Source organism: Stegostoma tigrinum, chromosome 43, assembly GCF_030684315.1.
Source record: "Stegostoma tigrinum isolate sSteTig4 chromosome 43, sSteTig4.hap1, whole genome shotgun sequence".
NCBI classification, from domain to species: Eukaryota; Metazoa; Chordata; class Chondrichthyes; order Orectolobiformes; family Stegostomatidae; genus Stegostoma; species Stegostoma tigrinum.
This window is the reverse complement of record NC_081396.1, coordinates 3,316,006-3,388,094: the sequence shown is the minus strand read 5'-3', so window position 1 is coordinate 3,388,094 and position 72,089 is coordinate 3,316,006. Positions and strand designations below refer to the sequence as shown.

At 39.8% G+C, this 72,089-nt stretch overlaps 1 pseudogene; it reads left to right on the top strand.

Annotated features, from left to right (window-relative positions):
* The first annotated feature begins 41,549 nt into the window (after positions 1 to 41,549).
* Positions 41,550 to 64,495, top strand: LOC132206014 (Ig heavy chain C region, membrane-bound form-like; annotated as a pseudogene).
* The last annotated feature ends 7,594 nt before the right edge of the window (positions 64,496 to 72,089 follow it).

Below are 72,089 nucleotides of genomic sequence, written 5' to 3'. Positions count from 1 at the left end.
CTAACTTTTATCCGTTGAGAGCCTTTTCCTCACTTTTTTTTTCCTATATATTATGTAAGCATCCTTCTTCCACTGAATCAGTCATTCGACCTCTCTTGAGAACCAATGTCCACTTTCTCAACCGTATCCTCCCTGCCATCGATGGACAAACATATCACGCACACGCAGTGTGCATGCCTGAAACAATCTCCACATTTCAAAAGTGTTCTTCCGTGGCAGCGTCTGTTCCTATTTTATGTTTTTGATTTACGATAATTTCCCCAAAAATGCTCTCCTCCCAACGGGTCTAACACTTGGCCCAGTTAATTGCCAAGCACAAAATCCAAAGTGGTCTCTCCTTCTGTTTTTGTGCATCCACACTGTGTCAAGAATCCTCCCTGAATGCACTGGGCATAATCTGTTCCATCTAAATTATTACAACTAAAAAGTTTCCAATCAACAGTTGGAAATATGAAGTCAACCATAACTCCAATCCTGTGACGTCTGCCTCTTTCCAATATCTGCCTCCCAATTCTCTCCACCACTTCTTTGCAACTATTAAGGGGTCTGTAAATAAATTTTTAAAAAGTAACTGCTCCTTTCTTGTTCTGGTCCTCAACCCAAACTGATTCTGTCGCCCTATCATACTCCAATGCCTTTCAGGAGCTGCTATCTCTGCCCAAACCAACCACGCCACTCCCTGCTTCTCTTACCGGCCTCCCTATTTCTTTGATAGCATCTAAATCCTGGAGCTTCCAAAAACTATCCCTGCCCCTGAGTTACCCAAGTTTCCATATTGGTCACATTATCGTAGTATCAAGTAGTGACCCATGCTCTAAGTTCTTCCGCCTTTTTTCTGAAACATTGACCATTGAAGTATACACACTTCAAACCATCCCTATGTTAACACTTAAGCTCCATCGAACGTACATTTTTATTAACAAGATCACTCCTTGTTGTGTCTGTTGGAAGGCTGAATACCACATCCACTGAATCATAAATCCCGTTTCCCACCCCCTGCCAATCGAGCTTAACCATGCCATACGGCTTCAGCAAACTTCCCTCCCATTGTCAGTCCTTTTTTCTACCTTTGTTCGTTGGCAATGATGTGTACCATGACCGCTGGTTGCTTTCCGTCCCCCTTAACGATCTTGAAAACACGATAAAAGACGTCACAGACCCTGGCACCCAAGCGGCAACATATATTCTGTTTGTCTCGTTCGCATTCACAAAGCGGCTTGTCTTTGCCTCTTACTATTGAATTTCCCCTCAAAAATTGCTTTCCTATTCTACCCCCTTCCCTTCTGCGTTGCAAGTCCAGGCTCACTGCCAGAGACCTGTCCACTACGGCTGTTTGCGGGACAGATTCCTCCAACAATATGTTGTGCATCCAACCTGACAACTCGACATGTTGGATCTGGTAATGCAGAATGAGGCAATTTTAGTAAATAATGACAGATTCTATGATTAGGTGGGAACAACAAAATTTAGTATTCAGTTGGAGAGACAGAAATTTGTGTTGGATACAAGCGTACATCAGGATAATTATAAAGAAATGAGGGCAGAGCTGGCTGGAATGGACTTCAAACGAGTTTAGCAGCGAAGAATTATGATGAGCAATAGCATGCATTCAGATTTTCATATTTCATGGCTCAGAGAAAAGGTATATCCCAGTGAGATGGGAGAATTATAGGAAGGAGTCAAGTTATTATGGTTAAGGAGGGAAGTTAAAGACAGCAAAAAAATGAATAAAAAGACATAACTTGAAATGTCATAAATATTATTGCTACAGAGAGTATTACGGAAGTTTAAAAAACTATCAAAGGGAAAGCAAAAAATTAATGAAGCGTGAGAAGGTAAACATTGAACGAAAAATTACAGGTAATATTGAAACGGACAGCAGAAACTTCCTTAAATGTATTGAAAGGAAAAGATAGGCCAAAATGAACAGAGCCTCCTCTTGAATGGAGCTGGGGATGAATGTTTAGGAACCATAATGAGACAGGCGAGTTGAAAAAATCCCGTGCATCTCACTTCACACTAGCATTCCAAAATGGCTAAATACGAAAGGGCAAAAATAAAAGGTGAAGAATACAACGCAGAAACTTTCACTGCGAAAAAGAGCAGATAAATCAATAGGACTAAATATAACTAATTACATTGCAACTAATGAGATCCAATTGAGGATTTTAAAAAAAGAATAAATAAGGGCAGAAGCGTTCAACATAGTGGATTTAACTATACGGCAATCATTTAAGTTTGGAAAAGACCCTGATGATTGGATAACACCTTTATTAAAAAAAGACAACATAAAGGGTGAGTAAAGTCACTTTGCTGAACATCATTACTGGGGAAAATGTAACAACATTGCGTTTAAAAATTACATAGCATAATCAAGAGGACAGAAAAGAGTTTCATGAAATTGAAATTTCGCCTAATAAATAACATAGAAAGATGTGACAACGTAGAATACAAAATAAGGAGGGTTCAGTTCTTGCAATATGTGGAGATTTTCCAAAGACATTAGATATGGTGCCACACGTACGATAACTTAACCAGATAAGAGCCCGTGGCTTTGGAGGTCGTGCAGTAGCCTGGACAGAGGATTGCCAAAATCAAAGCAGAAAGACACTTAGATGAAGAATTTTATTTTATAGGATGTCAACGTCTGACTAATGTAGCGTCACAAGAATCAGTGCAAGGTGCACAAATATTTGAAAGGTACAACAATGACTGAGTTGAGAAAAGTCAGTATGTTTTCGGTAAGTTTACAAATAAAAAAAAAATCAGAAAAGGTAAATGGTGAATATGGCACAAAAAAGCTGAGGGACATAGACAGGACGTGACAGTCAGCACAAAGTTTTCAAAAAATAAACTTGGCATATTAATGCAGAAGAGATTAAAAGAATGAGAATAAATGGAAAAGTTGAGGTTATGCAGTTTGAGAGCAAAAATATAGCAGTTAAATATTAGTTAGATAAAAATAAATTGAGAAATCAACACAACAGATTTGCGTGTGCTCGTCCTTAAATCACAAGAAAATCTAACTTTTTTAAATTTAACAATCACTTATAAGGAAGGCGAAAGTAGTGTTCAGCTTTATTTCCTATCTAATGTAACTTTGAGCGTAGGAGTAGAAGGATAGGGCATATGATTGTGTGGCTCACGATGTCTTGCAGGGGACAAGTTTTGACTTTTTGGACCGTTGGGATCTCTTCAGTGGTACAAATGATCTGTGTAAGAGGGAAGGTTTCCAGCCGAAATGGAAGACAACCAATATCCTTGAAGCGGTATGGGCTTACACTGTTTGTGATGCTTTATTTTAGTTGAGGGAATGGTATGGCAGTGGTGGGAACCAAAGCGATAGGAAGAAAAGAGTAAGTCTGAAACCAATACAGTAGATAATATGAGCAATTGAATAGTCAATAACGACAAGGCATTGACAAAGACAAAGTAAGACGAATTAATGAAACCATTGTTATTTGAAAGCAACAGGACTGACAGAGAATACAGATAGGCTTAAGGTATTTTCGGGAAGATTGCAATTAGAAAAACTGCGTCAGAGATGGACAGGACTGGCAGTTGATGTTCCAGGTGTACGGCCATAGGAAGGAGACAATGGGAAGCATGTCAGAAGGGGGAGTGGCGCTTTTATTTTGTGAGAACGTTACAGTTATACAAAGTGGATGTATTGCTGTGAAACCGGCTCGTGAAGTGATGTGGGTCAATTTTAAAATGAGAGAAGGATGATCATCTTATTTGGTGTGTGTTAGAGGCCTCCCAACAGTGTGTGGGAAAATCAGAAGCAAATATGCGAGTAGATCTCGGATATCTGGAAGAAAAATAGCATAATGGGAGAGGGTTTTAACTTTCCAAACACAGAATGAGACTGTCACACAGTTGAGAGCTTGGACGTGGAGGAAAGTGACACTATTCACAAGAAAACGTTCTTATTCAATATGTGGTTGTACCAACTGGAGATTTTTTTCCTTGACGTTCTGTTTCGAAGTAATGCAGGGCAATTGACTAAAGTCTATGTGGAGGGTAACACTTGGGCTAGTGACTATAATTATATCAGTTTTAAAAGAATTAGGGGAAACGAGAGAACTGCGCAAAAATAATATTCTGAATTAGAGTAAGGACAATTTTGATAGTTTGAGGCAGGAGCTGTGCGAAATTGATTGAGAGAAGATATTCAAATTTAAAGGAATGTTTGGGAAGTCGGAGAACTTTAAGGATGAGATAACGGCAGTTCAGCTCCAGGACGTACCTATTTGTGCAAAGGGTATGGCTGTTCGAGTAGGGAATGCTGTCTGAGTAGAGAATTTGTGTCTCTAGCAGACTAAATGAAGGCAATCATGAGGTATGGATAGCTTGGATCGAGTGTATATTGAGAAGAGTGTAATTGCAGAAATAGTATACCTGAGAGGCATCGTAGTAGGGCAAAGGTGGACATTAGACAGAATGGTAAATGAAGATAATGAGAATCTCAGTGTTTCTTTGATTGCATTACGGGCAATTCAGTGACTCGGGTAAAAATGGAGACCCTTAAAGATCAACGTGGCCGTCTATGCGTGGAACCAAGGGAGATGGGTGAGGTTCTACACAAATATATTGGGTCGGATTTTACTGTGGAGAGAGGAGTGGAATCTCGGGAGCTGGGAAACTAGGGAAATGATAACGTGCTCCGGAGAGCTTAATCTGAATATGGGGAAGAGAGTTCGAGGCCCTTTACTGAGATATTCATACCATCGACAGCCACAGGTGAGGTGCAGGAAGACCGGAGTGTGGCTTATGTTGTGCTACTATTTAAATAGGAAAGACAAGATGAAAAATCGAAGGAACTACAGATTGGTGAGCCTGAAGACAGCAATGGGTGAGTTGTTGAATTCTGAGGGATGGGATTTGCATGCATCTGGTATAGCCAAAACTGATGAGAGATAGTCATCATGATATTTGGGTGGAAAATCTTGCCCCATAATATTGATTCAGTTTATTGTGGAGGTGACCAAATGCATTCACGGAGCAGAGCAGTGGATTGTGTTTACTTGGACTTTCATAAAACCTTTGACAAAATTCCGCTCAGTAGACCTAATCGTTATGTTATGGATTCAGTCTAAGGTTGCCAATTTGGTATTAAATTCGCTTAATGGCAAAAGATAAACATGGTCGTGGAGATAACAAGGTGCAGAGTGGGATGAACACAGCAGGCCAAGCAGCATAAGAAGAGCAGGAAGTCTGATTTTTCGGGTCTCGACACGTCATTGGAGGGTTGTTTTTCGGAATGGAAGTGTGTAACAAGAGGTGTACAATAGGGTTCAGTTCTGAGTCCTCTTTTGTTCATCATGAATATAAAAGACTTAGATGAAAATATAGAAGGCATGATTAGTATGTTTGCGGTTGACACCAAAATTGGTCTTACAAATGACAGTGAAACAAAATCCATGATGATAAAAATATCTTGATTAATTGGGTCGGTGGACTGAGGAGTGGAAACCAGACTTTAAACAGGTAAATGACTTCATGTTTAGGAGGCAACGGTCGGACGGTGCTGTCGAGGTCTACAAGGCAGCCAGAAAGGAATCGAAGAATGCATTTATGAGACTTTCAACCATGTACAAGATAACATTGACAAGTAGGATCAAGGAAAACCAAAAGGATTTCTCCGTTAATATCAGGAAGAAGAAAATCGGCAGAATGAGGGTCAGGTCATTCAGGGATAGTGGTGTGAAACTTTGCATGGAGGCACCTGGAGGTGGTCGAGGTTCTTAATGAGTATTTTGCTTCAGTATTTACCACTGAGTGGGGCGTTGAAGTTTGTGAATATCGCATGAAACAGGCAGATATGCTCGAATAGGTTGATGTTAGGAAGGAGGATGTGCTGGAAGTTTCGCAACACATGAGCACAGATAAGTCTCCTGGGGCAGAAGGGATATAACCAAAGGTATATACAGCAAGCAAGGGAAGCGATTGCTGCCCTTTTGACAATGATCTTCGCATCCTAACTATCCACTAGACCAGTGCCACATGATTGGTGGGTGGCAAATGTCATTCCCTTGCTCAACAAAGGGAATGGGGATAAATCTGGAAATTACAGACCGGCCAGGCTTCTTTTTGTGGTAGGCAATTTATTGGAGAAGAGTCTCAGAGATAGTATTTATGGATATTTGGAAAATCACAATTCGATTACAAGTGGTCAACATGGCTTTGTGAGGGGCACGCGGTGCCTGAAAAACTTTATTGAATAATTTGTGGATGTGAAAAAAAAGACATTGATGAAGGTAGAGCAATGGATGTGGTGTATATGGATTTTGGCAAGGCATTTGGCAATATTCCTAATGGTAGGCTCATTCAGAGAGTAAGGAGGCAGGGGTTTCAGGAGCATCTGTTTGGCTGGATACAAAACTAGCTGTCCAAGAGACGACAGAATATTTTAGTAGATGGAAAGTATTCAGCCTGGAGCTCGGTGACCAATGGTGTCCCCCAGGGATCTGTTCTGGGAGACCTGCTCTTTGTGATCATTACAAATGGCTTGGATGAGGAAGTGGAAGGATGGCTGAATACGTTTGCCGATGACACGAAGGTTGGTGGGCTGTGGAATGCATGGAGGACTGTTGTCGTTGCAACGGGACATTGACAGAATGCAGAGCTGGGCAAAGAAATGGTAGATGGAATTCAAACCAGGAAAGTGTGAAGTAATTCATTTTGGAAGATAGAATTTAACTGCAGATTACAAGCATAATGACCGGATTCTCAGCGGTGTGGAGGAACAGAGGGATATTGGGGCCAACGGCCATTGATCCCTCAAAGTTGCTTTTAAATTGATAGGGTTGCAAAGAAGGTGCGTGATGTACTCGTGTTCATTGGCAGTGGGCTAGTGTTCAAGAACTGTTAGGTCATGCTGCATCTCTGTAAAGTTCTGTTTGGACACCATTTGGAGTATTGTGTTCAGTTCAGGTCCACCGCAGCACTGGTGAGATGTGGAATCTTCAGAGAGGGTGCAGAGGAGGCTTACCAGGATGCTGCCAGGACTGGAGGGCAGATCTTATGATGAAAGGTTGAGGGTGCAAGGGCTTTTTTTCCATTGAAGTGAAGAAGTGCGAGAGGTGACTTAATAGAGCTGTACAAGATGATGGGATGCACAGATAGACTGGATAGTCAGAGACATTTTATTTTTCAAATGGCGAAAATGATGATTATGAGGGGACATAATTTTAAGGCGATTGGAGGAAGGTAAGAAAGACATCAGAGGTAATTTCTCAAATGGAGAGTGATGAGCATGTAGAATTTGCTTCCAACAGTGGTAGTGGAGTCAGACACTCTGGAAACTTTTGACCCCCTCTTGTATAGGTGCATACAGGAGAATAAAATGGAGGGGATGCAGAGTAGATTGATCTTAGTGGTATTACAGGTCGCCACAACATCATGGGCTGAAGAGCCTGTCACAGCTGTTCTATGTTCCATGTTCATTTTATTTCAATGTGATGTGTTGTGCTTTCGTAAAACAACTGAGTCATGACATGTTTTGAGTGACACTGGTGCTTTATGTCGTATTTTAGTACCAAGAGACTTATTCTTTGAAGTTTGTTTCACATGTTGTCGGAATGGTTTAGAAGGCGTTAAGCATGCATACCTTCATTTCTCAGACTGTTGAATATCAGAGTCACAATCCGATATTGAGTTTCTGCAGGAGATTGATGAGGACCCTTCTGCCGGACTGTATCCAGCTCTAGTCGCCCTATTATAGGAAGTATGTTATCAAGCTGGAGAGGATGCAGAAATGATTTATCAGGATATTGTGGGAACTGAAGATTTGAATTATAGGGAGAGACTGTATAAAGTCACAGATTGATTAAAAATGGACAACACAGAAGCAGACACTTCAGTCCAGTTCGTCTGTGCTGATCAAATATTCTAAATTAATCGAGTCTCTTTGCCAGCATTTCGCCGACATCCATTGAAACAGTCTTATTATCTCCCAATTCTGATACATTTTAACGGTTTCAATGACACCAGCTTCAATCACTTCCTCCAGCACTTCATTCTGTCCATGCACCACTTCTGCGGGTAAGAGTTGCTCCTTTTGTCGCTTCCAAATCTGTGTGCTCCGAACTGAAACTTACACCATTTGTTTTTTTTTTACACTCTGACAGCGGGGAAACGACGTTGGCTCTTCATGATACACATCTCCGTCATGCTTTAATAAACTTTTGTAAGTTCACCCCTCAGCCTCCGAAGTTCCACGGAAGATACACCCAGCCTATTCAGACTCTCCTTGTAGTTGAATCACTCCAAATTTGGCGACCTTCTTCTGACCCTCATGTGCGGTTCCGCACATAGATGGCCTTGCTGAACTTTAAGGTCCTAATGTCTCATCAGTTAATCTGGTGTCCTGAATGCATTTGTGAAATCACCCTGTATCCTCCTGAAAAACTTTTGCCAAAGCTATCTCATGTTCTGGAACTGCAGATTTTGATAGAAGGAGGAGTTGAATAGATTGTGGCTTTTATCTCTCGACTGTAGATGTTTGAGGGGTGATCCTAAAGTTTGTTTTTTTTTAAATATTTATCATGACCTGTATAGATAAGGTGAACAATAGGTATATTTTCCCTTTTTTGGTGTGTTCCAAGACCAATTTGCATATTTTTAAGGTTAGAGGATAAAGATTTAGAAACGAAACGAGGGCATTTTCTTTTACACAGAGATTGGTTCATTTGTGGAAAGAACTCCCAGAGGAAGTGGTCGATACTAGCACAGTTAAAAGATTTGGAAACATTTGGACGTGAACGTGAATCAGAAAGATTTGGACGGATATTGGCCAAGTGTCTGCACGTCTTTACATTGGAGTTATGGTCTTCAGGAATGGTCGGTCTGGCAAATTTGTTTCTGTGCTGTAAGGAGAAGAAGACATTTGGCACATTTGGCATCATTGGTCAGAACTTTAGTGCAGGAGTTGTGATGTCATGTTGCAACTTCATAGGACATTCATGTGGGCACTTTTGGAATACTTCACACAATTGTATTGGGAATTATATCGGGAGGGTTTTGTTAAAATAGTGGAATTTGAGAGAATGAAGCTAAGATTCGCATGGATGGTGCTGGAACTGGAGAATTTTTTCTATCGGCAAGGGCTGAATAGACATTTGCTCTGCAGCATCGGAGGCTGAGAGATGACCTTATTGAAATTTATAAATCTCAAGGGGCTTTGATTGGTTGAATCTCCAAGGACTCCTTTTGGTGTGTGTGAGCCCAAAACTCGAGATTATTTGATTAAGGCGGGAGGGGAATTTTTAAAAAGGATCTGCAGGGTATTTTTTTCAGGCAGAGGGTGCTGCGTCTGTGGAACGGGCTGTCAGAGGAAATGATGTAGATACATAGAATGACAACATTTACAATGAACCTGGATGGGTCTGTGAATGCGAAGAATTTCGAGGAATGTGGACCAAATGCTTCCAAGTCATACTAAGTTAGCTTGGGATCTCTACTCGGTGCAAATAAGTTAGACTGAAAGGCTTTCTCGGACAGTACAATTCTATGAAATTCTCCACCTTGTTAAAGCTACACAATCACCCGTCACAAAACAGATAGAATGCTGGGACCTGCTTTGGGCTTTGTGTCGAAGAGAAGATGCAGTCGAATGTGAGATAATCGGAGATAATGGGAACTGCAAATGTTGGAGAATCCAAGAAAACAAAGTGTGAAGCTCGGTGAACACACCAGGCCAAGCAGCATCTCAGGAGCACAGAAGCTGACGTTTCGGGCCTCGAGGTTTGATGAAGGGTCTCGGACCGAAACGTCAGCTTTTGTGCGCCTGAGATGCTGCTTGGCCTGCTGTGTTCATCCAGCTTCACACTTTGTTATTATGCGAGATAATCGGCATTTGATTCAGTTGAATGATCCCAAGAATGTAGGGACTGTCTTGTGAGTGAAGGTTGAGTATTTCAGGGCCGGTTCTCAACGCACTGTAGAATTTTGCATGGTGACGCATTGAAAGATGTATTACTTTGCAGGAACTGTATCGTTTTAGAAATATTATTTCCTTTTTGAGAGAGTTTAGGAGCAAAGGATATGGTTTCTGAATTAGAGGTCACAAATTTAAGGCAGACGAGAATTTCTTCTCCATAAATGCCTTGAATCTGTGGAATTCTTTATCAGAGAAGAATGTTGTGGTTGGTTTGTAATATATTTTCAAAGGCGAAAAGAACAGATTTTTAATTGGTGATGGAATCAACGCTCGCGAGGACAAGGCTGAAATGTGGAGGTGAGGATTGAATATTCAAACATGATGTCATTGAATGGAAGAACAATCTCCATCGGTAGAGTGTTTACTTCTGGTTCCAATTCTTCTGGCATTACAAGTGACATTTGCTCTAAGTTGGTCAGTGAGAATTAGTATACACCTCTTCAATATTTACCCTGAGATTCATGTTTTACAAGAACAGCCCACGCTCTTCACGCTCATTTCCTAGTGAAAAAACCTCTCCGTAATATCGTCCGTAGATATTCACTCTCCACTTTGGTGTAATTGTATCCTATCTCAAACGTAAAAACTAAAATTATGCATCTTTACTGTAGTTGAATATTTGTCGAACAAAGCAAAACAAAGAAATAAGTTTAAAGGCAGATTAAAATGATATAAACTACCCTATGACACACACGATTGGCCTTGATGCATGGGATGTACACATGTTACACATAGCATATATTATGTAGCTCTACAAATATAAGACAGAAATCTGTAATGCAAAGGATTGATGCGGGAATTTGTCCCTGTTGTCTCTGATATCAAACAATGCGAAATCAGGAAAACAATGTTGTGAGTTAAAGAATTCTTTGTATTGTTGCATCAGATGTTGGCAGTGATTGCACAGACTCAGTATGTTCAGAAGAAATATTCCTCTATTTTATTCAAATTAACATTATCAAGTCAAATATAGTCTGATTTCAGCGCAGTGTCGAACTGCAACAACATTCCTTTCAACACTAACACTCCTCGGGCATGTATGCCACACTCTCGTTGGGGAGTAAATATCCACTTCACTTTAATTTTCAACATTCCTTGAGATGTGCAATAAAGATTAATAATAGACTCAACGTGTATTGCATTCTAACATTCCTCACCCATGAGAAATACTGGTGAGACACAACGAAAAGCCATTTCAACACTATCACAGTAAAGCCTCACATTCTCGAAACATGATATACTAGATCTTGTTTAAAGACCACTCCATCCGTTATCGTTGAGCAATTCCAGATTGCTGGATTCACAGAGACAGATTTTCGAGAAAACCTTCCTCAAGTGACTCAAATGCTGACGCATTAGTTGGACTGAGAGTATATGTTAGTTGTGTGTTGACTTCATATTATGGAGGAAAACATTTTCCATGGTGGAGCAGCAGAACACGTCGTCAAGTAGCAAAAAAATGAAAAGGAGAAAACCGGATAGGAAGAGAGAAAGAAAGACAGACATAGACAGAGACAGAAACATTGGCTGTGCCAATCTATCTTGCAATTCATGATGCATATTTTCACTAACCGTGAATATTAGTATCATTTGATTGTCCACTCATAAAACAATATGTTTTAAAAAGCATTCACGTCAATTGGTGTTTGACGAGTGTGCTGTGATTGTGGGAAAGGATAAATTGTGTTTTTCTTGCTCTATAATCTATTCTGAGAGTTCTGTTTCTGTATATATTTACATAAACGGTTCAATGGTTTCAAACAAGTGCTGATGGAGACAAATGCAAATGATTGAAACTTTTTATCAGAAAATTTCAAATTAAAACAAGTTTATTTTAAGAAAGTTGACAGTGGGCAGAAATGAATACAAATTTCTTGCACATTAAATGCAATAGATGTTATTTATTTCCAAACGATAAGCACGAATTTTATAAGTTTAATTTAGGTTAAAAATTCAATCATGGATGTTCTGAAGCCACAGTCAAGGAAACGCTTCTGTGCAACTGGATTTATTTTGAACTTTCTTTTCATTACACTTCAATCCGTTTTGACCAGAACATATTCAAGAACTCAACATAACTCGAAGCTTGTGTTAGAATTTTCATTAAAAATGCTTGAAAGGCCAATAGGACCTGCCACAGCAATTTAAATTAATTAATATTGTTTAGTGAGTTTTAGTGACGTTCATATTTTATTTTATTAATTTGTGGAATGTCGACATTACTGGTCCGGCAAGAATGTGTTCTTATCCCAAATCGCCCATTGATTAGTTTGCCACTGCCACTCCAGAAGGCAGGCAATTACATTACTCTGCATCTCGAGTCACATGAAGGCCACACCAAGTAATGCTGACAGATTTACTTGTTAGTTGACATGGTAAAACAGGATAATCTTTTATTTTCTATTGACTCTGGTTATAGTGATGCCATTAGACTTCAGTTTTTCATTCCAGGCTTTCCTTTAATTCAAATTTCACGGATCAGTGGACTTCCTACTTTAAAAAAATCCGAAAGAACTGTGAAAGCTGTAAATCAGGAAGAAAAACAAAGTCTTTGGAAAAGCCCATAGGTCTGACAGCATCTGTGAAAAAGGAAAGGCAGTTTTGGCGTTTCTGGACCACTGACCCTTGCACAGGTGTCGAGCACAAGAGGATGTCATGATGCATCATTAACTTGACATTTCTGGCTGATTATTGCTGTTAATTCTTCAGCCTTAACATTTGCATTGATGTGTTGGCTCTTCCATCTTTGAAGATGGCAATATCTGTGGAGCTTGTTTCTCCAATGTGTTATTTAATTATCCATCTCACATCATGACTTGATGTGGCGTCATGACAGAGTTTAGACCTGATCAGTTAGTTGCATGTTCACTCAGTCCGGTTCATCAAGTGCTGTTTATGCTGTTTGACATCATCATAGTCCCTCTGTCGTCGCTTCACTGTGTTAAAATCTCTTCTCTATTGCTGTTCCACGAATGGCATCCTGTACTTTCCATTAAACCGGGTCTGATGCCCTCTCTTGGCGATAATTTCTGAGTGAGCAATATGCAGCACTATGAGGTTGCACATTGTACTGGAGAATAATTCTGATTATTTTGATGGCCCAATGACCTCATTATTGCCAAGAGCTGTGTTACTTTATCTGTGCCATTTAGAACGCCGAGAGTGCCGAAAAACACAATGGAGAGTTTCTTCAATATGAACTTGAGACTTGCTCTCCACAACGGTAGTCTGGTTATCATTTTTCTTATTATATTTTGTGCAGCCAAATAGAAGTAAGGGTAAGTTCAAACATATATTTCCCCTCTTGTTGCTTCCATCACCAGCTGCGTCAGGCCCAGTCTAACATCTCTGTCTGTTAGGACCAGAGGAACTCGCACAGGAGTGTGGCCATGCCTAGTAGTGTGCATTGAATTCCCCTTCCCCAAATACATTCTGCTTCTTTGACACCTTCGGTGCTTAACTCAAATGCTGTTCAACGTGGAGGAGGACTTATTCATCAGCCAAAGGAAGATGGCACATTGTAATCAGTAGTTCCTTTCTTTGTCCATGTTTAACCTAAAACCGTATAACTTGGCGGTTCCAGCATCAATACTGAGGGCAAGTTGCAGTTAACTGATGACTGTATCATCAGGCTGTACCTTGAAATATATGTGAAAAGGTTATAAGAAGGATACTATTCGGTTGGAGCATGCTCAGGAATGATTCATTAGCATGGAAGGTGAGCCTCACTGGGGGAGGCTGGATAGAGCCATAACGACGTAAACCATAGATATAAACTCTTCCATCAAATTCGTCAATGCCAATGAGATGTCCTAAATTAATCTAGCCTCAGTTTCTTTCATTTTGCCCATATCCCTGTAAAAACCCTTCAACTTCATGCCTGCATCCAGGTGATTTTCAGTATTGTAATTGTACCTGCCTCTCCCACATCGTCTGGCAGTTCATTCCATGCATTCACCATCCTTCCCATGGAACATTTGCCCATTATGTCTTTTCAAAACCCTTCTGCTGTCAAATTCAACCAATGCCCATTCGTGTTGGTCTACACTTGAAAAAAAATATATCTTGGCTAGTCACCCTATCCGTGACCCTCATGATTGTATAATCTTCTATTAGATCACAACTCAGCTTTCGACACTTCAGGCAAAATTATACCGGACTATTCGGTCTCTCCCTAACGCTAGAATTCTCCAAACTAAGCAAAAAAAACTTCTACCTCCTCTCTGAAAATTTTCAATTCAATTGCATCGTTCCTGAGGCAGGGAGTCAGCAATAAGTGCACAATCCAAAAGTGGCTGAAACAATGTCTGGTACAGCAATACAACGATAATATGACGCCCCATTTCCCATCCTCGGTGCACTTATCAGTGAAGGCAAGCACAATAAACGCCCGACTCACGGCCCTGCCTTACATGTTATTCCACATTTGAGCAAATGAAAAACTGCAGTCCAGGGTATGTTTGTTTGGCAACACTCCCAAGGACTTTAAGTATATGAGTTATGACCTGATTTGTGCGAACAAAATGCAGCAACACAAATATACCGAACTTTGCTCCATCTGAAACTTTTTGGACCATTGTCCCATTCGATGACACATTGATTGCACCCGAGGTTCAGCTTCTTGGTTGTCCATTTCATGATGAATTTTTGTGATTTCCGGAAACTTACTAAAAATTGCTACTATATTCACTTTCAAATCATTTATGTAAATGATGAAAAAATAATATATCTAGCTCCAATCTTAGCTGCACACCGCTTGTTATAGTCCTCCAGTCCGAAAAACATCTGTCCACGAACATCCACTGTCTCCTATCTTCCAGAAACTTATGTTTCCCAAAGATTAGTTTCCCCTGAATTCCGTGAGCTTTAAACCTGTTAACCTGTCTACCATGCAGAACCTTTTCGAAAATCTTATTTGAGTCCATATCCTATGCTTTGTGTTCTTCAATTCTCTTCCACGTGCCTTCAAGAATGTCAATCAATTTAGTGAGCAACGAATCTCCGTTGACTCAGCCATCCTTTATACTCTAACCAATTTCTGCCTTTCCAAATGCATGTTAAGCTTTTCCCTCAGAATCCCCTCCAACACCTTGGTCACCATTGATGTCACTCACAGATCCTGTCTACAGATCCGTGACTTTTCCTCACCACGTTGCTTTCATAATGTCAACATGGTGGCTCAACTCCATCTGCCACCATCTCAGATATCGTTATTGATGATGCCGCTATCTCAACAAGGTGCCCAACAATCACTTCCCAAGCTTTCCAGAAATTTTCTGGGCCAGACCTGACGGAGTCCCGGAGGTTGACCAACGTTAATTCTTTTTCAAGAGGTACAACACATCCTCCTCTGTAGTGTGGATATTGTTCATGCCACTGCGCCTTATTTTCCCAACATCCTCAGCTTATATAACTTTCTCCACAGTGACATTGATGCAAAATCCTCGTTGAGTATCTCATCCACCACCTGCAGTTCCATGCACAGTGGCCTCAGTGATCTTTAAGGTGTTATGTTCTCTAGCTTGTTATTCTTTTGGTCGTTCTCCATAATCGCATTTCGCAATGCTATCTCATGTTGTGGGAGTCGAGAATTAATGGGACATGCTGAAGCTTTTATATCTCAAACGTCGACTTTTGTGGGGTGATCTTATGGAGGTTTAGTAAAATCATGAAAGATCTCGATCAGGTGAATAGCAGGTATTTTTTTTTCCCCTGCAGTGTGGGTGTTGCATGACGAGTGGCATATTTTTAATGTGAGAGGATAAAGACAGGATGACTTTAATTTTGCAGGGAAACTGGTTCAATTGTGGAGTCACTGATTGATACAGATAAAATTACAGCATTTAGAAACACTTGTCAGAGAAAGTGAGCAAGAATTTTTTGTTGGGACAAGGGCCAAGTGCAGGCATGTGGGACTAATTAAAATTGGGAATATGGACGGCATGGAAGCTTATATCGTCGATTTTGTTTGCTTGTTGTATGACAATGCAATTCTGTGAGTGTCAGTTGTGGATTAATTTAGAAAATGTGAGGTGTTGCATTTGGTAAGGCATAGCATGTCAGGACTTACTCACTTAATGGAAGGGTCCTGATGAGTGTTGCTGACCAAAGAGGCCTGGGGTGCAGATGTATAGTTCCTTGAAATTGGAGTTGCAGGGAGGCAGGGTGGTGAAGTAGGCTTTTGGCACGCAAAACTTCTTTGGACATAACTTTTAATATCGGTGTTTGGATGTCATGTTGCTTTTGTCTTGGACATTCTTGACGTCATATTTGGAATGCTGTGCACAATCCTTTTCGACATTTGATTGGAAGGATTTGTTTAACTTAAGAACGTGAAGCAAAGATTTACAAAGATGATGTCAGACTTGGAGTTTTGTAGCTGCAGGCAGGTGCTGAATAGGCTGGGATTCCATCACCGCCCCCCCCACCCAACCCTGCACCACCACATCGGAGGCTGATGTGACTTGATTGAGATTTACAACATCATATCGACTATTTATGGAGTGAAGAACCAAGAGTATTATACATTGACGGTCGTGTCCAAAACTACAGGATATAGTATTCGGGTGACAGGGAAAACGTCTAAAAATGGCCTGAGAGTGTAAATATTTCACCATGGCAGGGGTCATGGCCGGGGCCGGGGGGCGGGGGACATGGTGGCGCTGGTAGAGGAAGTGGTGGAGGCATTTACAATTACAACATATAAAACACATCTGTACGGGTATGCGAATGGGAAAAGTTTGGAGGAATGAGACAACTGCTTCCAAATGGAGCTCGGCCAGATTGGCATTTCTGTTTGGTGTAACTATGCAAGCACTAGGCACACAAAAGCTGGAATACTGTGAGATGTTCTGGGCCTCGTATCGGAGGGCGGATGCACGGAAATACAAAGCAATCTATACAAGGTTCACTTCACTTATCCAGCGGATGGATGGTCTGTCTTGGGAGTGGAGATTGTATGTTTTTGGCCTGTCGTAATTGGAATATAGAAGATTTAGTAGTGACATATTGAAACAGGTTTTAACTTCCGCGAACTTGTCAGTTGAAATGCACAAATGTTTCCACATTGGTGAGATTTCAGTAGATAAGGAAATCATGTCTGAATTAAAGGCACGAATTTAAAGCAGAAGACAATTTCCTCAAATTGAATGTAGTGAATCTGTGGAATTCTTTACCATGGAAGATTTTCGAGATTGGTTCTTAAGTATTTCCAAAGGTGAAAGGGGCATATTTTGAATTATTGATGGAATCAATGCTTATGAGAACAGGATTGAAAAGTGGAGGCGAGGGATATCAAATCCGCCATAATGTCATTGACAGGAAGAACAAATTCCATTGGAAGAATAGCAAATTCTGATTTGAATGTTTTCACATTACAATTGATGTTTGCTTTAAATTACTGACTTCAGAATTATTATTGTCCCCACCGATATTCCTCCTCAATTGCATGTTTTCTGAGAGCCACACAGGCGCTTCAATTTCTTCTCCTCGTTAAAAAAGAGACAAGCCTTCAGACCATCATCCATAGATCTCCTCTGGCCCTCTTTGACGTGATTGCATCCTTTCTCTCAGATAGTGACTAATTATTCATATCTTCAAGTTTGTTGAAGATTTATCAAAGACAACCAAGACTGCTACAGAAAAGGTTAAAGCAGATCAAAACAACATTTAAACTGCCATATCAAACATACCGTTGGTATGTGGATTATGGAAGTTATGCACATTACACAAAGAATACATTTTCTACCTCCACACACGCAAAACAGAAATTTGGTTCGCAAAAGTTCGATGCAGGAATTTGTTCCCATTTTATTCTGGTATTAATCATTCCAAAATCACGAAGACAAAAGGAGGAGTTAAAGGCTCCTTTACACTTTTACACCAGATATTTTCAGTTATTGCACAGCTCACATTGCGTTCAGAATAAATCTCCCACTACATTGCTCCAGGCAACCAAATAATTACAGACGAATAGAATCCTTGTAGTGTCAAATACAGTACGTTTTGGATGCTGGATAGATCTACATCGAATATTCCTTAAAAATGACAGACCCTAGGTTCTGCACAACACAGCATCGAAGCAGAGTCTTTTAGACAGAAAGTGAATTACATTGTGCGATCAAACATTTTTTAGACATGCGCAATACTGGTGAAACACAATGAAAAGCCCTTTGAAGACAATCACAGGAAAGTCTCACAGCCACGTTACAAGACAATTTTGATTCGGTTCAAAGACCCCTCCGTCGGTTCCAGTCAAGCACTTCCAGGCCACTGAATATTCAAAGATACATTTTCCAGAAAACCTTGTTCTACGGTCTCAAATGTCTTTGGAAAGAAACGCATTAGGTGAACAAAAGTATGTGTTATTTAGGCATCGACTCCAAGTTACGGAGGAAAACGTTTTCTGATGGTGTAGAGTGAAAACATGGTGTCACACATTTATAAAAACTATCCCGGAGGAGATGAGAGAACATGAGACAGACAGAAACAGAAAAATACACAACACACACGCACGCGCGCACACAAATACACACACACACACACACACACACACACACACACACACACACACACACACACACACACACGTACGTGAAAGCGAGGAACTCGGACGGGAAGAGAGGACGAGAGAAACAGACAGAAAAAGAAATATTGGCTGTATCAATGTATCTCACAATTATGAATGCATTTGTTGGCTGTGCGTCAGAGTTTGCATCACGCTGATTCTATAAATTTTGAAATGAAAGTTTACGAAGTCCTCACATCAATTACTATTGGAATTTCGAGAATTATTTGCAGTTTAGCCAACAATTGTGTGCTGTGTTTATGGGGAAAGATAAAGCACTTTTGTTGATCGATGATCTATTCTGACAGTTCTATTTCTGCTTATTTACGTACATGCTTCATTGATTTCAAAGAAGAGTTGATGGTGACAAACCAGATGATCAGCGTTATTTATTGACTTGCTTAAAATCAAAACAAATCTATTTTAAGCTTGTTGGCAGTTAGCAGAAATGAATACAATTTTTCTGAAAATCAATTGCAACAGATTTTACTTATTTCCAAATGATAAGCACAAATTTAAAATTTAATTACTGTTATGAATTAAGTCATGGAATTTTTACAATCACTTTAAATGACAAATTTCTCTATGACGAGATTTCGTCTAAACGTTCAATTGTTTGTTACATTAATCCATTTTGATGGCAACATATCGAAGAGCTCAATAAAGCTCAAGTCGCGTTTTAGAATTTTTAAAAACAAAGTAAATTACTTGAAAGAGACATCAGGAAGTGCCACAAAAAAGAAATTAATTGATATAGTTTAGTGAGTTTTAGTCACACTTTTATTTTATTCATTCACTGAATGCTGATGTTGCTGCTTCAGCCAGCAATGAGTCATTATCCCAACTCGCACATTCAGTCGGTTGCCACTGCCACTCCATGAGGCACTCAATCATATTTCTGTGTGTCTGGAGTCACATGAAGCCCAGGCCAAGTCAAACCTGATGATTTCTATCAAATAGGCATGAATGAACAATTTCTTTTGTATTTTCGATTGATTCTGGTTATACTTTTGCCATTGGACTTTATTTTTCATTCCAGGTTTTCTTTGAATTCAAATTTCAAAAACAGAAATACGTGCGATTTCACATCCTGTCAGCTAAACATCCAACTGGAGTTCAGAAATCCTGGACCAGTGATATTACCACAGCAATCTTGATTCTCGAAATGTAGTCGGTAAGTACAGAAAGCTGTAACAAACAGAAGAGCAATAAATTTCACATTTCACGTCAGAAATAAATATTGGAGTGGAATATGGTGAGAATTATTTCGCATTTGTAACAAGTTCAAAGGAGACTTTGCATCGAATAATCGATCTCAAAACTGGAACAGATTGTCCCTCTGCTGAACCTGAATCACCTACTGCCTGTTACCAGTATTTTGTTTCAGACTTCTACTCTCGAGCACACTTTGCACTTTCGAAGCACTTGTTTGAAATTTGAACAAGTCAGTTATGTATCCCAAGAATGTGATCATCACTGAACATTTTGTAATGCTACTGTCTAACTGGATTAATTTGGCTTTTTTATTCAGAAGTAGCTTTAAAACGCATTGCTGGCTTCATATTCACATTCGGGACTGTAAAGGAACAGGCGCCTTAACGTGGAACAAGTTGGACAGACCAGGCAGAAAGAACAGACTGCTTCCTCCGAGGAACAATACTGAGACATGTGGTCTTTTCAAAAAAATTAGCAAGTGCGTGATTATCGCTGATTCAGCTGGCTTTTTCGTTTCAATCCCTTTAATTAATTGAAGCTACCATAACAGAAATTGAAATCCTCCCCCTGCGAAGTGACTGCACCCTTTAAAATGTTTCTCAAATACTCACAATGCCTCCTGAACCGCCTTATCAAACTGTCGAGTTTGCTTCAAGGATCTTTTGTTAGGTTGATTGGTGGAATACAGGCGGACTTTATTTCCTGTCATTCGTTCTCTGAATTAGATGGTGTTGAGCTGCATTTCTGAAATGTACGGTCGAAAATCCCTTCAGGAATGGAATTCCAGGATTTTGAGTCAGTTACTCTAATGAATGGCTGATGTAATTCTAAGTCATAATGGTAAATATCGAGGAGGGGAGCTTGTTGCTGCTGCAGTTCCTGTGTATCTGATCCTCTTATCCTTTGAGATAAAAGTGGTCATGAGTTAGGAAGATGCCGTCTAAGGATATTGATATATTTCAGCAGTATATCCTGTATATACTACATACTCAAGCAGCTCAATGTCAGATTTGTAGACACTGGTTGCACGTGGATGTGCGACAATTCAAATGGACTGCTTTGTTTCTGATTCTGTCAAGCGTCTTGAGTGAAATTGACGCGACACCCATGCAGGCAGACGGGGAGGCATGCCATTACACGTTCGTAGATAATGGGTGGCTATGGCGACTCAGCAGTATGGGCTACTTGTCGCAATATTTCTGGCTATTGACCTGCTCTTATCACTGTTGTGTGGACATGTTGCTTCCATTTCGATTTCAATTCAATAAGAAATCACAGACTTTTGAGATTGGAGGATTCAGTGATGGCAACATCAGTGAATGTCAGGTGGCTGTGGTTAGAATGTCTCTAATTACAATATTTATTATCTTGCAGTTCTGTGGTGTGAATGCTACTTGCCTGTTGTCTGCGCACATCTGGATATGAGACAGCACTTGAATTTCAAAATATATTGCCCCTATATCTGAGCAGTTACAGAAGATGCTGAGCATTGTGACATAATCAGTGCCTATTTCACACCTGATCTTGTGATAGACTGGAGATCATCAATGAATTAACTGAAGATAATAGGACCAGTGAAGATTCTCTCCATAATTGGGCCAAGGGCACGAGCCACGAACTCTGACAGAGACGTCCTGGAGCTGACGCGAATGAACTCAAACAGCCATAGCTGTCTTCATGTTTACAAATGATGTCTCCAGGCAGTGAAGAGTTTATCATCTGATGTGCATTGATTGCAGTGTTGGAAAAGCTCACTCGATGCCACACTCAGTCGAATGAGCCCTTGATGGCAAGTTTTATCACTCTTCCCTCACTTGTAGAACTCAGTTTTTGTTCATCTTTGATCCCAGACTGATATTCATCCAGGGGCTAAGTGCCCCTTGTATAAAATTCACAATGCGTCACTGAACAGGCGATTATTGAGCTATTACTGCTTGGTCACATTGTTGATGACAGCTTTGCTAACCTTACTTATCAGTGAGGAAAACATACTGAGGCAGTATTTCGCTGGACCGTATTATTTTATTGTCTGAACAATTTTCAACATTATCTGGTTTTTGCCAGTGTTGTAGGTGTTTTGGAAGTGCTAGGCTCATGGAGTGGCATGTCAGAGCACATTTTGTCAGTCCTGTTGACAGAATCTCGTCAGGTCCAATAAAATTTGCTCATCGACCACCCCCAACCAAATGTTAATATCCTTGGAGATAATCGAATTGGTTGAAGACTGGTATCTGTAAAACTAGCGACACTTGGAGGAGGCCAAGAAGGATCATCGACTTGGCACCTCTGGTTGATGATTGCTGTTAATTCTTCAACCTTAACGTTTGTGCTGATCTTTCGGCACCATCTTTGAAGATGGCAATATCTATGGAGTTTCCTCTTTGAATGAGTTGTTGAATTGTTCACCTCAATTCATGACTTGATGTGAAAGCACAGAATTGTTTATATATGATCCGTTAATTGCAAGTTCATTTAGCTCTGTCCACCACGTGCTGTTTATACTGTTTCAAATGATAGTAGTCCCTGTATTGTAGCTTCACAAGGTTGAAATCTCTCCTCTGGTACTATTCCTGGGCTGGCATCCTGCACTTTCCATAAAACCAGGGCTGATTACCTCGCTTGGTCATAATGTGCGAGTGGGGAATATGCAGAACCATAAATTTACATATTCTAGTGTAGTTATGCCAATGGCCAAATCACCTCATTAATGCCAGGTGTTGAGAGGGCCAAACAACAGAACGAAAGGTATTCTAAATGTGAACTCGATACTTCATTCCCACAACGGCGGTCTGGTGATTGGTCTTATTAATATTGTCATGGACAGATGCATCTGCAGCCAGACTTTTGAGAAGAATGAGTTCAACCACACATTTTCCGCCTTGTCGGATTCCTCCTCAGCTGCTGCAGACCCACACTAACACTAAGTCCTTCAAGGCTCGAGAAACTCGGTCAGTAGTTTTGCCGTGTCCCCTCACAGAACATAAATGTATCCTTACCACCATCAGTGCTTTCCCCAGATGTTGTTAACATTGAGGAATGCATTTTTGTAAGCTGAGAGAAGACAGCACAGAGTAAGCAGAAGGGTTTTTTTTCCGTTGGCCATGTTTAACCTGAAGCCATGAGAATTCCTGGGTCCAGAAGGAACGTTGACGGCTGTGAAAGAAACTCCTTTCGGTCTGTATATCACTGTGTTGCCACCTGTGATGGTGATGCCCTGCTGAAGGACCATGGAATATGCAGGGGTAGTGATGTTTGGATTATTGCAGTTAAACTATGAATGCATAATCAGGCTGTTGCTTTACCAGTCTTCCATAGCTTTCTGACCTAATTCATAATTCTATATCGCTCTTCATTGGAAATAGATATGTGAAATACAATTTCAAATATATCAAAGTCATCCAGCACTACAAGAATTCTGCAGTTAGTTTCTGCATCAGTCCTAATCTCTTTCTCATTATTATCTTCCTCCCTGTGTACTTCTACAGTTTGACACGAGTCACCACATGTTTGGCACACAGGGCCATTGGTGCCAATATCTCTTCCAATGCCTAGGTCAATGTCGGGTTGCCAATTTACTTTCATTCCATTGTTGCAATTCTGCAGCAACTGGTAAAATTGAGTGGCTTGCGAAACCATTTGACAGCGAACCACTTTGCTTTGTGGCTGGAGTTGCATGTACACCAGACCACGTGAGTATGAAAATTTTCCTTTCCTGATTGACATTACTGATTTTTTTCTGACAATTAGTAATGATTTCATGACCTTCACTAGAATGTTACCTCCAAATATGTTCTTAAATTTAAATTCCAGCATTTAATGATATTCAAAAATGGACCCACGAACGTTAGTTGAATTTGCTGTATTAATAATAACATAACTAACAAAAATAGCTCTAAATCATCTCCTTCACGGCAAAAGGGATATGTACAACAAGTGACCGCTTAAGATTTGTATTTTGTGGGGAACAACCACGCATCATTGTTTCTCTTCAATTGATAGTCCTGGAACATGCATTCATTCACACGTTTCGGGGCAATATTTTTTCGTTCTTTGTTCTGCAATCTATAGCATACCTTGGCCTTAGGTTTTCCGCCTGGCTAATTGCAATACCGCACGTTTTTCACCTCGTCTGTAAACTTTGTCATCAAAATTCCTACACTCAGGAATCGATCATTCATGAACACGACGAACAGCACAGGATGCTGCACTAAAAAGCTTGCAATGCACCACTGAACACAGGGTTTAGTCTCAAAGACTACCTTTGGCCTTTACCTTCTGCTTTTGACTGATGCCACAAAGTAAATTTTGGAAACGACTTCCCAAATTGCATTTGATTCTGGTATTTCTTAAATAATTTAGGATGCAAGATCTCGTCAAAAACTTTGTTAATGTCAAAGCAGATTGCATTTTTTCACCCTTAATCATGCATCTGATTGCCTCCTTGGAAGATAGGATCAACTGTGCAAGGTGTCATATCACTTGCTTCAAAGCCAGGCCGAATTTTCCTACTTACATTTTACATTTACAACTTTGAATCAAGGTTATCTCTCCGATTTCTTTTCCAAATTCTTTCCCTGGCACTGATACTAGACTCGATCGCCGGTAAAAAGAAACCTGAATATTTATTGATTCAACATACTCATTGAGCATTCGTGCTCTGGCAATTTCTGGTTGTGCAAAGACGATTTTAATATTACTAACTGGGTCCTTACAATCCAATCCCTTGCCCAGGATACTGGGACTCATACCTGAGGCAATTGTATGCCCTCTAAAAACTCAAATACTTATTCCAGCTCAATAGAAATTTCTGAAAATTCCACAGCTTTCTGACCTAATTCATTACTCGATATCGTCCTTCGTCAGAAATGGAGATGTAAAATACAATCGCAAATTGTATCAAAGTCATCCAGCACTGCAAGATTTCTCCAGTTAGTTTCCACATCGGTCCTAATCTCTTTCGCATTATTCTCTTCCTCTGTGTATTCCTAAAATGCCTTTTGGTATTCGTCTTTTTAAATTAAAATTACCTCTCTTTCGAATTAAAAAAAATCTCGAAAAAAAACTTCCGACAGCTTCTACAGTCTTCTCGAGCTACTGATATGCTGAGCTTTGCTGGAGTCTTCTTTTGCCTACTCCTTTACGTTTCGCCACCTAACGTAATGTTTTCAAATCTTACATCCAGTCTTCCCCTTTCAGGAATATTTTTGGCCTGCAAATTCGTTATTTTTCACTGCAAAACCCCCCCACTGCTCTGGTGTAAGTTTTTCTGTAGGTCATTGCTCTCATGACCACATTGGCTAGATTGAGTTTGATCAGAACAAAATCGACCTTGAACCAATTCAAAACCATTCCTTCTCGCTGATCATTGTCACTTTCCACCGATAGGTAATATCCAACAGAGTTGCATTCACTATCACCAAAATTCTCTCCAAATGACTGCCCAACATCTTGCTGAGCCTCTTCCCGTAAAATGATGCACTGCATGGCAGGACTTTGTGGCAATTTGTTGTTTCAAGTCTTGTTTCATTTTTTTTTAAAAGCCTCTCATGGACACGTTTTAAGAATTCAGACCCCTCTGCGCAATTCACATTGGTGTTAACCCATTTAATATTTGGGAAGTTCAAACGCATTATTCATGTTGGATCGTAGTGTGTGCACTTCCTGAAATGTGCCAGATAGCCTGCCTTCCATCTCTCCATCAATGTTTGATAGACTAGTGAACACTCCCAGAAATATTATGTAACGTTATTTACTCTCAGTTACCTTCTGGAATTACACAGCTGGCCACTCAACTGATTGACAGTTCGAGTTGGGTCACAAATTCTAGCTGTGTCAGCGATATTCTTATGGGAGGAAATTCAAATACACAGGCTATTCCCCTGGTAATTGGTGAGGTGGGAATTTTTGTTTTGTTGATTTGCTGCAGAAGATCTCTCCTAGTATTACATGTGGCTTCATCTTAGGATTTGCTGCATTACTTCAGACTCATTCATGCGTTAACTTATCTGTATCTGACCTGAAATCATAATTTAGCTTCCAGATTCTTTTTCAGTTATTAATGGAATTAACATTAATACAGTTCACTGCAATGTAAAATACATAGACAGATATAGATAACGAAAGTGTGAGATGTACAACTGAGTAATAATGCAAACAATTCCGCATAAACACAAGAAAGCCCAACTCACCGACCCCGTTCAGCCATTTAGTTTGCATACCCATCTACATCTAATAATCGTTCATTCCCTTGTTAAGCAAGAATGCATCTGCTACTGCCTTACAAAAAGGTAGAAATATATTATGCTTCAAAGTTTTTTCATCAAGAGAGCTTCAAAGACTACAATCGAGCAGATATTCTTAATGTATTTTAATGTTCAATGGAAAAATCCTAATTTATCAACTTTTACCAGCAGTTGCAAAAGAGGAAACGTGGTTTTCCCCATTTACCATATCCAGATGATTTATGTTTTCGTAGGTTTGAATGAAGCACTCGGCACTTGTTCAAACTTAAGTTTGTCTCAGCCTATCCCGCCCAAACGTTGCTCATTCATAGTCTCATAATTTTTCACTGAACTTCTACCATGGTAATTTCATGTGGCCTCATTCAATGTATCATATACATGCATCATGATCTTTATGTATTTGTTTTCAACTCCACTTGGAATAAACCGTCACAGTCTGTTAGTTTTCGGAGGGAATTGCAGTTCCTGTATTCTCACCTTTTATGATTCATGCACAAGGAAATTCTGCTGCCTCTGCATCACAGTTTCTACTTTGCAATTCCTGAAATCATAGACATACTGTGAATTTAGACATGATTCTCGAATTGGTTCAACTTTTCCATTCACTTAATCGGTATCTATCTGTTTGTAACTTCCTCACGTCCTGTTCGCAGTGAACAATCCTGTTTATCAATGTGTTTTCAGCATATTATCAACCACTCTTTTCGCCAATTCAGCCGAGTCATTTAAAACTGTACAGCCTTGAGGCTGCATTACTGATCACTTCCCATCTGGCTCATTGAAATCTTGCCAATCAGAAAAGCACCAAGTTATGTTTGCTCTTTAGAGAGTGTAAGCTAGCCATAGTCAATCCGTTCCAATGTGGAAACACTTGACTCTGACCTTTTATGTTCTGCCAAAAAATTTCATGTGACACTTTATTCATGGACTTTTGGAATACCGATGGAGCATTAGCCATGTTTGCCCAGTGTTTTTAATACAGGCGGAGTGAGCCTTCTGAAAAAATAAATTGTATAAGGTCTTTCTGATAATGTAACTGACATACGGATTTCAGTCACGGTCGCATTATCTCAGTAAAGCCATTCCTACTAGCTGAGGGATTACCTCAAAAGTTTTCCAGATTATGATCTGCTATGATCATATTGAATCACACAGCAAGCTCAGTATTATGAATAATCATCTGCTTTTCTCTCTTTTCCTAGTTTCCCATAATTTCTGGTTGTCTGAGTGCTGATGCGGCTTTATCAACTGTATAAGTTTACTTGTCAAAATTCTACGATGAACTCTAGGCATGCTTTTCCCTTTACAAAGTACTGTGGATTCCACCTGATAGTTTTGAAGTTCTCTGTCAGTTGTTCCTTAATAATAGGTTTTGGCATATTCCGTATGCCAGAAGTCAAGTTAACTGGCAAGCAGTTTTCTGCTTTCTGTATCGTCCCCTTGTAATAAATAACTTCAATTCACAACTGTACAATCCATTGGAACATTTCCCGAATCTCGGGAAATCTAGAACGTAAAAACTAGTACATGAAATATTTCTCGACTCATTTCTATTAATATCTCAGCATAGACCTCACACAACACACAGCTCCAGCTATTTTGTCAGTAACACGTCACTACCAGTTGTAATTTTATTGCTATCTTAACCATATTTTCGTTTTCTTGATTTACCAGTTAATTCTGGTGTCTTATTGATGTCTTCTATTGAAAGAGTTGTCGTAAAGTACCTTCGATTAATTGCCCATTTTCTCATTGTTGCCAGTTTCAATCACTATAGCTTTGAAGTAAATGAATATTATCTCTGTCTGTTTAATCTTCTCAGATAAGTTTATTTTTCGCTCTGATATGTTCTTCATTGTTTAACTTTTACTCGATACATTTTCCATATTCTGTCCTGTCACCACGACAATCGTGAGTTCGGCATTGTTGCATTATTTCTAATCATCGATTGTGACACTTTCTCTTGATTTTTTTTGTTTTCTCACTTTACAGAATTTATCTGTGCGTTATATTCTGAAATATCTCCTTATATTTCTGTTTTTGTGCAAAAGGTTCATTATTCCCTTAAATGTTTTGCAGGCACAATAAAATTCGTTTTGCTTTCGTGTGTTCACAGTTGTCTTTATTTCATTTGATAACGCTCGGCATAAGCTCATTTTTTTCGACATGAGAACAAATGCAGATTTCTTGAGGTCTTTGCTGCTAACTTAAGTGGCAATTAGATGCTTAGGTCGCAACTGATTATAATTTAGTAGCATGGAACCAGTTCCAGGAAAAGCTTCATTCTTGTCTCAATCATTTGCTAATTCTCTTGTTCAAATAAACACGGTCTATGGCTGACAACCCAAAAGAAAAAAGGTGCCTTGCTTCATCGTGAAAACTTATATGAATTAAAAGAGGCGAACGCCAAAATATTACCAGACGAAATTTCAACGGCAGAAAGACCTGTTCACTGTTGCAAACTCGCCTTTCTTTTTGTCCCTGAGATAGCGCTGAACTTCCCTAAAATGTTCTATTTTTTAATCAGAAGGTTGAGAGCGAATCTATTCATTGTCTTTTAGCCCCCTTTTGCAGTGATTACACTCAGCATTTTTTTTCTTTCACAGTTAACATAGAGTAGTTAAAATACTCTTCTGTGTTATATGTTGTATTCTAAAAACAAAAAGAGAATGGAGTTGAACACAGTGTTAAGACCAAAAGCAATCTGCAAACTTGTTCCTGAGGCTGTCAGTGTGTTTTCACCCTCACACGCAGGAAGTTTGTTTGTGCTGATAACATGAAAGGGACTCCTGTTGTATCGTTCTCATCTGATACACAGCTTCCTGTTTCTCTGCTGCTGGCAAGCCACACGTGTCGCTTTTGATCAGAAAATAAGTCCCTTGAACAATCTGGAGGAAACATCTGCCAACGTGGCCTATATTTGGACAGAGAGTACGTGGGCAGTGATCGATCACATTGAAGTGACATGTATTAGACACTTATTGTGGTCTGATTAAAGGCTGGTTCCAGGACGTTGTTGGACAAGTCTCTGGACATTGTAATAAACTGATACGTTTCTCTCAATTCTGGAACTATAAGATTGCACCTTTAGTGTTTTGATCCTTTTTATATTTTGTCACTTACTTTTCTTTCGATTTAATGTCTCTTTGATCAGTTTTAGATTCTGTATCCATCATATCCCCATCCTGATACTTCTAGTTGATCTAATTATTATGTTATTACACTAGACAAGGGCAAAAAAAAAATAATATTTTGCACAGACAGTTGTGTCGTTGCAGAAGACAACAGAAATAATATATAGAGGGAACCCCTTTTCTGCCGCGACTCTGATGATTATCAGCTTCATCTGAAGCCACAGGTGAGGTACAGTGGCTCAGTGATTAGCACAGCCAGTCGCGTCAAGGCCCTGCATTTGATTCCATCTTCAAACCACTGACTGTGTGGAGTCTACACCTTTTTGTATTTCTGCCAGCTGCTCCAGTTTCATCCACAACCCAAAAATATGCAAGTTGGGTCGATCAGCAATTCTAAATTACCCAGAGTGCCTCGGGATGTGTACGTTTTCTGTCTGAGTTCCGGGAAGGGTGAGGATGGGGCGCCCTTTGGAGAGTCGCTGGTGACTCGGTGGGACAAAATGCCTGATTACACTCTCTAAGGATTCTACTATATTCTAATTTCATAATTTGGAAATTCTCTCACTTTGAAAGAGCTTGTTGTCAAGGTTGATTACAGTCTGATATCTGTCAGAAACCATGACTACTTAAAAAGTCCACCTTGGCCAAAGTTTCAAATGTTATTACAATTATGATACTGACATTCTTTCTGTCAGTGTCTCGTGTTTAATGTTTTTACTTATAATTTGCTTCTCGCAGAATATTCAAACACTGATTTTTCCGAACTTCCTACTGTGGCTCCTGCTTGTTGAGAAAAATTGGTAAGCTGTTGATAAGAATCAGAATACATAGAATGTTTTTGGATCCTGTAACATATGTTCATTGTTTTAAAATTCGTTTTTTGTACGGGCTTCTCTGTCTAGCCGGCATTACTGCCAATCCTGAGTTTCACATGAGAAACTGATGGTGAGATGCCTTTGTTTGAACCACTGCAGTCCATTATACCATTAGCGGGGGTATTCCAGGATTTTGACCCAGTTGTCGCAAAGGAACGGTGATATATTTCCAAGTCAAGATTGTGAGTGGGTTGGAGAGGAAATTGACCATGATGGCATTCCTATATGTTTGTTGCCCTTCTCCTTCTAGATTGAATTGGTCGAGCATTTGGGAGATAGTGTCTGAGGATGTTTGATGATTTTCTGCAGATTACCTTGTAGTTAGTACAGACTGCTGCTACTGAGCATCAGTGCTGAAAGGAGTGCATGTTTGTGAATGTAATGCCAATCAAGTGGGATGCCTTGCCCTGGATGGTGTCGAACTTCTTGAGTGTTGTTGAGGCTGCACTCATCCATGCAATGTGGAGTAATCCATCATACATCTCACTTGTGCCTTGCAGATGTTGGACAAAATATGAGACGTAAGGAAGTGAGTTATTCACCGCAGTATTTCGAGCTTCTCACTTGCTTCTGCAGCCACTGTGTTTCTATTGTAAGTTCAGTTGGAATTTCTTGCCAATGATAAGCCCAGGATGTTGATAGTAAAGTTTGCAATGATGATAACACTGTTGAATGGCGGGGGTCCTGGTTAAATTGCTTCTTTATGCATGTTAGTTACAACTTGATATTCCTGTGGCGCAAATGTTACCTACTGCTTGTCAACACACAACTGGATATCGTCCAAATCTTGTTGCATTTGAATATGGTGTGCTTCAGCCACTGAAGAGTCGTGAATAGTGCTGAATATTGTGCATTCATCGTTAAACATCCCCACTTCTGACCTTATGATGAAGGGAAGGTCATTGATGAAACAGTTGCAGATGTTTGGGCTTAGGATAGTAGCCTGGTGAATTCCTGCAGAGATGTCATGGAGTTGAGATGACAGACCTCCAACAACCACGACTATCTTCCGTATGTCAGGTGAGAATCCAAACACCAGAAATTTAGCCTATTCATATACATTGACTCCAATTTTATGCGGGGTCTTTGATGCCACATTCATTCGAACGCAGCCTTGATGATAACAGCGGCCATTAAAACCTCACTTTTAGAATTCAGTTCTTTTGCCCATGTTTGGAACAAGGCTGCCATGATATCAGAAACTGAGTGGCATGGCGGACTCCAAACTGGGCATCACTAATCAGTTTATTGCCGAGCAGTTTCTGCTTGATAGCATCGTTGACGTCACCTCACACCAATGTGCTGATGATCGACTTCAGACTGATTGGGCAGTAATTGCCAAATTGGATATAGCCCCCTTTTTTATGTGCACATCATTGGCAAATTTCCTCATTGTTGGACAGATTTCAGTGTTGTAACTGCACTGAAACGACTTGGCTCGAAAAGCAGCAAGTTTTGGAGCACAAGTCTTCATTTCGATTGCCAAAATGTTTTCACATGGAGGCGAGACCAGTTGAGGATTGCAGCTTTCCTTCCTTGAAGGACATAAGTGAATCAGTTTTTTTTTTCTGACGATCAGCAAGGCTTTCATAGTTATCAGTACACTCTTAATTCCAGTTTGTTTGAAGTTGAATTTAATTTCCAACATATGCCCGGGCGGGATGACACCTTCAATTGTGCTAAATCCAAGAGGCCACTGTGTCTATCCTCCAGTTGGGAAAATAAAAGAAAACAAACAATTCAGACTCAAATGTTGTCAGTTCTAAACACATCAGGAATGAAACTTGCACTCAATGGAGGGCTGTGTCTTTTATTTTCTTTCCTGCAACAATAATTTCATAACATTGCTGAACAAGTAAGCGTCTGTTGCTAATCTACACTAGATCCTGCCGTTGTCTGTATCATAGAGGTTAGCGTCTTTTTTTTATCTTACCCAAGATCCATTCCCTTTGAGTACAGCATTCGTCTTTATCTTCCCTTATGCTCCACCGAATTCTATTGTTGTTATGAGCGTAATGGCAAACATTTCTGCCAATATTACACCAAAGCCAGACCTGATTAACCAAGGACAACACAGAACAGTCAATGGCAGTTTAGTCAACGTTAAAACAAAACGTGGAATAAGTTTAGAGATAATGTGAACTGCAGATACTGGAGAATCCAAGATAAAAAGTGTGAGGCTGGATGAACACAGCAGGTCAAGCAGCATCTCAGGAGCACAAATGTTCCGTAAGTTAGTTGACATTCCGAATGCTTCGATCATAATAATATAAATCGTATAAAATAAAAGCTGCTGATAACGGGCTTTAAGAACAAGAACAGAAGTGAAGGCTCTTGTAACAGTACGTGAGGAATGTTGCGTAGAAAAAGCACAGTGCGATTTTGATTTACATCTCAGAATGTCATAGTGTAATATTATCCATGACATGATTGAGCATAGTCTCACATAAGAATACCAAATCAAATTTAAAGAGGATTTTGGTTCAATGATGTATGTACTACTAATAATGAGCTTATGACAGAAACAACTAAGAAAAGATTTGCGTTGACATGGTCAACGACAAGATTTAGTGAAATGCATTGTGTGTTAACGCTGTGGAAAAAAAAATCATCTGTTCCAGTTGTGCCTTTTGGCATTTGCACTGCATGAACAGAATTGTGGAGTTTCTGCGATTTCTGTCTGCTTTAAACCTCTGAAAAGTCAATCACTTTGATTGTTTCTATTTTAGAAAATTAGCGAATGCCTTCTGGAAGTATGCAGTTCCTGCTGCCTGCACTATATTCTGAAGAAGTGCTTTCCACGACCTAGCTACGTATTATGTCATGAAATTTGGTTTCTTCAAATCACCGTTGGTCCACTTGTTTATGCGGTCAAGCCCCTTATTATTTTTAACATATCTATCAATCACCTCTCATACATTTCTGTAACAAAAAAGCTGCCCAACTTCTACAACATGCCTCCAAACTGACTGCATTCTGTGCACTCAAATCTAACCCTAACTTTGTCATCAACCCTTCCAATAAGGGGCGTGTTGTTGTTGTCTCGCATACTGACCTCTACGTTAAAGAGGATGACCACCAGCTCGCAAATAACTCCTCCTACCTTGCCCTTGACCATGAATCCACCATGGCACATCCAGCCATTGTATCTACGATGCATATTGATCTCATTTCATCCGGTAATCTCCCCTCATCTTCTTCCAAGTTAATAGTCCCTCAACACGCACAACTCGTTTCTACCTCCTTCCAAAAATCCAAAAACGGGGCTGTCCGGGCAGACCCATTGTTTCAGCCTGTTCATGCCCCACAGATCTCATCTCTTCCTGCCTTGACTGAAGCTTCTCCACCGATTCCATCCGTACCCACATACATCCATGATTCATCTGATGTCTTAGGATGTATTCAAAAATTTCTCTTTCAACTCCTCTCATTTTATTTTTCAGATAAGAAGGATTGCCATGGGCACCCACATGGGCACGAGGTACGCCTGTCTCTTTGTCGGGTAGGTGGAACATTCTTTGTACCAGTTCGATTCCAGCCGCCACCCACGGCTCTTTTTCAGACATATCGATGATATCATCGGTGCTGCTGCCCTTTCTCGTCAAGAATTGGAAAAATTCATCACTTTCACCAGCAATTTCCACCCTGCCCTGACTTTCACCTGACCTATCTCTGACTTCCCCCTTCCCTTCCTCGACATTTCTCTTTCCATTTCTGGGGATAGACTGGCCACTAATATAGTCCATAAACCCACCGACTCCCACAGCTACCTGGACGATACATACTCACACCCGTCTTCCAGTAAAGTCTCCATCCTATTCTCTCAGTTTCTCCACCTCCATAGCATATGTTAGGCTGAAGCCAACTTCGACAAAGGAGCCTCTGAAATGTCCACATTCTTCCTCAACTGAGGATTCCCCAGCTCTGTCCCAATCAGGTCCAACCTACCTCATGCAACGAACCCAACCCTAACCCTAAACCTATTCTTATCGCCCTCATGCCTTCTCTTCCCTCCCACAACGGCAATAGCGTTCCCCTTCTCCTCACCTACCATCCCACCAGCATCCACATCCAGAAAATCATCGGACGCCATTTCTAGCACCTCCAGCAGGATGCCACCACCAGGGACATATTCGTTTCCACTCCGTTGTCTGAATTCCGCAGGGACTGTTCCCTCTGGGAAAACTTGGTCCATACTTCCTTCACCCGCAACACCCCTCCACAGCCCTAGGGCACATGCCCCTGTAACTGGCACAGATGCAACACTTGCACATTTACCTCCACCTTCCCCGGTGTCCAAGGGCCCAAACATACATTCCAGGTGAAGCAACACATCACTTGCACGTCCAAGAATCTCGCCTACTGCATTCCCTGCTCACACTGTGGTCCCTTTTACATTGGGGAAGCGAAGCATAGACTTGGTGACTGCTTTGCAGAACATCTACGTTCAGCTCGCAAAATAGACCCTGAACTATCTGTTCCCTGCCACTTCAATGCACCACCTTGCTCCCTGGCCAATATCTCTGTCTCTGTCTTTCTGCAGAGTACCAGTGAAGCCCAGCGCAAGCTGGCTGAGAAAAAGAATTCATTTTCCACTTGGGGACCCTCCAGCCCTCTGGGCTCAATATTGAGTTCAATAATTTGAGGGCTGAAACTCTCCCATGTCCCAGCCCCCCAGCCCACACACCAGGACTCGTTAACAAATAGCCTGCCACTCCACACCCCACGTTTGTTAGTCACTAAGAGTTCCCATTCACAACTCTTCACCCTCCCAACCTGATCATTAGCAAATCTTTTTTCTGTCCAACTGTCTTTCTCTCTCTTTGGGCTCTATAATATCCATAAGTCCCGACCCCACCCACATCACAATTTTTGCATGTAAACTGACGTTTTGTCCAGCCGCCATCTGTTCTGAGGAAGGGGCCCAGATGTTAACTGTTTCGTCCTCCACAGATGCTGCCAGGCCTGCAGAACATTTCCAGCAACTTTGTTTTTGTTCTACAACATGCCATTTAATGAAAGCCCCTTGACTGGATGCACATTCTTGAATCTTGAAGACATGTTTTATGTCAGGCCTTGAATTGCTACCCAAAGATGAAGATGCACTCCAACTGAGGTCTAACCTGTAGGTTTCAAATACCCTTGTTGTTTTATGCGATATTACATGTTGTACTAAATCTTCTGTGTTCTCGCTCCACACTTTTCCGCCCTTAGTAAATCATGTCAAAAGCTTCTGTGCTGAATTTCATGGATCTCTCCGAGACCCAACCCACAAACCTCACGAGATCCTTATGAAATTCTGAACCACGTTCCTCCAGTTCAGAATAGTTGCCAGTTACTTGTTGTAGCAAATTGTGAAATACGTCAATGTCTTTGTCAAAAGCATAAAAGCAAACAATCAGAAGTCGAAACATTGACACCTACAGAATACCGCTGTGGACTTTCCATGAGTCCAAAGAACAACTGCCGATTTTGGTCCATGATTTCTTGAATTTGCTCTACTGTCTGTTATGAAGGACGTGTCTAATTAATCAGCTTGGAGCAACTTCCAGTGTGTTAAACCACAAAGAGGACCAAACAAATTTGTTCACACTCGTTGCTGTAAGGAATCCACCTACTATGATTCGAACAAAACCATTCCTAATGCCATGAGGGCTCATCTATCTGCGGTGCAATGTTTTGAAACTTAAGTTATGTCTACTGCAGATGGACCTGGCTTATTTGTATCAAAGTAAGTTTAATATCTTTAACATTGTTCATTCATTTTGCTGACCCTAGCTGAATAATGGGACGTTGCCCTGGGCATCGTCTGTGGAACATTAGATCGTTAATTCGCTAAACAGGCAGAGTTTAAGTTTATTGAAATTTGATATGATCGAAATGGAAATTTGGGACATTCCTTTTATAAAGCAGGTGAATTAGAGCCTCTGAATTGCACGAGCATGGATTTCGAGCTATTGAAGATTTTCACCATAGAAACAATGAATTCTCCTATTGGAACTGTGCCAAAAGAAAACAGAACCTTCCAGCCTCTGCCTACTGTATGGCGTATTAACTGTAAGACTGAAGGTTATAGCACTTGAAGTATATCACCAAACACATTTTAAATGTTTTGACTGTTCCTACCTTCACCATCATTTTTCTGAACTGAGCTTCCTGAACCTTCCTGCCGATCACTTATATCTCAGCGTTTTATTTACAGAGCATGCCCCTACGTTAAAGAGGTTTTTCTCACGTCTTTTGTGCAGCATGACATTTGTGTACATCTCAAGAAAAAAAGTCCTCTCAAATTCCAATGTTCCAACATGAATAAATCCACCCAAACTACAATTTCCTGACTGGTGCTTTTGTTTCCCAATCTTAACTGATCCGACTAAACATACTATAACGTGTTTACGTTCTGTCTATAATGAGTTGTGTGTGTGTTTGAGTGTGTGTGCATGTGTTTTTTTTGTATTCAATGTGTTTGTGTGTACGTGTGTGCGCGTGCTCACAAGTATGTCTGTGTTGGTGTGTTAATTTGTTTCAATTGCCATGGTTTTCCTTGTTCTAGTGAAAACTGATTGGTAGCTCATTGACGAATGCTTCATCAGGAACTGTGGAAATCATTCGTTGTTCTGGGGAATTTGCAACAAAATTTGAATAAAACAGGGAACAGATAATGAGCAAACATTGCAGTCAGAAAACACGTGTAAGATATACTCCAGTTTTGAAGACAGATATGATCTCCCATGCTGTAAATACTAGCTTCTGGAGGAAATGTGAGTGCTGCCTTTGCTTGTGATGAAGTAAACAGTTGTTGTAAACAGTTGGCTCAGATCTGAGAAGCTGAATGCCCCGGTTCTATCTTTTTATTTCTACAGTCATTCGAACTATTCTAGGTTTACTGATCAAAGTGAGCTGTCATGGCAATTAAATCTCACATATTCCATGTAACAAATCACAGTCAACTTGACTTTAATCAGACAAGAGCAGCAACATAAATTAGCGAAAGTAAAGACACATGCCTTTCATTGATTTATGCAACTTAGTTTTCACGAAGACCAAAGCAAATTGGTTATTTGAGGGTTGGTTCACTATTCCCTCGTGTCGCCTTGCGCTGATGAGCAAGAGATGCATCTGCAAATTACACTCAGAATGGTATTGTAGACATTTCAGCAGGCAATGTGTTCACAAGGACTACCAAAAAAAAACAATGTTGTCATGATGTAGTCATCTAATTTTGTGACTGTGGCTGAAACAATATAAAATTGACCAATAACACAGGGACAATTCCCTTTCAGTTCTTTGAAATAGCACTGCGCAATCCTGTATGTGAAACTGGGTTAGCAGAAGAATCTTGGTTTTAACACTGTCAGGGAAGTTCAGGGAATGGAGCCACAATTGGCCTTTCAGATAATTACTGCCAGTGCAGAAGACATTAATAAAATGAAAACCACACATTCAATGGCTGAACAGCAACTTCTGGATGCATTTGTAACTCAGACTGACTCCGCACCTCCCAATGACCACCCTTGTGCAACCTTCCTGATACGACTGGGAGCAGTTCCCGATGTTGGATGTTTCAGGAACCAGGGGTCACAAACTAATAATTCGGGCGGAACATCGAGGACTGAGATTAGAAGCCATTTGTGCTCTCGAAGAGTGGTGAGCCCTTGGAATTCATTACAACACGGAAGAGTTGATGGCAAAACATTGGATGCATTCAAGAGGTGATTACATATAGCAATTGGGGCGACTGGGATCAAAGGTAATTGGCGAAAGCATGGTTGGACGACAAACCATGATTGTGATGAATAAAAAGGCAGGCTCAAATAGTAGAATGGTTTTCTCTTGCTCCATTCTTCTGTTTTACTCTGTTTCTCCAGACACTGACTGTGATTGTGGCCTTGAAGCCAAATCCACATTAGCTCTATTATTCTGGGAATTACACTATAAGAAGCAAAACATATCAAAGGCCTTACCTCGAACTACAAAGTAATTCAACCGAATTGTGCACAACCTGGCTTATCTTCTTTGAATCAAAAATGCATTTTATCAGTCTGCTGATTGGAGATCAAAAATAGATTGCAATTCAACAATTAATTTAAAGTGATTGCAATGTTCGTAATCATTAATAAAACGGGAGACATCAATCAGTTACCAGGAACCAATGGTTTTATAAAATAGAAATTGTGGAACACTGAATGCACTGAAATGGTGCATGATGAAGGAAAAACTAATTTCGTATTGATACTTCAGAATTGTGAACATTTTAAGGAACGTCAATTGCTTTCTAATATGGTGGTCTGTGAAATAATCATGGGCTGGAATTGTGATTTTACTCATATTTCCCTCCTTCTGTTCGTTGAAGCTGAAACAGTTATTGCTATTCGTTGTTTTTTGAAGGCAAATTGAAACTGCACACAAATTGATTTGACAATCTTAGTTTATGGGAGAAAGCCTCTGAAAGTGAGGAGGACCGCTCAGTATTGATCAATTTTTCAGCTATTTCCGAAATCACTTCAGAAATTACTGATCAATAATAATTGTTTATTTTTCTTTACTATGAAACACTTTAAAAAGATCTTCTGTTTTCAATGAAAACAAAACAGAAATCTGCCCAGCAGGTTATTCGCCAATATTCTCATGTTGATGCATTGTTGGAGGCTTTCCCCATCAACAAGTCAGTCTCAAAATGCTCATCAAATCTCAAAACAGAGGGGCAACTGCATGAAAAGGGGCAATTGAATTGCTCGCATATCACAGTAACAAAACACAAGAGTAATAAGCATCTACTTTTGATGTGATTGAATTAAATTTGGTGAAGATATGTTGATTGTACTGTAACAGAGCCACATATTTGAAATAGTGAAAGGATTCGTCTGAATCTCGGCGTGTGCCCGTTTTGTATCTTTGAGATGGAGATTTACATTCAGCAGAGAACAATCTTGAGCATTGTAGGTGGATATGCAAGCTGCTATTGCTGAAATTCATTTTGTCATTTCAGGACACTTGTGGTATTTTAATTTTAAGGGGATTGGGGAAGAACAGAAGGTAATAGGCTGACACATTTTAAAAGTAATTGTCCTGCCTCGAGTAAAGAAGCTGGCAAACAAAATTTAGAATTACGAAGGCCGTGTCAATTTCAGATAAAACAAGAAATTCATAAGTCATTCCGTCGAGTCGTTCGTGCATCCATTCATTGTTTTTTTTGTCAGTCTCTATTTCTATTATTCCATCTCGATCACATGGTATTCATGGTGAACTTACCATTTGGATGCACAAATGACTAAACGGCAAGTGACAGAGAGTGATGGTGGAGGGTTCCTTTTGGACTGGTCAAAATTGCTGATTTAATGGAACTTGAAGTACGTTATTTAAGATTTCAAAGAGACCTTGATCAAAAAGACCAATGAGTTGAAGAGTGCAGATGGAGTTCAATCAAACAGAGAGAATAGTGGTTAAGGATCATAGTTCATTGACGTTTGCATCAGAGAATGATTAATAAGCCATGTAGCAGGCTTGCCTTCATTGTTCAGTCGTTTTGAGCAGAGGAGCTGGGAAGTCATGTGGAGGTTGTACAGGACATTCTCGAGGCCTCTTCTGGGCTAATGTCTCCAGTTGTGGTCTCATTGTTATAGAAAATATATCATTTAGTGGAGAGAGTTGAGAAAATATTTTCCAGGAATTTGCTTGGATTCGAGGGCTTTAGTTGTAAGGAGAGTCTGGATGAAATGAGACTTCTTCTGTGAGAGCTTAGGAGGTGAAATGGTGTCTTTATAAATGTTCATAAATTCGTGAGGGATACAGATAAGATTAATGACACGTGTCTTTTCCCTGGGATAGGCAAATTACATGGTTTGGGATTATTTTAAAGGTGGGAGGAAAAGGTATTTTTTTTCAAATTTCTTCCGATCCAGGAGCCTATCTTAAAATCATGATGTACTGAAGCGTTCCTCCACGAGATAGTGCATCTTGCCGTAGTGTCTGAGAATGTTCAAATATTTCCTGACACAAGAAAGTGACACAATCGAAAAATAAACTTTTCTCCTGCGCTAGTGCTTGGTTTATTTGTTTATGCCGAGTTGCTGGGCGCGTTTTGAAACTGGTTTTTAACCAAGCAGTCAACAGTAACGAAAAGAAAAATCTCAGATTTTCTCCAGAAACTGCAGATTCTTCTATTAAATGATGCTTTGAAATCCAGGATCTTTTTCTGCAGTCGGCCCAATTTCTGCCAGATATTGTGCTTTGCAAATTAAAGCCATATTAATCAACTCAGATAAAACATCACTAAACACATTATAATTTGCCATTTGCACAAAACGATCTATGTCACTCAGCATGTCTTCTTTGAAAAAGGTCATTGAATACAACATTCCCTGGGTGGCTATGAGAAAACTGGAAATTTACTGTACGCCAGTATTTTTTTTTATTCCATCCAAACAAAGGTCGTTCGATGTTGTTAAGCTGTTTATTAACTATTTGAAAGCTCTCTAATGTGAAATCAATGGATCTAAACTTGCTTTGCAGTGATATTCGTTATCATCTCAAAGTACATTTTGAAAATTTAGTTTGTTCGAGCTCGGATGCCTTGTTGTACCATTCCCTGAACTTTTCAGTTGAGTGTGCCTTTTACAAATGTCTGACGCTGATGCAATGTAACACTTACTTTTTGCTGATGACTATTATTCAACAGGACCCCTCATAGCTTCCAATGACCTGTTTATGACCTGCATCAGTTTCAATGATTGTATACTCTCTAACTGACTATACGGTCCAGATGTGCACACACAGTTGCCAGCAGTTATTTGGATGCTGCAGCGATTTTTTTCTTAATTTATCGACTGGTCTGTTTTGATTCATTGGACTACCTTTCAAAAGTCAATCTGAGGGTAATGGTTGACGGAAAACTCACTGTTTATTTATCAGTAATGCAGTTTTCCTTGGCTGTGCATTTTCAAACGATTATGTTCGACTGGACCAATTTGAAGAAGATTAAAGGAGAGATGTTCTGCAAGGAAAGGAACTTTATCTCATCTCTGAGTGTAAACTTTTTCATCACATACAAAATATTCTAAACATAATCATTGTGGACATGATCCACATTAAGTTGTCAAACTTGAATTCAGAAACACCTCTTCTGAATTATATGCTGTTTTGTTGTGTAACAGTGATCTGGAGTGTATACGAAAATGTCAGCAATTTTATTAGCTGGTAATATTTTTCATATTTTTAACAGAATTATCTGCTTGTCAATGAATTTCAAGATATAAAGGGATTTAATTTCCAATTGGAAATTTTACTGCCTGAAATAAAATAAGAAAAGTTGTCATCTGAACCAGAACTGTAGCTGTTAAATATTACTTTCATCGCTAAAAATATGCCCAAACAAGATTTACAGCAAAACAAATACCGCAAGACGGAACGATGCCCATGCTTAAACTCATGTAAATATATCAGCCCATCTGTAAGGGCTGCGGGAGGTGGTAAGAAGATCTGGTCACAGCCTCCTGCCAACAGGCGGAGCCTCAAAATCTGCCCCCTCTGATGAGCATATAAATTCTGGTCACTGCACCTTCATTCAACACTCCTTGATTTGGGGTTTGTTTAAAAAGTTCTTGACAGAACCTTTTCTCCCAAGTTACCAGAATGACAACGTCGACGATTTTTCTCAGTTTGTTTCTGACTTTCTTATCCTGTGAGTTTTTTTTTCTCCAAGTTTCTGTTTGTTACCATTTACGTGTTCACCTACTCCTGGAATGTAAAAGATGTAGGAATCGTTTCATCAGTAAAACTGTTCATATTTTATTTTCTTTTTGAAGGTGTCCAGTCGGAGGTTACTTTGACTCAGCCAGAGGCAGGGAACAGCCAACCTGGAGGCTCCCTGACACTGACCTGCAAAACCAGCGGGTTCAATCTTGGTAGCTACACCATGGCTTGGGTCCGCCAGGTTCCCGGACAGGGTCTGGAGTGGTTGGTTAGCTACTATAGTTCATCTACCAATTACTATGCGCCAGCAATTAAAGATCGATTTAGTGCGTCCAAAGACACTTCAAACAACATCTTCACGTTGGACATGAAGAGCCTGAAGTTCGAAGACACCGCCATCTACTACTGTGCAACAGACCACAGAGTGAGGAACAATGGCTGGACATGTACACAAACAGCACGAGGAGACACTTTGTAGATTCCCCTGTAAACTAATCGTGAGTACTTGTCTTCAATGTGACATTCACAACTATAATGCGAAGTAGAACTCAAAATGCTTCTGACAAAACTATTACAGAGAAAATGAGCAATTAAAACTTACAAAACAAGCAATTTAAAAAAGTATGAAGTTTTAGGCATGGCGTACGTACTGCTAATATTTCCATAAATGAAAGAATTGAACATTATGCTAATTTGATTTCATCTGTATCCTCATGAAATCTCTGCGAAATGCATTATGCAAGTTATGGCATTCATTCCACAATGATCAGTACTAAATCTCTATTCCACATCAAAATTGAGACAGAATATGGAACAAACAATGAGGGCAGCTTCTGTGTGGGCTTACATCACTGTGATACTACAGTGGGTCACAGTGATGTGAACAATGGCATCGTCGTTCAAAAACCACTGGCAAGTGTTTCGTTCAAATTGGCGACTACGGCCATAGCAGGAGAGACAAATAATATCAGACTTAATTAAAATGCAGACCAGTAAAGTTCATTTGTAGGAATGAACACAATTCTTCTACTTTATTCCGATAGACCGACACGTTAAAAGTACACCAAATATGATATTATATTGCAAGCACCTTTAAAAATACAATGTGAAGTAAAATTAAATTTTTGCGCTGCATAATTTTTAGAGGAGCCTGAACCAGTTTTTTTTTAGGATTCAGTGAACATGGGAATCTGCATTTTACGGGATACAGCACACCATAGTATTTGATATCATGCATCTCACAGTGACCTACTGGGGCAGCACAGCCAAAATGATCAATACATAAACACGTTCATCTCTCATTGTTAGAAACTGGGTCAGTAATTACTTTTTACAAACTATCTGAATGTTCAGTGCAGTATCAGTTCTGTGGGGTATTGCCGAAAACCACGGTTTAATTTGTTAAAACGGCGATAATTATTGACAATTATTTGGTGATATTGACAATCACTTCATGTGTTATTCTTAGGAGTGTACAATATTAGAATCTGTTATCAAGAATGAGCAGACACCATTTGCACAATTATAACGTAATGAAGATTTGTTGTTATTTTATTTTGCCTCTAGTTATGATGATTTAAAATAATGATAGTTTTTGTTTGTTTTGTGCAGAGACAGTTACTGTGTGACCCACTCCATGGAATGTAACATTGTGACGACTTGGATACTGGGGACAAGGAACCATGGTGACTGTGACTTCAGGTAAGAAACCTGAACGTTCTTAGCAACGGTTATGTTTGTTAACTGTCTATTCATTTGATTAATTCATGATGCAAATGATACACGGATTCTGTCCTGAGTTTAGTTTTGTTCCAATTGTATTTTCTGCAAAGTAATTATAAAATTCATTTAAGTCCCAGGAAATAAACAAAGTGCTGGTGAGTGATTCAGTTATTCAGCGGTTCTCTCATTTTTATCAGATGGCAATAGTGTTTAGCTGGGGTAATTGAAAAAAAAAGTGCCTTAAACAATACAACGTTTAAACAATGATTAATGCCAGTGAGAACAAACTTTACGAATTTAAAAATGTCAAAAAACAAACATTAACAAAATATGCTGAAACGTTATTGTCAATTTCTTCAATATATTTCTCCTACATGTTATATTTGTGTTGTGCTTGTACTTTGTGGTTGAGAATGTTAATTTTCATGATTTCATGATGATAAACACGTTTGATTCTCTCTTGACATTTCATTCTGTTGATTTGAGTTGATAGGTTTGAACAACTAAAATGATTGTCAATAATTTCAATCAGTTGATTTCAGTTAATTGTATTCTGAGTTTGTTTTACTTTATTCTGTTGAATTGAGTTGTTCGGATTCTGAATTTGTTTTATTTGATTTTGTTGAATTAGTTTGATTGCATTCTTTTTCTCTTTCGTTGAATTTGTTGTTTTGAGCATGTTGAATTCTGATTCTGTTTTACTTGACTCTGTTGCATTGAGAAGTTTGGATTTTCAATAACTTTGTGGAATAGAGCTGGGTTTTAAATGGGTTTCATGATTTTCTGTAATTGATGTTTTCTTTATTTCCCTGTTGATAATCTTGTCCATTAATTGCTAATATTTGCGAAGTTCTTTGCTTTTCCTGCATCTTTTCTGCTTTTGTTGAACTCATTTGGCGCCATTGGTTGATTGAAATCATTATATCCATTTACAACTGTCTGAAAACAGACTTAACATAGACAAACGGAAGGTTCAAGGCATAAAAATTCAACATTTTAGTGCAGTCAGAGATAGTAGGAACTGCGGATACTGGGCAATCTGAGATAACAAGGTGCAGAGCTGGATGAACACAGTAGGCCAAGCAGCATCATAGGAGCAGGAAAGCGGATGTTTCTGGCCTGGACCCTTCTTCAAATTCCTGAAGAAGGGTCTTGGCCCGAAACATCAGCTGTCCTGCTCCTATGATGCTTCTTAGCCTGCTGTGTTCATCCTGCTCTACACCTCGATATTTTGGTGTATTGATTTTTTTAATCATTCTAAATGTAAAATAAGTAAAATCTACTCTTACTAGCCTCAGATAAATGCAATCTGGAACTTACATCTTAAAATGTCGAATTGACCAACTTTCACAACTGAGAATAACGTTAATATAATGCACAATGTAAATGTGCTAATATGCGTTCATTAAACTAATCTTGTTTTGACATTAATGTCATGAATCGACAGATGAATCTAGCTGCTCTGCTGCGCAGTGCTCACAATTTACACGACAGAATTGATAAACAGGTTTAAATAAATTGAAATGCAGCTCAAATTTTATTTTTAAAATGTGCTTTGCTTTATGTATTGTTACATACGTCACCTTGCAATCAAGGCTGCTGCTCCGGCTTCTTATTTGTATATAAATTAATGATTAGCTGGTTAATGGTGAGCAGCATTTATGGATCCCAATTTGAGATTTCTTCTGTGATGTTACAATTCTGCTGAAAATGCCTGCGGAGCTATTTCTGCTGCAAACACACGCCTCTCCCTTAATGTTGTGATTTGCCAATTTTTCTTCTGTTGAAAAGAGAAAATGCTTGGGGGCAACAAAGTCGTAATACTTGTGAAGTGATTTCTGATTTCTACATCTAATTCTCATTGTTTACATGGTTGTCGAAATGGCACTCTCCAGTTTCCCAATCTAATGAAACCCGCATTCGAGTTGAAATTTCCTAAAGCCAAATATTAGGTGAAAGGCAGGTGGCAAAGGTTTGGAAATTGAGGAAAAACAGATAACCTGTGGAACACTTTTTACTGATATGTAATCGTTGCAGTATAACCTATTCCATGTTTTGCAATCAGCTATTTCAATCGTAAGATCTTTCCTTGCATCGTGTAGAAGTCACAGAGAAAGACGAACAGAATTTCAATAATATACTGTTCTATTCATTATTGATATTGAGCAAAAATGCCATAACGTTGCTCAACAATCACCTTTCAATTCTGTCAGATATTACAAACAAGATTTCTGGCTAGGAAAGATAATTGGCAAAGGCTAATCATTAATTCTTCCAAACCCTTGGATGAAGAACAGATCTAGTTCACTATTTTGATCATTTTCACAAGCAACTTGTTTTAATTAATTGTTATATCCCTGATTAAGCTATGTTTGCGGGAATAAAAACAAATTTTAAGTGGGCGAAATATTTGGCACGGTGTTCTATGTTTTCCCAATTCAGGTTGTGTAAATATATAGAGTTTCGTTTTACAACGTCATATCAACTCAAAAGTCACTCATTTGGAGGCAACTGATGTCAGGGATTATGTGGCCAAGGTTAGAGTTCGTATGAATTAAAATTGTCCAAGCATGAACTCATCGTGTGGACACTTGCTGCAAATGCAGAGAATGTGTTATATATCAATGCGTTGGGGCATCTGCAGAGTTTACCATTTTGCAGAAGAATTAACTGCAGTGGATTAGAACACATTACATATTTCAAGCAATACAATTGAGTAATATTTACTTTAATTAATATACTTGACCAACTGATGCAACTTAGCCATCTGAAGAATGTTGTTCACATTAGTTAAGTGTGATGATCATTTATTTCGACATCAGGTAAAGTAGGCAACTCCCGGCAGAAACATATTCTAAATTCAGACATGTTAAAGACTTATCATTCATTGCAAAGCAGTTCATAAGAAAACTAACTATCCGTTGCAAAGCAACCTTGACAGGAAATATTTACCTTAAGTTATTCAATAGAAACTGTTTTCCACAATATATTGCAAATTGATTTTGTACAGTGCGTGCAAAATCTCCAAATTTAAAGAACTCTTTTAAGAATACGTAAAATTAATTTCGAGTATTATCTATTTCCTCTTGAGCTTTGCTTAAATTGTTGAAATTTCTCACCTCAAAATTTGGTTTATCATGATGATTTATGAAGTTTATTAAAGGAGAATGTAATCTCTGATCGATTTGAATGTACTCCCATACACATTATTGCTTACCTCTGACTAGTTTATTTTATGAAAGTTAAATTAGAGTGAATCTGTGGTCTTGAACGTTGTAAATTGTCTGGTTCTGTCTGCTGTATTTGAAACAGTTGAATTTCATCTATTGCTTCAAAAATGCTTTGACCTGCCGGTAAAATAACATTTGATTGGCGCCTCAGAAATGAAAACCCTGACCAAATCGCTAAAATCAGAGCAAATAATTCAGAAAGTACTGCAGGATTTTTGAAATCGATTTTTAGCAATAATGTGTCTGCCTTGGGAGCTTTTTGATTGAGTGAACTGATTGATTGAGTGAGGCAGTGGAAATAGCGTGTTGTAAATTTTATTCCTCACTCAGCTTTCCGTGACAAGCTAGGTGGCACAACGTAGAATCAGAATTTATTTTGCATCTTCTTCTTGGAGTAGCTATCGTGGGCTGTTCGTGCGACTGTTAACGATAAAAGTACACTTCAAAATATTTTTCTTTATTAAGTTATAGCGGATAGTCTGGTGCAGTAACACCCATGATTCTGTTGGAAAGGGACTTCCCCAAGGTTAAAATCTAGTGGCACTGTATTTATCGAAATGCAATTCCAGTTTATTTCAGTTTTATTCCAGTAGTTCTTGTCGAAATTGTCTAATTCAGAAGGACTATCAAAGAGCGTTTGAATAATTTTTGAAATTCGTGAAAAGACTCTATAACTATGCCTGGTTGCTGAAAGGAGTTAATAGATAACATTGTTTATGTACTGTCAAACAAGTGGGCTCTATTGTCCAAGATAGTGTCGAGCTTTTATATTCTGGTCTCTTGCAGTGCAGTGGTGGTGACCCTGAATTTGAGATATGTGGCCCGTGTTCAATTCCAATCTGTTACAGAGGTACATAATACCACCGCTGAATGGGTTAAATCGGAGAATAAAAAACACTGTAATTTCTGTCGGTGTTTTCAGAATTTCAGAAATAGAGTCCTGATTCAAAACCTGTCTTAACAGCAGCTGGGATTGGGTGGGGCGTTGGGGGAGATCGATTTAATTTAAATAAAAGCAATATTTGCTCTTGGGATTTGGGTGATGCGAGTGGGGTTAATTCAGTTACTCCCAACAGAAATTCCAGTTGTTGACTTAATCATCTATCAATAATATTAATTTAAAAATCCTCGTATGAATAGACCCCAAAGAATACTTGAGGTGACAATGTTGAGGACACAATGTGGACTTCACCAGTTTCAAAATCTCCCCTTCCCCCACTGCATCCCTAAACCAGCCCAGTTCATCCCCTCCCCCCACTGCACCACACAACCAGCCCAGCTCTTCCCCCCCACCCACTGCATCCCAAAACCAGTCCAACCTGTCTCTGCCTCCCTAACCGGTTCTTCCTCTCACCCATCCCTTCCTCCCACCCCAAGCCGCACCCCCAGCTACCTACTAACCTCATCCCACCTCCTTGACCTGTCCGTCTTCCCTGGACTGACCTATCCCCTCCCTACCTCCCCACCCACACCTTCTCCACCTGTCTTCTTTACTCTCCATCTTCGGTCCGCCTCCCCCTCTCTCCCTATTTATTCCAGTTCCCTCCCCCCATCCCCCTCTCTGATGAAGGGTCTAGGCCCGAAACGTCAGCTTTTGTGCTCCTGAGATGCTGCTTGGCCTGCTGTGTTCATCCAGCCTCACATTTTACTATCGTGACAATGTTGAGCCTGTTTTATTTTTTATCAAACCAACAAAGTACCTAATCAGAATAGTTTGACTGTTCAGGAGGATGAATTTTCCGCTGAATCCAACACTGAGAGCAAATGGTGGCAGATTTTCAGACAACCTTTCGTTTATACCTCAGTTTGTCCATTACGTCTCGGAAGCATCCGTTTTCCAGCAGAAGCCAAACAAACTTACACAAAGCCGAACTGAATTGATGTTTGTTCCCATACTAGAAAACATGAACATAATTTGCTAAAGAGTGCTCGAAAAATTATCTTTGCGTTTTCTCTCCTCTGAATTTGTCAGACCGGCTGAGATTCTTCAGTAATTTGTGGTTTTATTTCAGGCTTCTCACATTCAGTTTGTTTTGATTTTTCGGTAAAAACATGCTCGAGGTCAGTGGAACAACTTCAGATGTTCATCGAGAAAATGTGTTAAAGTAAATTAAGAATGTTCAGTGATATTTAGTATCAGATAATCATTGAAAGTGAGTAACCCAATCTGCAGCCGTGGTTTCAGGACAAATAGTATGATGAGAATCAACTTTAAATCTCTGACAATTTCCAGTTCTAACAGGACAATCAAGTTCGTCAGACCATTTTAATGAAACACTATATTTCGTTATTCCAGGCAATATTAACATATGGTTACAATGTTTAAAATGAGGAAACCTTCATTTCCATTAAGTAATGTAGAGACAGTTCTGTTAATTCAGTGAAAACAGAGCGGATTAACACAGAAGGATGCTGTTTGGCACGTGGTCCCTGAATGGGCACTCAACAAGTCCCTCAAATATATTTCAATCCGTCGAATAGTTATTTGTGTCTCTAGACTTACCTGGAAGTGTCAGAACTCTTACATCTCCTTGCGAACTTTGTAAGCACCAGCCGACTTGAATTGCTACGATTCAAGTGGCATTTGTAGGTCTACAGTGCTGTTAGAAAGTGATTTTAATAATTGTGGTCCTGAAATAGGAAAGGGACAGAGAAATATTTGCAAGTGAAACCAACTGTGATTTGGAGGTGAAGTTTCAAGTGAAGCACTTGCTTTCCTGTCCGTCCGGTGTCCTCAACGTCAACAGTTTTGGGACGTGCTGCCGAGAGAAAATGTGAGGATACTGATTAGAGGCCGATGAAGGTCTCTTGGCACATTAAGAATGTTTGTCCATTCATGAGATCATGATATTTCTTGAGTGCAACAGTCTTCCTAACACCCCATAAAATTTTACTCATTTGTTTACTGTTCACCTGGAGCGTGGGGAACCTCTTGAATATTCTGCCAAAGGAAGTGATTGAGGCTAAAACATGATTTTTTTTCAAAAAATTGTTAAAGGAAAGCGTGGTTATGAGGGAAAATATGAACAAGACACAATATTCGGCCTTGAAACTTGAAAACAATGAATGTTTAGCAAGTTTGTGATGTCAACAAAATGGGTCATAACGTGGTCGATGAAGAGCTTTTTTTAAATGTTCAAAGGGATCTTGATCAGCAGGATCAATTGGCTGAGGAGTGACAGATAGAGTCCAACTGAGATGAATGAGTGGTATTGTATTTTGATGAGGCAAACCAGCGCATGAATTACACAGTTCCTTGTCGGGCACTGGGGATTGTTGTCAAACAGAGGGACGTTCGGGATCAGGTACATCGTTCCTTGCAAGAGGTATCACGGATAGAGTAGTGATGAAGGCTTTTGGCATGCTTTTGTTCATTGGTTCGAGCGTTGAGTATAAGAATCAACAGTCAATTGGCTGTACCCGACATTAATGAGTGATAATGGGAACTGCAGATGCTGGAGAATCCAAGATAATAAAATGTGAGGCTGGATGAACACAGCAGGGATGAAAGGTCGAGGCCCGAAACGTCAGCTTTTGTGCTCCTGAGATGCTGCTGGGCCTGCTGTGTTCATCCAGCTCATATTTTATTATCCCGACATTAATGAGGCCACTTTTGGAGTACAGTGTTTAGGTTTTGTTGCCCTGCTGCATGAATAATCTTGGGAATTGAGAAAGAGTACAGAAAATATTTGCCGGATGTAACTGAGACTTGAAGTTTTGAGAGATGGAAAGTGGTTGTTTGCTTTGGATGTTTCTTTGAATTTCGTGACTTTAGAAGATTTATAAAAGGGTATATGTGGCTTTATAAAGTTTTGTATAATCATGAGGGAAATAGAAAAGGGGAATAGCAAAGGTTACTCTTTCTTTCCATTGCAGAGGAGATCAAAACTAAATGCCATAGTTTTAAGTTAACAGAGATAGCTTGAAAGGGGACCCGTGGGGAACTTTTTCAAACAGAGGGTGGTTGGTGTGTGGAATGAACTGGCAGAGGAAGTAATAGATGCAGGTACAGCTATCACATTGAAAAGACATTTCGGCAAGTAGACGAACAGCTTTGGAGACACTTGCACCAAATGTAGGCAAATGGGTTTACTTTAATTTGTGAATGCTGTCGGCCTTGGTGATTTGGACTGAAGGGGCGTTTTCTACACTGCATGACTCTATAACTCTGTGGCCACATTATGGAGCATGCCTGATGTTCTCAGGTGGTGAGACAGTGAGGGGAAAGAGTGTGAGCTGGTCGGCTTTGATGTATTGGGTGGCTGCTGCATGAGCTGGCATGCATGTAGCTGGGCAGTTTAGAATCCAGGCAGATGACTATGGTTCCGAGGAGCCAGCTTGACTGAGTGGTACTTGTAAAGTGAGGGGTCGTTTTAGTGGAAATATTGTCGGTGCCTCAAGTGCCAGACTGGCTAGTTGACAGGTCAGCAGTATGCGGGACTGTTTTGGGTGGGAGGTGATCACAGCAATGAATTGGCAGGAGGGCATCATGCACAATGTAAACCTCACAGTTTAGCAAAGTGGCAGGCAGTAAACAACGGATGAGAAGAGAGGTGGGATGCAATGTTCGCAGCTTGATTCGGTGAGATGAGTGTTCAATGATCAAGGCCTTAAACTCATGTGTTGGGGAGTTGGATCCCATGATAGTGACAGGTACTGTCAGGGCCAGATATAAATGGGCCATCTGCAGATTGGCAGAAGGGGAATGGATTGTAAGGAATCGAGAGTACATATCCAGCTGAGTAAATGATTATCTTGGAATGTGTATTATTGTGTGAATGCGCTCATGCATTCCAGAGTGAATGGCTATGTGACAGTGTGGGGGTGATCAACATCAGTTGAGGTTCTAGGACAGAATGAGAGGGAGTGGATGTCAGACTGAGAAATTAGAGCTTTGCAGTGAATTCGGTGTCAATTTGTTAGTTAAAGCGCACATGTTAATTTTTTGAATCGTTCCTGCGGAATTTGCAGCTGACTATAGTTCACCAAAGTCTCTGATTGTCAATGGAGGACCGCTTATTTGCAGAGGCCTCCAGCATTCGGATAATTGCCCGTTATCAGTTTAAGCTTCCAGATAATTGGCATGAGGTCAAATATGACAGAGCTACTCACAGCTCGTGTCCTCTGATCCTTTGGGCACTGCTGCAATGAACTTCTTCTGAGAATAAATATTCTGACTTGCATTCACAATGGAAAATAAGTTTCACAACGCATTTGTGCCCAATATATTCCATCTCTCAGAAGACTGACTTTAAATACTTATCTTGGTAATGTTATTATCATTGATGAATCCCACATCATCAACATGCTGTGGGCTGTCATTTAAAATAAAAATGAATATGATTTACGATGCAAATGATATGGTACCAAGAAAAGGTCTGAGGCCAGACATTTTCGGCAAGGAATTTACCTGCTATCCCCAAACGCCTACTCACCAAGAAGGCACGAGACAGAAGTGTGATGGGATACTATTCACTTTTCTGGACGAGTGAAGCTTCAGTCGCGCTGAAGAAGCTTTGCACCATTCAGCACGATGGAATGCACTTGTTTGGCATCCCATTTATCAAATGCAATATTCACTCCTTTACTTCGAATGCAGTGGGACCGTTGTTGGTTCTCTGCTGGTTCCACTCTCGAAACACGGCCAGACTCCATCCCCAGCAAATTTCGAGCCCAGGACCTCTCCCACTAAGAAGGACGGGGCAGCAAATGAAAGACAACGCAACCAACTGAAATTGATCTCTATGCTAAACGATATCGCCGCTTTTTCACGTTATTTCTGGGCCTACCACTCCCGTCCAAGCATAACTGTAAATATGTGCTTTGTAAGGTCAAGAAAATTGGAAGAAAGCAACGGTACACACATCCCCATCGATAATTAGCAAAGGGCAAAGATAGCTTCTGTTGACAGCAATTTCGAATCACAGGTACAAGTATAATCAACGAATGTGTGGACCAATTTTTGTTTCACACTGGGCAGCAATTTGCCTTTCATTACTTGTATTGTGATGCACATTGAAGTCTCTCCCATGAGGGCAGCCACTGCAAACATTATATTATCTATGTCTTCCAACTGGTTTTCAAATAGGAAGAACATAGAATTATCAGTCAAGATTCTGTGGCATGGCAGCATCAGACGATAAGAAGGGCCCTGCCTCACCCATTTCGTTTCTCAATTCAAGGCAATTCATGGACTCAGAAGTCAGTGTTGACATCTGTCCTGGAAACGTTACTCTAATGTTGGCCACTGCCCTGGAAACTTTACTTTAATGTTGAAATAATTGAAATTTATTGGCTTGCAAAGAACAAATATCCTTTCAGACACATCAGATTTGTATCATGTCAGGGAGGGATCAGTCAGAAAGCGTTCACTCCAAGTCTCGCAACCCAGCACGTCATAAAAGACTCTTCATATTCCTCCATCATCTTTTTATTCTGATTGTTTTATTGTAATCCTGTAAGTCCAACTTATACAGTCACTTCTGAGGATCAGTCACTTTTAAATTCTTTGGGCACATGGCGAATCTGAGGTAGTATGAGATGATCAATTGCAGTGAACTTCCTTCCACAAGAGCAATCATAGAAAGGACAAGGCAATTGATCATTCACACAACTTTCATGATTGGGAAATGTAGACCTGGTAAATGAACAATGAAAATCTGTCTGTCTCTCTGACCCTCTCACTATGTCTCTCTCTCTCTCTCTCACTCACACACACACACACACACACACACACACACACACACACACACACACACACACACACACACACACACACACACACACACACACACACACACACACACACAGTGCTTTGGTTTTAATTCGTTTAACGTCTCCTCTATTCACTTGTAATCCAAATGAATGTCAATCCTCTTTATGGTAAAATCTTTCAAAACTGAATTGTGGTGAGCTTGGAGTGTTCTTATTCCTTAGTGATAACATAATGGTGAAGGTACAAGGCATGTTTCTGGAGATCGAAATAACAGAACAACAAATAACATGAACCAAAAATAAGCTGATTGTACGTTGCTATCAGCACCGCGATTGCTTTCAACCTCGAATAATTGTCTGTGCCGGATTTGCACATTCTGAGCGTATCTGCGTATGTTTCTAAAGGGTTTTCCCATTCCCTCCCACAGTCCAAGGATGTCCAGGTGAGCTGGAATGACCATTCAAAATTGCACACAGTGCCCAGAGGGATGCACACTTGGTGGATTAGCCATGTGAAATTCAGGATTTTCGGGGATGGAAATGGTTCTGGATAGGATGCTGTGCCGACTGGCAGTGTAGACGTGTTGGATTGAATGGTCTGTTTGCACTCTGTCAGGATTCTATGAATTAACAGAGTCTAACTTGCTTAATCTGGCATTCTTTCCCAGTGACACCGTCTTCCCCGATACTTTATGGTCTAGCCTCCTGTGGGCACCACAGCACTGACAGCTCTGTGATTTTTGGTTGTTTGGCGATGGACTATTCTCCTGACACCACCAAAGTGACCTGGAAGAAAGGTGGGGAGCCGATTCCGAATGGAGTTAAGACATATCCATCGGTGAGAAACAAGAAGGGAACTTACACCCTGAGCAGTCAGTTAGTGCTCACCGAGTCAGAGGCAGAATGCGAAAAAATTATCTGTGAGGTTCGACACAGCGGATCCGACACAAGCACTGAAATGCCATGTAAGTGTTGTGGGAACCAGGTAAACCGATGTGTGTGCTTTATGTGAATAGGGCATGATTCTTTGCACTTTTCACAGAATCATAAATGCACAAGAGAGAATGACCTTTGTCCCATCGATTAAATGCCAATCTAAGAAAACTACACAACTATTCTGATACAATTTACTAACACAGGATCAATTGCCTTGTTGATTTGACAATGCAAGTATTTGCCTCAAAGCTTCTGATATCGTTAGGGTTGCACCTTCAACATGACTCTCAAGCACTCAGCTTCAATTCCAACCTTGTCTGAATGATTCATTCCACTCGAAACGAGAGGATGATTTAAATTACAGAGAAAGGCTGAATAAGATGGGGTTAATTTCCCCGGAGAGTTGAAGACTAGAGACCTGATAGAAGTTTATAAAACTGTGAGGAATATGAACATAGTGCACAGCCAATGTGTTTTCGTTGGGATATGGGAGTCCAAAGCTTAGAGGGCAAAGGTTTAAGTTGAGAAGGCCAAGATTTAACAGGGGCCATCCAAAGGGAGACATGTGAACCACGTGAGATGGCAGAGGAACTGGTGGAGTAAAATTACAACATTTAAAAGTTATCTGGATGTGTACAAGAACTGGAAGGCTTGAGAGGGAAATGTGGCAAATGCTGGCAAAAGTTGTCAGATTATTTGGGATATCTGTTCACAATGGACGTGTTAAACCGAAGTGCCTGTTCCCAAACTGTACATATCTACGACTCTATGACTTTTTGGCAAGTCTCTGAGCGATAAGCAAGAGGTAGGCATGCAGAAATCTCGCGCATCTCAGGATTCCACCACTTGCAATGTCAAATCTTACTTTTTTTCAGCATGCATGCATCACCTCACACTTTCCCAGAAGGATTTCTATTTGTCATGATCAGCCCATCGAGTCACCTTTTTCTTTTTCAAATCTCCTGTGCTGCACAATTTTTGAGGTCAATACTTCCGGCTCAACAATTTTCATTCCATCTGTGAGACTTCTGGTCAAATCTTCCAAATTAAAGCCTAAATTGTTGGTAGACATCACAAACAGCAACAATATTTATGCTGAAACCCACAGGCCACCACGAGGCAACGACCTCCAGTCACAAAAACACACCACGACCATCACTCTCCAATTCCTGACACTCAGCCAGTTCTGGATGCAATCAAATTTCCTCAGATCCCATTGCCTCTTAGTTTTGCTATCATCTACCCATATTGTCAATCTTTGAAAAATTCCTACATGTTCGTTCGAGATGACTACACCTCAATAAAATTTGACAAGTTTTTTTTTTAATTAAACTCTTCCAAACGAAGATTAATTGTGTTTATTGGAATTGCTTCCAACATTTTTCCTGCGTCTGCGCCGAGTTTGACTGCCCCCGATTCTGTGGTTTATATTTTGCCCCCTTTTTCTCCGTGATACCACTTTGACTGACCCACAGCCATTTGGGCTATCCCCTGAGGCCAAAAATGGCTTCAAAATTATTGCCATCAGCTCAACCATTTCCTCCTTTTCCTCTGTCAACACCCCTGGGTACATTTCATCCAAACCGTAATACAACACAGAACATCCATTCATCTAATGCAGATTTCCTAAAACACATCACAATTATTCTCCATGATTTCTACACCCGCAACTTCACTTTAATCGTGAACTGCGACACAATGTATTCATTTATAATAGAACCGACGGGCTGTTAATCCAGGCAAATAATACTTCTCTTGCACTTAATGAGCCCTATTGTTTCCATTGTTATCCTTCTGTCATTAATCAACTTGTACCTCAGCTCTTTTTTTTATTTAACATATTTTACAATATTGTGCCAACAGAATTTTATGTTTTGTGTTTCTCGCTGAATTTCTCTTCTCAAACTTGCTCTTGCATATTCTGTACGTCTTGAGAGCTTCCACTGTTTTGAACATTCGATGCATGCCACAAGCTTTTTTTGAATGTCTTGAGATAATCCAGTATGGCTTTGGATGTCCAGGGCTCACTTCATTTTTCATCACATGTCCTTTCTTTGTTGATACATGTTCGCCTTTTAGTCTTTGCACTTCCTCCTTGAATGCACCCTCCTGTTCCAACTCACATTTACTATTAAATGTCCGTTCTCAGTTCACTCTGGTCAAATCGTACCCGATCATTACAAGTTTGACCTTTTTATGTTTCATAATTTGGGTTCAGGCCTATTACTCTCACTTTGCCGAACAATATTGAATCCAATGAATTTGTGATCAATCTCTGCAAAATGCTTCTCCATTGATATATAAAGCACTTTTTCAGTCTCATTACCTAAAGTTAAGTCCACGTTCAGCCTCGCTTGCAAAGCCTCCAACGCACTATTTTCAAAAGCTCAATTTCACAAATCTGTTCCTTCTGGACACTTGAAACGATGCATGACCAGCCTACATTGGGGAAATCGCAATCCTAACAATCATTACCCTATTTATGGACACTTGTCTGACAATTTGCTGATGTATCTGCACTCATATCTCTCGGGCCTGTCAAGGAGCCTTTCTTGCGCTCCTCGCAGGCTTTTTGCTTTATTTTGGTTTTTTGGTCCTTTTCATGTGCCTTCATTTGAGGAGGTATCGACGATTTCGTTCCTCATTACTACGGAAGGCATACTGCTCGATATTACGACAGAAACCATCACCTCCTCCACCTCCCACCTCTGTTTCATAACTTTCTGTGACTCACCTGAAGGCTGTATCTCCAGTCATAATGTGCCGTTCCCCTCTCTCAACATATCTCTGTGATGTCAACTGCTTAATTTCCTCATTTATCTCTTCAACTCGTTGGAATTCTTTCCTTGATTTGATTGATGTATAATTTCTGTTCCACATTGAGTACTTGTTGTTTCTTCCAATTTTAGGCCTTGATATCAACCTGCTGATCTTTCTGCCTGAATGACACCTTTTGCTCTATTCTGCATAAATAGTATCCTTGTAATGTTTCATCAAGTATCTATTAGCCGCAATGAGCATTGAAAGAGAAGAACTGACAATATTTGTTCTCAAATCAGATAACTTACACGATCTGTTTTCGAAAGGTAACGGTAGTGCCCATCCAACTATTCTCGTAACTGTGAGTTCCAGTGAAGAAATCGAGCACAGAAAAGTTGCAACCATCGTCTGTTCAGTCTTTGACTTCAATCCAAAGCAAATCTCTGTGACTTGGTTGAAGAATGGAGGAGAGGTAAAATCTGGTATCTTCACTTCTGCCGTGTGTGAAACAAACGGAAACTTCTCAACGACCAGTCAGCTGAGAGTCCCTTATAGTGAATGGTTCAACAGAGCAGTCTATACATGTCAGGTCGACCATGAAGGGCTTATTCAACGTCAAAACATCACTGGGCCACAGGGTAAGAGATGCATTACTACAGAAAGAATCCTAATACTGATCACTGATGCAAATCCAATACACTTACTATATCAAGCTCAGTAAACAGCATGGGAAAGTTCATAATCTGAGATCATGCAGGGTGTATCTCATTTCATTGTGAGTTTTCCATCACCATTGCTCATAATTCAAATCAGAGAATCATGCTTTCCACTATTTTGATGACACATGATAGTTAATTGGATTCATTTGTCGTTTGACAATACTTGGAGAGGTAGTGTGAATACAGAATCCACTGCTGGTTATGGATTCAAGGATAAAGGAATTGTGGGGTTTGAAGCCCTCGAGAACAGACCTCGGTTAAACTTAGAAAGCACTGAGAAACTGGGATAGGTTTGGTGTGGAGAAAATGTTTTCACTAAAAATTTGACAAGGGTCTGATGACACAGCCTCAAAGTCAAAGGGATGACCATATAGAATTGGACCAAGGAGGAATATCTTTAGCCAGGGAGTGACTATTCTGTGGATCTCACTGCCCCAGAGGGCTGTGGAGGTCACGTCTTTGGGAATATTTAACATAGAGTTCGATTGGCTGGTGCTTAGTACTGGGAGAAGGCGGGAGAATGCATTTGAGAAACATATCAGCCATGATCGAATGGCAGAGGAAGCTTGACTGACTGAATCTTCTGGTTATGCTCTTTTGGTTTGAAGTCAGAAGATGACATGGTAAGGTATTAAGTGACTATTATTTGAAAATAAAGCAAATTGTGTTCAATATTTCGTTCCAAGATTAGGAATTGCCTGTTGACCTGGAGCGTTTTCTTGATTTTTTTAACATGTTACATGGCTCATTAACTTTAATCATGGCACTAAAACAGTGACCAATTGAGGATACAATTTGATTAACAGTTATAAACTTGATCTTATCGAGCATGTTTTAGGCGTTTCCTGTAATTAGTGGCAATGACAGGACAATTTGTGCTGTTTGGAATGCCGCAATTGGAATGAATGGACTCAGCATGAGAGCCAATGTATTTTAGCCTTGTTTCAGGATGGATATGTTGAGGCAGTGAGTTGTGGAAGGTTGAAATTTTTCACTGCAAATATCAGGTGAGTTTACACATCAATGTTAAACTCTCCCGACTTGACTTTTTTTTTCTGTGAAGAAATTTAAGATTGTCGTTCCCTAAATAAAGTGGAAGTAGAGCCCAATCAATGTCTCACTGAAGAGGGCGTAGTGGAGGGAAGTCTAGAGTGGACGAGTGTCCTACTCTATTTCGAAGGCTGTATTCTTTGTCTCTTTTTAAGGTCTTCTGCAAATTCGGCACACGAGGAATAATATTTCACGAGCTACTTTTGAGAACGATCTCACACCAATAATGCAACTTAATTTCCATTACGTTAAATTACATTGAATAGAATTTCCGTGGAAGCTCCATACTCCTGTAACATCGGAAAATATCCATAATTACACGAGGAATAAGAAACTAACTAGTTAGATTACAGGTTTGCTAAAATTGTTAATTGATTTGGCACCCACCATGACAAGCAGCATTTCCACACATGCCTTGTGAAAGGGAAAGAATAAATTCATTATTTTGATTGGAGGTTAGTTTTGCCAAAAGTATCAGTAGTTGGCCTGAAGTGAGACAAGAAATCTGAAAGGAAATTAGTCCATGGGTTAAATCGTGGTACCAGTGATGATTTTGTTTATTTACACAGGATTCATTTGTTGCAAAGCTGGTTTTCTTTGATAGTAATTACACAGGGCATTTCATAGGTAATCAACAATGTTTTCACAAATCAAAATATATGAACAAAAGGAAATATCATTGCAGGAACAGTTCGAAGTTGCCCTCTCGAAAGTGATTTCTTCAAAGTGGGAGTCAATTGACTGAATACCGGTGTTTTCTTTCTCAAGAGGCATTTTTTCATTGATTCTGACTTCTGTTCCAATGTAGTTTCAGAGTGCCATGATTACACAGCTAAAATACTACCGCCACCAGTCGAACAGGTCTTACTGGAGGCGACGGTGACGTTAACCTGCATTGTGTACAACCTTCATTTTGAAGCCAACTTCACCTGGATGCACGACAAGAAGACTCTGAAATCAGAGATTGTTGACCAGTCCGGAGAGCATTCGGAAGGTGTGATCAGCAAGTTAGATATTTCTACTGAGGCCTGGCTGAGTGGGGATACATTTGAATGCGTGGTGAACAATCAGTATCTACCAACTCCACTGAGACACTCTATCCACAAGGAGAAATGTGAGTGAAGAAATGAATGCACAAAATATGCCATCTCTAGTTTAGACCCCTTAAATTGTTAGAATGCTTTGATTGATGATGAAGTAACACCACTGGGAGGATTAAAGATCATTTCCTGCCAAGAAAGCTAAATAACTGATAAAAACAAATTGAACTCAAGGATGTTCTGTTGTGATAAGTCAAACAAATTGGGAGGAGACCTCGAGTTTTGTTATGTAAACACCAGTGACGACAAATGGACGAAATTTCCTATTTCTGGGCTGATAACATGGAGACCACTATTGACCGAAACGTTTTTTTTAATGAATAGAATGAATACCATTCTGTTTCTTTAAAAAATGAAAATGAATAAATCCCAACGTAAACATGGAATATTTGAATATTCGGTGAAATTCCAATATTGCTTCTTGAACTTTTAAAAGTAATTAATATTTGTTTCAAATATTCTGCAGTGATAAATCCGTTGGAGCCATCGGTTTCTGTCCTCCTGCCAACGACAGAAGACGTCTCCGCACAGAAGTTTGTTTCGCTCACCTGTTTAGTGAGAGGTTTCAGGCCCCGAGAGATCTTTGTCAAGTGGACAACCAATGACAAGCCGGTTAATCCCACTAACTATAAGAACACCGAGGTGACGGCAGAGAGCGATAACACCTCCTTCTTCTTGTACAGCCTATTATCCATTGCTGCGGAGGAGTGGGCCAGCGGTGCTTCTTACTCCTGTGTGGTGGGGCATGAAGCGATTCCATTGAAGATCATCAACAGAACAGTTGATAAATCCAGCGGTAAACCGAGCTTTGTGAATATTTCGCTTGCACTCATGGACACCATTAATTCATGCCAATGAAAGTCTCAAGGTTACACATACGAATTAAATAAAATTAATAAACCATTTTCTTTCCTCCAATTGTGATGTAAATTGACAACAGTTTAATTGATTGTGTTTCCCACTTTTAAAAATATTTTGTCCTGCCAGTCGATGTCGGCAGTTAGCACGTCTATAACCTTTGCTTGCACAGTTAATGGTCCTTGCTCAGATCGGCCCTGTTCAGTGATAGACTGAAGTTCACTAATCGCAGGATTCTGCAAAGTACCTAATCCAACCTAAATCACACTTTGACAAAATTTGGCAATGCCCAATTCATCGCAAATGAACATCACGAATTATGATTTTTATTTCCCTGATTCCTCAATGTCCCATGTCTATAAATTTCATGCCAGCTTTAAACTGCTCCATTGCACTAACTGAGAATATAAACGTTAGAGACATTTAAAATTATTCTCTAAAAGAACAGTCCAACAAGATAGTACTGCTTTGGGCAAAAAGCATGTAGTGTTCAGAATGATTTGAATTTATCCTATTTTTATCTGGAGACTGCCAGGGATCTCGCAACAGTGCATCAGTCGACACAATTTATCTTCACTTTCATGTGAAATATGACAGGGAGAATGTTTTTTTTTCTTGTCGAGCTGAGGGAGAAGAGAGTATAACAATTAACAGACTATCTGCTCAATCCCCTTGCCGAGTTTTCACGTTGTACGCCCGCTGCAATGTGATTTTGCAGCTTACAGGAACAATCAGCTTCTTCCTTACAACCAATGATTTAAATTTTCCACACAACATACTTCCTTTGAAGCCTGTTGGACACGCTTGGTCCATTAATCATTTGTTAAAATTGGTTCTGCATCATTCAAAGCTAAACTGGCATTATTCCAAATATTTTCCACACTTTTGAATCAAAATCCTGTAACCCGTGGACTCAGTTCTGGGATACAAACACCGAATGTCACTTTCTTTCACATGCCTTGTACATATTTTATGTCCAACATTCCTGCATCAATCACAAAGTGCTTATGGATGGAAGTTTGCTCGCTGAGCTGGAAGGTTCATTTTCAGACGTTTCATCACCATTCCAGGTAACATCAACCGTGAGACTCCGGTGAAGCGCTGGTGTTATGTCCCGCTTTCTATTTATGTGTTTAGGTTTCCTTGGGTTGGTGGTGTCCAAGGAAACCTAACACATACACAAATAGCAGGGCATAACACCTGCGCTTCCGCGAAGGCTCACTGATGATGTTACCTAGAATGGTGACGAAACATCTGAAAACGAATCTTCCAGCTCAGCGAGCAAACTTCCACCCAAAACCTGAGCTATAAATCTTCTCAAAACTCCCTAACAAAGTGTTTATCTCCCCTTAACGGCGAGAAATGTTCCCCACATCATCTGGATCAGATGTAATCAATGGTAATCGATTAAAATAGCTCAACAAGGAAAAAATAACAGTCTGCTTTCAGACCTTAAACAAACACAGATTCAGACAAACACTCACAAACGCTCTAAAGACACGTATATACAAGCTCTCACTTGAAGGGACAAACATGTGTGCTAACAGAAATGCACATACAGATAAGCTGTCACGGATGGATACACACAGGCAGGCATACTTGCATATGATATCTGAGCTGTCGTGTACATTCTCACTAAAAAAGACCAAAGGCCAGTGCATAGCAGGAACACACCCAAATAAACAGTGATAACTGCACATAATCACGAAAAACGTAGACACACCTCAGCACACAAATGCTCATGAATGCATGTCCATTCACACACCATAATACGTACGGACATGCATTTATAAACACACATACAATATCCCAGATGTATCCTTCCACAGGTGCACTCAAATAGACATATATGAGAGCAACATAAATTTTAAACTCATTATTACCCCACTTGCAGAAAGGATAGCCATATGAAGAAAGATGCAGCTCAGTTACGTAATTTTAAACTATTTGATCAGCACAGAAACACGGTCACGCAGACACACAATTTATGAGTCTCAAATGCCGACTTAGAAGTGCAAAGTTCAAAACACAGTGGGATATTGGCAACAAAACGGGAATGGCACAACAATGAACATTCACATGCATTCGCACAAGAAATCGTATCAGGGAGATGGGTGAGGATGCATTGCCAAAGAAATCACGTTATCACATAAATATACACATCAATCAAAACATGAAGGTATATACTAACGGAACACATTTATGGAGTACAATCATGAAAATAATCTAAGTCTGGGAGATTCGAAAAAATCGATACTTTAACACACGTTTTCATTAGCACGACACAACATAAAAATCACAAAATCAATAAAAAGTAAAGATAGGTATCAACGAATGAAGTGGCATCTTAAGATATTATGGCTTACACTTCTGAACTGAACACAATTTACCTACACATGCACAAAGATGTGAATGAACACATCAGCACCAAGGTGACATGAACATGTTCAGTTATGCATAAGCTTCAACGTGAAAAACTGTGAAGGGAGAGACACTCATAACCACATACCCAAACAATAAAGCAAAAACACAGGAAAAGTTCACAAAAATAAAAAAACAACAGATCTTACTCTGAATCCAAATTTTGGTCATGATTTTTCAAGCAATTGAACGCATATAAATAAAGAAGATGAGTCATCACATTTGCACTCTTCTCCAATGATGACCACAATATTCAACTTTAACAGCTGCCACAGCCTGTTTTGAAAATATAATGAGCGAATTACTACAGTCATTCCCAAACAGTACACCTGGAATGATAACAATGATCATACTCTCCAAGAACATTTTAAATGATAAAATGCTTCGAAATGTTCAGACATGGATAACAAAGGAAGAGCATGTGAAATTAGTATTAGCAAGTTATTCCTGAGAGTAATTAACTCAATAAGAGACAGAAATCAAGAAACAAATTTGAGAACAACCTGACTGCTTGAAAAAATTGTAATGGTCCCTGATGACATTATTTAGAGAAAGATTTGTCATTTGGACCAATGGACAATCTAAATCCATTGTCTCGGCTTTATATTCATAGATTCGATAGATCGTAATTGGATTGAAGATTTTGAGGATGATAACGGCAACATCTGGGCAACAGCTTCAGCATTCATCACCTTGTTCTTCCTGAGCATTTTCTATAGTGCTGCTGTCACGCTGGTAAAGGTGAGAATAATGAAATCATTCACGCTTCAAACAGACCATTGTGGCTTGTGAAATCTCAAAGTGTGTCATTAAATTAAAATTAAACCCTGAATGCCCTGACCATCGATATTTAAACCATTCTCCAATCACTCTTTTTCAGGTCAAGTGAATGAATTTGCCACGTCATAGAACTTCCTGGAAGAAATTTTATGTGTATCGAGGCCACTGGGATCCAAATATACTATCTGTCCTTTTGTTGACACTAGCAGTGAGATCAATTCAGTTTATGAGTGTGTAACTCAGAAACTATTCAATGAGTTTTCCAAATTACCTTGTTTGATCGTCAAGATAATTATTGTTGCAAAATTTTGTTGTTTCCCAATTGTTTGAAGTCAATTTGTGTTTTTGTTCTTGTCATTCCTAATTCAGAATTGTTCCCTGTCCTTTACGTTGAGCCCATTTCTTATTTTTTCCTCTGGTTACTGTTACCGATGAGCGTAAAATTCAGAGCTCAGAGCTCAGGCATTATCATCTCAATGTGGCATCGAGTCGTTATGTTCATTTTTGGTGATTTTGACATGAACTTTTCGGTACAAAAGCTGTCTGAAACGGTAAATAAACCTTGAATGAATACGCACAAACCTTGAATTTGCTTAATTCTTTCATCAAGGGTCATCAGTAATTCTATATCTTCCCAAGTTTGTACAGCTTTATACTGATATCTGATTTTGTTTCATGCAGTCATTTAGGTTAATGCTTCAATAACTTGCCACCCATTAATGTAAGCCCACCTTTCACTCAATATGTCTGAAGGCTTAATCCACAGGCTGAATGATGAGTGCGCAAAAAGTCACCTTTTGTGCTCCTAAGATGCTGCTTGGCCTGCTGTGTTCGTCCAGCTCCACATTTTGTTATCTCAGACTTTCCAGCATCTGCAGTTCCCGTTATCTCTGTTTCTGTAGACGTATCATTCTCCAAGTGCCATTCAGCAGCTGCTATATCAGCCCAAACTAACAATGCCATTCCTCTGCCTCTCTTACCAGCCTCCCTATTTCTTTTTTCTCATCTGAATCCCAGAACTTCCAAAAACTATTCCTGCCCCTGAGTGACCCAACTTTCTCTATTGGCCACAACATCGTACTTTCAAGTACTGACTCATGCTCTAAGTTCATCCGCCTTATTTCTGAAACTTCAAACATTGAAGTATGCACACCATAAACCATACCTGTGTCCGCACTTTTGTTCCATCCAGTGTATATCTTTGTTAACAAACTCACTCCCTGTTGTGTCTGTTGGAAAGCTGAATACCATGTCCACTGAATTACATATCCCATTCCCCATCCCCGCCAATCTAGGTTAAACCATCCCGTACAACTTGAGCAAATCTCCCTCCCAGGATATTTGTGCCCTTCCAGTTCAGGTCCAGCCCGTCCTTTCTGTACAGGCCCCACCTTCCCCAGAATATGATCCACTTATTCAGATAATAGAAATCCTCCTTCCTACATGAACCCTGTAACCACTTATTTAGAGGCATACTCTTCCTATTCCTTACCTCTTTATCACGTGGCACTGGTAGTAATCCAGAGATAGGCCCACGAATTTTTTGCGGACTTCAACTTCCAACCTTACTCCCAGCACTCATTTTTCACATTCTCAGTCCTTTTTTCTACCTTTGTCATTGGCAACGATGTGCACCATGACTGCTGGTTGCTCACCTTCCCACTTAAGAAACTTGAGTGACGCAATCCACGATGTCACAGACCGTGGCACCTAACAGGCAACATACTTTCTATTCATCTCGTTCGCGTTCACAGATCTGCCTCTCTGTGCCTCTTACTATTGAATTCCGCACAACAATTGCTATCCGATTATACCCCATTCACTTCTGTCTTGCAGGTCCAGGCTCACTGCCAGAGACCTGTCCACTGTGGCCATATGTGGGACAGATTCCTCAAACAATATGTAATGCATCCAACCTGATAACTTGACATGTTGGATCCAGTAATGCAGAAAGAGGCAAATTTGGTAAATAATGACAGACTCTAAGATTAGATTGGAACAATAAAATTTCACATTCAGTTGGAGAGACAGGAACTTGTGTTGGAAACAAGTTACAGAAGAGTAATTACAAAGAAATGAGGGCCAAGCTTGCTGGAATGGACTTCAAACGAGTTTCGCAGCAAAGACGTATGAAGAGCAATGGCATACTTTTAAGATTTTAATATTTCCTGGTTCAGAACAAAGATATATCCCAGTGAGAAGAAATGATTATCAGAAGGAAACAAGTTATTACAGTTACGGCGGGAAGTTAAAGACATCAAAAAAATAATAAAGAGGCATTACATTAAATGTCATCATTATGATAGGTCAGGAGAGTATTCAGATTGTTTGAAGAAATATCAAAAGGCAAACAAAAAATTAATGAGGCGTGAGGAGGAAAATATTGAAATTAAAATTGCAGATAATATTAAAACAGACAGCAAACGCTTCCTAAAATATATAGAAAGGAAAAGAAGGGCCAAAGTGAACATAGCGCCCTCATGATTGGAGCTGCAGAATGCATATTTCGGAACAATTTTGAAATAGACATTTTGAAAAAATACTGTGCATCTGCCTTCACAGTAGAATTCCAAAATGACTGAATATGGAAGGGCCAAATAAGGGTGAGGAATACAACAAAGAAAGTTTCACTGGGGGAAAAGAAGCACATAAATTAATAGAACTAAATATGACTGAGTGCATAGCAAATAATGAGATCGAATCAAGGATTTTAAAAAATGACAGAAGCGTTTGTTATGCTGGGTTTAATTTTACAGCAGTAATAAAATTTCGGAAAAGACTCTGATGAATGATAACACCTTTATTTAAAAAGAAGAGGGCAACATGAAGGGTGAGGAACGCCATTTTGTTTAACTTCATTTACTGATAAAAGTAACCACAGTCCATTTCAATATTACATAGCATAATCAAGAGGACAGAAAATAGTTTTATGTAAGTGAAATTTTGCCTGATAAATAACGTAGAAAGATTTGACAACGTAGAATACAATAGAAGGAGGGATCAGGACTTTCAAGATGCTGAGATTCTCTGAAGACATTAGATACGGTGCCACACGTATGATAACTTAACCAGCTAGGAGCCCGTGACTTTGGGGGCAGTACATTAATGTGGACAGAGGATTGCTAAAATCAAAGTAGAAAGATATTTAGATTTAGAATTTTACTTCACAGGATGTCAACTTCTGACGAAGGTAGCATCACAGGAATCAGTGTTTGGTGCACAAATAATTGAAAGATACGATAATGACTTACATGAGAAAAATCAATGTGTTGTTGGTAAGTTTGCAAATGAAACAACAATATCAGAAAAGGGAAATGGTGAATATGACACAAAAAAATTGTTGAGGGATATTGGCTGTACCTGAGAGTCAGCAAAATATGAAAATAAAAACTTGGCATATTCATGCCAAACAGATGAAATAACTGAGAATAGATGGAAAAAGTGAGATCATGCAGTTTGAGAGGTAAAACAGAGTGGCTTAACATTATTGAAATATGAAATGAATTCAGAAATCAACACAACACATTTGCATGTCCTGGTCCTTAAATCACAAAAAAATCTAACTTTTTAATTTCACACCCATTCATAAGGAAGGCAAAATTAGTTTTGGCCTTTATTTTGTATCTAATATACCTTTGAGGGCAGGAATAGAAGGATAGGGCACGTGATTGTGTGGCTGATTATGTCTTGCAGGGGACAAGATTCGCCTTTTTGAACCATTTGGGTCTCTTCAGTGGTACAAATGACCTGTGTGAGAGGGAAGGGCTCCAGCTGAATTGGAAGAGGACCAATATACTTGAAGGGGAATGTGCTTTCACTACTTGTGAGGCTTTAAGTTAGTCAGGGGAATGTATGGCACTGGTGGGAACCATGGCAATAGTGAGATTAAAGTAAGGCTGAGACCAGTGCAGTAGGTAATATGAGCAATTTAATAGTCAAAAACAACAAGAGATTGACAGAGATAAAGTAAGACTGATAAATTTAACCAGAGTTATTTGAAAGCAGCAGGACTGAGTGAGAATTCAGATGGGCTGAAGGCATGACTGGGAAGATCTCAATTAGAACAAAATGCCTCAGAGATGGACAGGACTGGCAGTTGATGTTCCAGAGGTATGTCTCTCGTAAGGACAAAATGGGAAGCAAGACAGGAGCAGGAGTGGCTCTTCTATTTTGTGAGAACTTTACAGCTGTACAACGTGGAGATATTGCTGTGAAACTGACCAATAAAGTCATTTGGTTCAATTTTAAAATGAGAGAAGATTATTATTTTGTTGTGTTTTTATTAGAGGCCGACAAACAGTTTGTGGGAAAATCAGAAGCAAATATGTAAGTGGATCGCAGGTATCTGTAAGAAAAGTAGCAGAATGGTCCAGGGTTTTAACTTTCCACACACAGAATGAGACTGTCACCCAATTGAGAGCTCGGATGTTGAGGAAATTGACACTGTGTACAAGAAAACGTTCTTATTCAATATGTGATTGTACCAACTGGAGAAGAAATTTTGTTTGACGTTCAGTCTGGATGTAACAGTGGTCAATTAATGGAAGTCTTTGTGGAGAACTTTGGGGCAAGTGATCACAATTCTATCAGTTTTGAAACAGTTAAGGAAAACGAGAGAACTGCTTAAAAAATAAAGTTCTGAATTAGAATGAGGCTAATTTTGATAGCTTGATGCAGGAACTTTGCGAAATTGATTGAGAGACGACATTCAAAAGGAATGATTGGGTAGCCGGAGGACTTTGAGGATGAGATAACGAGAGTTCAGATCCAGCTCTTACTTGTTTGTGTAAAGGGTAAGGCTGCTCGGTGTAGGGAATCCTAGATGAGGAGATAATTTGAGTCTCCAGCCAAATAAAGGAGGGCAATTATGAGATATGGATAGTTCGGATCGAGCGTGTATTGAGAAGAATATAATGATAGTCGAAGTTTATATGAGAGAAATCTTGGGAGGACAAAAGCGGACATGCGATGGAATGGTAAATGGAAAGAATGAGAATCTCAAAGTTTGTGTGATTACATTAAGGACAATTCCGTGACTAGGTAGAAAATAGAGACCCTTAAAGAACAACGTGGCCGTCTATGCGTGGAACCAGAGGAGATGAATAAGGTTCTACAAAATATTTTGTGTTGGAATTTACTGTGGAGAGGGGAGTGGAAACTCGGGAACTAGGAAACTAGGAAAATGATGAGGTGCTCCCTAGAGCTTTATGGAAATCTGGGCAAGAGATTTCTGGGCCCCTTACTGAGATGTACGTACCATAGATAGCCACAGGTGAGATGCAGGATGCCTGGATTGTGGCTCATGTAGTACTACTATTTAAATAGGAAAGGCAAGATGGAAAATCGAGAGAACAACAGACTGGTGAGCTGTAAGACAGTAATGGGTGAGTTGTTGGATTCTGAGGGACAGGATTTGCATGCATCTGGAACAGCAAGAACTGATTAGAGATAGTCATCATGACATTTGCGTGGAAAATCTTGCCTCAAAATATTGATTCAGTTTAATGTGGAAGTAACCAAAAGCATTGATGGGGCAGAGCTGTAGATTGTGTTGACTTGTACTTTTTTAAATACTTTGACAAGTTTCCGTTTGGTCGACCTATTAGCTATGTTATGATTCAGGGTGAGGTTGCCAATTTGATGTTAAATTCGCTTAATGGCAGTAGTAAAAGATGGTGGTGGAGATAACAAGGTGTAGAGCGGGAATAACACAGCAGGCCAAGCAGCATAAGAAGAGCAGAAAGGCTGACTTTTCCGGTCTCGACCATTCAGTGGAGCGTTGTTTTTCTTTAGAATGGAAGTCTGTCACGATTAGTGTGCAATAAGGTTCAGTGCTGGATCCGTTTTTGTTCATCATTTATGTGAAAGACTTCGATGAAAATATAGAAGACATGATTAGTATGTTTGTGGATGGCACCAAAATAGGTCTTATAGTTGACAGTGAAAAAAACCCAAGATTATTAAAATATCTTGATTGATTGAGATTGTGGACCGGGGAGTGGCAAATCAACTTTAAGCAGATAAATTACTTATGGTTTAGGAAGCAAGATTCGGGTTGTGCTTTTGAGGTCTACAAGGTAACCAAAAAGCAATTGAAGAATGCACGTTTGAGAGCTTCAAGCATGTGCAAGAAAACATTCACGATTAGGATCAAGGAAAATCACAAGGCTTTCTACGTTTATATGAGAAACAAGTCAATAGCCAGAATGAGGATAGGGCCATTCAGGGATAGTGGCGTGAACCTGCGCATGGAATCGGCTGGAGGTGGCTGAGCTTCTTAATGAGCACTTTGCTTCAGTATCTACCACGGAGTGGATCGTTGAGTTTTGTGAGTATCACATGAAACAGGCAGATATGCTCGAACAGGTTGATGTTAGGAAGGAGGATATGCTGGACCTTTCGAAAATCATGAGTACAGATAAGTCTCCTGGGGCATAAGGGATAGAACCAAGATTATAACAGCAAGCGGGGGAAGCGATTTCTGCCCTTTTGACAATGGTATTCGCATCGTAACTGTCCACTGGGGCAGTACCAGATTATTGGAGGGTGGCAGACGTCATCCCATTGTTCAACAAAGGTAATAGGGATAATCCTAGAAATTACAGACCGGTCAGCCTTCCTTCTGTGGTGGACAGTTTATTAGAGAAGAGTCTGAGAGACAGCATTTATGGTTATTTGGAAAATAGCAGTTTGATATCAAATGGTCAACCTGACTATGTGAGGGGCACGCCATGCCTCAAAAGCTTTATTGAATTCTTTGAGGATGTGAAAAGAACACATTGATGAAGGTAGAATATTGGATGTGTTATGTATAGAATTTAGCAAGGCATGTGGCAATGGCCCAAATGGTAGACTCATTCAGAAAGTAAGGAGGCAGGGGAATCAGCAGCATCTAGCTGTCTGGATACAAAACTAGTTGTCCAACAGAAGACAGAGGATTTTAGTAGATGGAAAGTATTTAGCCTGGAGCTTGGTGACCAGTGGTGTTCCCCAAGGATCTGTTCTGGGAGACCTGTGTTTTGTGATCTTTACAAATGGCTTGGATGATGAAGTGGAAGGGTGGGTCAATAGGTGTGCTAATGACACGACGTTTGGTGGGTTGTGGACAACATGGAGGGCTATTGTTGTATGTTGCAAAAGAACATTGGCAGAATACAGTGCTGGGCAAAGAAATGGTAGAGGGAATTCAACCCAGTAAAATGTGAAGTGATTCAATTTGAAAGGTAGAATTTAAATGCAGAATGCGGGCATAATGACAGGGTTCTCAACAGTGTGGAGGAACAGAGGGATCTTGGGGTCGATGTTCATTGTTCCCTAAAAGTTGTTGTAAATTTGATACGGTTGTAAAGAAGGTGTGTGATGTGTTGGCTTTCATTTTGCAGGGGCCTAGAGTTTCACATCCGTTCAATTATGCAGCAGCACTTTAAAACACCGTTGGGACCACAATTGGAGTATTGTGTTCAGTTCTGGTCAACCTCATCACAGGAAAGATGTGGAATCTTCAGAGAGTGTACAAAGGAGGTTGACCAGGATTCTGCCAGGACTGAAAGGCATATCTTATGATGAAAGCTTGAGGAGCTAGGGCTTTTTCCAGTGAAGCAAAGAAGTTTGAGAGGTGACTAATTACAGGTGTGCAAGATGATGGGATGCATAGATAGAGTGGATAGTCAGAGACATTTTTTTTTCCAACGTGGAAATGATTATTATGAGGGCGCAAAATTGTAAGGTGATTGGAGGAAGATAGAGAAGACATCAGAGGTAATTTCTCACATAGAGAGTGGTGAGCACGTAGAATATGCCTCCAACAGTGGCAGTGGAGTCAGGCACTCTGGAAAATTATGAGCGACTCTTGGATAGGTGCATATACAGGAGAGTAAAATGTAGGGTATGCAGAGTAGATTGATCTCAATGGTAAAACGGGTCGCCACAACATCATTGCCTGAAGGGTCTGTACTGTGCTGTACTGTTCTATGTTCTGTGTTCTTTTAATTTCAATTCAAGGTATAGTGTTTTGGTAAAACAACTAGGCCATTTTGTTTTACCGTGAAACTGGTGCTTTATGTGGTATTTTAGTGCAGAAAGACATATTCTTTGATGTTTGTTTCACATGATGTCAGAATGGTTAAGAAGGCG